Source organism: Papio anubis, chromosome 7, assembly GCF_008728515.1.
Source record: "Papio anubis isolate 15944 chromosome 7, Panubis1.0, whole genome shotgun sequence".
Lineage (NCBI taxonomy): Eukaryota > Metazoa > Chordata > Mammalia > Primates > Cercopithecidae > Papio > Papio anubis.
Window position 1 is genome coordinate 72,051,779 of NC_044982.1, and position 71,822 is coordinate 72,123,600.

The following is a 71,822-nucleotide window of genomic DNA, read 5'->3' on the forward strand; positions in this document are numbered from 1 at the left end:
TAGATTAGCTCCCACTTACAAGGGAGAACATTCAGTTTTTGGTTTTCCACTCCTGTGTTAGCATAATGGCTTAGCATAATGACTCCAGCTCCATCCAAGTTGCTGCAAAAGACATTATATTTCTTTTTGTGGCTGAGTAGTATTCCATGGTGTATATATACCACATTTTCTTTCTTCATTCATTAGTTGATGGGCATTTAGGTTGGTTCCACACCTTTGCAATTGTGAATTGTGCTACTGTAAACATATGTGTACAAGTGTCTTTTTCTTTTTCTTTTTTTTATTATTTATTTTATTTATTTATTTACTTATTTGAGATGGAGTCTCGCTCTGTCGCCCAGGCTGGAGTGCAGTGGTACAATCTCGGCTTACTGCAAGCTCCACCTCCTGGGTTCATGCCATTCTCCTGCCTCAGCCTCCTGAGTAGCTGGGACTACAGGCGCCTGCCACCATGCCCAGCTAATTTTTTTTGTATTTTTAGTAGAGACGGGGTTTCACTGTGTTAGCCAGGATGGTCTCGATCTCCTGACCTCGCGATCCACCGGCCTCGGCCTCCCAAAGTGCTGGGGTTACAGGTGTGAGCCACTGCGCCTAGCCACATGTGTCTTTTTCATATAAAGTCTTCTTTTCCTTTGAATAGATAACCCAGTAGTGGGATTGCTGGATGGAATGGTAGATCTACTTTAAGCTCTTTAAGCAATCTCCATACTGTTTTCCACAGAGGTTGTACTAATTTACATTCCCACCAGCAGCATATAAGCATTTCCTTTCCCCTACATCCATATCGACATTTACTGTTTTTTGACTTTTTAATAATGACTATTTTTGCTGGGTGTGGTGGCTCACGCCTACAATCCCAGCACTTTGGGAAGCTGAGGCGGGCAGATCACCTGAAGTTGGGAGTTTGAGACCAACCTGACCAATATGGAGAAACCCCATCTCTACAAAAAATACAAAATTAGCTGGGCATGGTGGCGCATGCCTGTAATCCCAGCTACTCAGGGGGCTGAGGCAGGAGAATCGCTTGAACCCGGGAGGCAGAGGTTTCAGTGAGCCAAGATGGCACCATTGCACTCCAGCCTGGGCAACAAGAGCGAAACTCTGTTGCAAAAAATATAAATAAATAAATAAATAAAAATAATGGCCATTTTTGCAGGAGTAAGGTGGTATCTCACTGTGGTTTTAATTTGCATTTCCCTAATGACTAGTGATGTTGAGTATTTTTTTCCATATGTTTGTTGGCCATTTGTATATCTTCTTTTCAGAAATATCTATTCATATTCTTTGCCCACTTTTTGATGAGATTATTTGTTTTTTTCTTGCTGGTTTGTTTGCGTTCCTTGTAGATTCTGAATACTAGTCATTTGTTCTATGCATAGTTTGCAAATATTTTCTCCCATTCTGTGGGTTGTCTGTTTACCCTCCTTATTTCTTTTGCTGTGCAGAAGCTTTTTAGTTTAATTAGGTCTCATTTACTTATTTTTGTTTTCATTGCCTTTGCTTTTGGGGTCTCAGTCACGAATTCTTTGCCTAGGCCGGTGTCTAGAAGAATTTTTCTAATGTTGTCTTCTAGAATTTTTATGGTTTCAGGTCTTAGATTCAAGTCTTTGATCATCTTGAGTTGATTTTTGTATGAGGTGAGAGATAGGGGGTACAGTTTCAGTCTTCTACATGTTGGCTTGCCAGTTTTCCCAGCACCATTTATTAAACAGGGTATCAATGCCGCAATTTATGTTTTTGTATGCTTTGTTGAAGATCAGTTGGCTTTACATATTTAGCGTTATTTCTGGGTTCTTTCGGTTCCATTGGTCTGTGTGGAAGTCAGATTATTTTAATGAATATTCTGTAGTTGATTTCCCTTTTCTGTAATTTTCTTCAGTTTCCTATGTTGTATAATCATATTTAATGTATTTTTCAATTATTTCAGTTTTGATTTTAGTTTTTGTTTTTGTGGAGACAGGGTCTCACTCTGTTACCCAAGCTGGAGTGTAGTAGTGTAGCTTACTGCAGCCTTGAACTCCTGAGCTCACGTGATCCTCCTGCCTCAGCCTCCCAGTAGCTAGGACTACAGGTGTGTGCCACCATGCCTGGCTTTTTTTTTTTTTTTTTTTTAAAGTTTTCATAGGGATAGGGGTCTTGCTATGTTGCCCAGGCTGGTTTTGAACTCCTGGCCTTGAGCATTTTTCCTAAAGCACTGGAATTATGGGTATAAACCATCATGCACAGCCTAAAAGAGGAATTTCTAATGAATCTCTGAAGTTTTTCTTATTGTTTGAATTTTGGGAGAAAGGTTTTTTCCCCTGGCTTACTCTGCTTAAGACTTTGAAACAACTCTGACATCTTCAAAATGTGTTGACATTTGTTGAATTTCAGCATTAATAGCTGTATTAGTCTGTTCTCACACTGCTGATAAAGACCTACCTGAGAGTAGGTAATTTATAAAGGAAAGAGGTTTAATTGACTCACATTTCCACGTGACTGGGGAGGTCTCCTAATCATGGTTGAAGCCGAATGAAGAGCAAAGTCACGTCTTACATGGCAGTGGGCAAGAGAGAATAAGTACCAAGTGAAAGGGGAAACCCCTTATAAAAAAATCATCTGGTCTCATGAGACTTATTCACTACCAGGAGAACAGTGTGGAAAAAACTGCCCCCATGATTCAATTGTCATCTCCCACTGGGCCCTACCCTTGACACATGGAGATTATTACAATTCAAGGTGACATTTGAGTGGAGAGACAGCCAAGCCATTACAGTAGCCAACTGGCATGAAGATTTATTTTGGGAGGGTGTCAGAGATTCTAATTCCTAGAACTCATTAGATCAATGACAGATAATCCAACTTTATTGTACACACAATTTATAAAATTATAATGAGTTAGGGCCGGGCATGGTGGCTCATGGCTGTAATCTCAGCACTTTGGGAGGCCGAGGCAGGCAGATCACAAGATCAGGAGTTCGAGAGCAGCCTGGCCAACATAGCCGAACCCCGTCTCTACTAAAACTACAAAACATAGCTGGGTGTGGTCGCTGGCACCTATAATCCCAGCTACTCGGGAGGCTGAGGCAGGAGAATTGCTTGAGCCTGGGAGGCGGAGGTTGCAGTGAGCAGAGATAATGCCACTGCACTCCAGTCTGGGCGAAAAGAGCAAGATTCCATCTCAAAAACAAAAAACAAAAAACATCAGTTAGGGCAATATCAGATAATCCAGCCTTTATTGTACATATAATTTCTAAACTTGTAATTAGATAATATATAATGTGATAGAATGATATGGGACAGCTGCTCCTAAGTCCCTGGCCTATATAATACACATTCCAGATGGGACTGAAGTTAAGCAGTAGGAAGCTCAGCATTCTAGCGTCAATGACATAAAACACTAATTTGCTTTAATGACCAGATGTGCAATTTAAGCAAATAGTTGGAAACCACCTCCACTTTAAATTTGTACAAACTCTTTCAGGACCTTAAATTGATTCAGTTATGTCTAGCTCAAATAGCACAGTCTAAAAACTATTTGATATAATTTTCAGAGTTATAGAAGGGAAGTTACTTTACTTTATCAAATTATTATTTTATAGAATTCTGCCTCATAGTGAACTGCTAATCGAATCATCTCTCTCTAAAATAGCCAAATCACTTACATATGAATTTTAGACTTTAGGTAAGCACCCTAAAATTTCTGGTCACCTGTCAAAGTGATTCACTTTTCACAGCAAGTTTCCAAGGCAAATTATTTTACATTCTATTCTATCTGTATCCCCAGAGGTTATTATAAAGGATACAAAGAATGACACAATGGGCATGGACTGATATTTATTTGCAACATAAAGGAGGCTAACCATGAAATCACTACTGTATTTGGACTTGGAAATTAGAATGAGTCAGAAGAAGTAGGAGATGTTATGTGAAACTTGTTTAAATAGAGCCTCTAGTTTACATTCATTTGCTAAAGAGACAGGCCGGTTCGAGACTGATGGCATCTGACAGGGCACACTTGGCTCTTGCTTTTGGACTTCCCTTCCTCCAAACAGCAGAGCCCCACCCTTCCAGCCAAATACTGCACCTCCAGGCCTTCGCCTTCTCATGGCAGCCTCAGCACCTCAGCCTCCTCAGCCTCTTCTTCAACTACTAGCTTCTTCAACTTCTTCAGCTTCCTCAGCTTTCTCTGCTTCCCCAGCCTCCACAACCTTTTTTGCATCCTTGGAGTCTCAGCCTCTTCATCTTCTTGTATCCTCAGCCTCTGACTTCTCGAGCCTTGGCTCCTTGGCCTCCTCCATTCTCATTGGCTTTCATGGTCTGGACCTCCCTCCCTCAGCCTCCTCTTTGATTTATCTGGGTATTTGAATGAACTCTTTGCATTTATTTCTGGTGGGAAGAGGACAAGATCCTGCCACCCTTCTCCTCCCACAGGTCTGTAGATACGCATTTTGCAAGGAAAATCAAGTTTTCATTTTCCTGAAGATTTGAGGTCAGAGTAGGGACTGATGGTGCTGACAGTAAAGTCCCTGTGTGGTGGGATAAAAGCCTTCACTGCCAGCTGCCCATCTAGAAAACCATCTAGGGAGGGGGGAGGGATTGCATTGGGAGTTATACCTGATGTAAATGACGAGTTGATGGGTGCTGACGAGTTGATGGGTGCAGCACAGCAACATGGCACAAGTATACATATGTAACAAACCTGCACGTTATGCACATGTACCCTAGAACTTAAAGTATAATAATAATAAAAAACAAAACAAAACAAAACAAAAAAGATATATGAGGAAAAAAAAAAAAAAAAGAAAACCATCTAAAAGACTGTCAGCTGACATCGGCGTCCTCGTTTACCAGGACATCCTCAACTGCTCCTTGGTTTCTCATAAGTGACTAGTGAGTAGGCTGGTGCCAAACAAGAGTGTTAGACATCAGGCCTTGGAGGCCAGGTGCGGCCTCAGCTGGGCGTGGTGGCACGTGCCTGTAGTCCCAGCTACTCATGAGGCTGAGGCAGGAGAATCGCTGGAACCCGGGCGGCAGAGGTTGCAGTGAGCCAAGATCGCTCCACTGCACTAAAGCCTGGGCGACAGAGTGAGACTCGGTCTTAAAAAAAAAAAAAAAAAGAAATCAGGCCTTGGGGCCTGGCATACAGTAGCTAAGTGATTAGCTACTATATGTATGGTGGTTAGATAAACCTTCTTAGAACTCCTTTATCTTGAATGAAATTACCATATTTAGCCATGGTTCAATGTGTTTACCTTTACACATAACATTGCTGAGAGAAACTCCAAATTTGATTCTGCACCCGCCTGCTGCCTTGGTTTTTTTTTGAGACACAGTCTTGCTCTGTCGCCCAGGCTGGAGTGCAGTAGCGTGATCTCAGCTCACTGCAACCATCACCTCCTGGGTTCATGCAATTCTCTTGCTTCAGCCTCCCAAGTAGCTGGGATTACAGGGGCCCACACCACAACCAACTAATTTTTGTATTTTTAGTAGACATGGGGTTTCACCATGTTGGTCAGGCTGGTTTTGAACTCCTGACCTCAAGTGATCTGCCCATTTTGGCTTCCCAAAGTTCTGGGATTACAGGTGTGAGCCACTGCGCCTGCCCGCCGCCACCCCCACCTGTTTTTTTTTTTTTTTTTTTTTGAGACAGAATCTCACACTGTTGCCTGAGCTGCAGTGCAGATGTGTGATCTTGGCTCACTGCAACCTCCGGCTCCCGGGTTCAAGTGTGAGCCACTGCGCCTGCCTTTTTTTTTTTTTTTTTTGAGATGGAGTCTTGCTCTGTTGCCCAGGGTGGAGTGCAGTGGCATGATCTTGGCTCACTGCAACCTCCACCTCCCGGGTTCAAGCGATACTCTTGCCTCAGTCTCCTGAGTAGCTAGGACTACAGGTGCACACCACCACTAATTTTTGTATTTTTAGTAGAGACAGGGTTTCACCATGTTGGCCAGGGCTGGTCTTGGACTCCTGACCTCAAGTGATCCACCTGCCTCGGCCTCCCAAAGTGCTGGGATTATAGGCATGAGACCGAACCTGGCTGATTCTGTTCCATTTTGAGGCACATGCATTTGCTGAACTCTCTTATTCCACAATGAGAGCCTATTTGAATAAAATACATATGGATGAAATGTTGATTGTAGTTCTGTTTATTTTCTTTATTTGTGCCTTTCAGTATTTACTATAATAAAAAATGCATAAAAGTTTTAGCAACCTTTTACTGTGTTTTGAGACATTGTGTAATACATCTTGAGGGTTTTCTTTCATTTATACTTGAATTTACTAGACTTGCTTGATCTTTTTCTTCCCTATATCAAGCAACCAGATCAGCACTTTTTCTGCCCTGGGAACCAAATGTCACCCCTGCTTTTCCATCTGCTGGCCCCGGAGCTCTCCAGCTTTTCATCTCCTTTTCCTTCTCATTCCCTCACAAACAGTTCCATCACTGCTCCTGGAATAGCTCAGCTGAGTCCCGGCAGGAGGGACTCAGACCTAGTGTTATGCCCAGACTGTTTGTTCCCCAAAGAAGACCACCAGAGTCCAGAGTCAAAGCCAAGCGGTAAGGATCTTTACTGCAAGTTCGAACTTGGTCCCTCCGTTCCACAGCATACAAGAGGGCCCCGAACAATGCGAGTGCTTGCTTTTTATAGCCCGATGTAAACAGGATATGTAAAGTTACAGGGGAACAAGGTAATTCTCTTGGTTACAGCACATTTAGCATTTTTTATTGGTTCCCGCTGTGTCCTTATCGGGGATTTCCTAGGTGGTGTTTTTCTGAAGTTTGAGAGAAATATGGAGGAATGTGTTTGTTCTGGGCTCAGGAAGTTGGGAGATATATGGGGGATGTGCCTCATTCCTTTCATTCCCCTCTTCTTTTCAGGTAACTCTAGAGCCAATCTTGGGTCTTATAAGTCTGACTCTGTTTCAGCGTTTACAGGTTGGTATTGGGCTCTGAGGACCATGAGCTGAACGGTGTTAAACCTTTCTCTGACAAACTGCAAAATTCTGTTACCAACACAAGGTCCTATGGTTAGCAGAAATAGTAGACTTAGCAGGGGTCCAAGGAAGGGGGCTAACAGAGAAAACATAGAGGAATTCCACCGTTGGTCTGCAGCTGAAGCAAACTGCCGTGTTTTTACTTCAGTGCTTAACTTGCGTAACTGTTGGACCCGGTCTTCTACAAGCCCTGATTCATTTATGTAGAAACAATAGTCCTCTTTCAGAAACATACATGTACCACCTTTTTTAGCAGTGAGTAGGTCTAGGGCCCTCCGGTTCTGCAAGGTTACCTGGGCTAGGGACGTGAGTTGCCGCTGAAGGGAGGCAAGGGACTCAGCTGATTCCTTCATAGCAACGGCAAATTGTTGGCACAAATTGTTGCTTGCTATGAGGGTGTGACCTAGGGCTCCCCCCGCCGCCATCCCGGCCGCAATGAGGGATGCGGTGAGGGAGATTCCTTCAATGAGGGGGAGAAATATGGCTCGTGCAGGTCTCGGTCTAGGGACTGGGTGAATAGCAGTACTAGTCCAGTTACCGGTGTACCCTAGGAACTCACCAGCAGTTAGTAGAGTCAACCGGGGAACTAATGGGACAGGAAGATACAGTAGGTTGGTAACAGAGGGACTAGATAGGTCCTTAGATAATGTCCTATTACACCAGAAGAATATGCCCGGCGGAGCCCTTAGGGTGATATTAGGGGGCACTGCAGTGATGCTGCAGAGGCTGGAATTGGTTCCTGAGAAACAGTAGGGAAACTTTTCCTGACTGGGGTTTAGGTGCTGGTTTGGTGTTTTCCCCAGTGGCCACTAGGGCAGCTAACGTTAGGGCTAGACTACCTAACTGCATGTTTGCAGTGAGCTATATTGCCGGCGCAGGGTGAGTTTTAAGGGGTTGTTCTTAGCTCTGTCCACAGTCCACGTGGCCGGTGCTTCAGCCGCTGCCGTGATTGGTCCTAGAAGGTCGGAGGTTGGGTCCACTGGCTTGACGTGGGTGTAGTGGATCCACGACGTGATGCCTTTTACCTTCAGGGTGGTGGGTGTGGTCAGGAGTACCTGGAGTGGTCCTTTCCACCTGGGTTCTAGGGTCTCTTGTTGGTGTTGCTTAACCAGGACCCAGTCTCCCGGCTGGTACGGATGGGGTGTCGGTGGGGGACCGGTCTCATATAGCTCTTTTAGCTTGGGCCAGATCTCTTGAATTTTCTGCAAGGCTTGTAGGGAAAATAAGAGTTCAGAGACATTTTCTGTTTCAGATTTGAGCAGATCATCTTTTAGACTGGGAACCAGGGGTGGGGGTCTGCCATACATGATTTCGTAAGGGGTAAGGCCTAGTCTGTAAGGGGTATTACGGGCCCGGAACAGAGCGTAGGGGAGAAGGACCACCTAATTAGCGCCAGTCTCTATAGTCAATTTAGTTAAGGTCTCTTTTAAGGTCCGATTCATCCTTTCTACCTGTCCTGAACTCTGGGGCCTGTAAGCGCAATGTAGTTTCCAATTTGCCCCAAGGATGGAAGCCAAATCCTGACTTACCTTAGCGACGAAGGCCGGCCTATTATCTGACCTTATCTGGACGGGGAAGCCATACCTGGGGAGGATATCTTCTAGAATTTTTTTTTTTTTTTTTTTTTTTTTTTGCTACAACCTGAGCAGTTTCTCTTTTGGTTGGAAATGCTTCAGTCCACCCTGAAAAAGTATCTACAAAGACAAGTAAGTACCGATACCCGTACTTTCCTGGGTTTATTTCAGTAAAATCTACTTCCCAGTAGATACCAGGCCTGGTTCCTCTAAGCCTTGTTCCTGCTGCAGCCTGGGACTGGGGGTAGGCGTTGTTAAGCTGGCAGACTTTGCAACTTGCCACGATGCTGCTGGCCATCTCGGCTGTATGTCTGAATTTGAGCTTAGAGCGTCTGATCAGGTCTATCATCCGCTGAGCACCCAGGTGGGTGGTTCAGTGGATGTGTTCTAACACTTGTTGTCCTAATTTTTCTGGTAGGATGGTTTGGTCATTAGTATCAGTCCACCACCTATTCTGGATCTGTTTCAGGGGAAGCTTGTCAATCCACTGGAGATCTTGTTCTGAATAATCAGGGAAATGTGGCAAGTCCCGGGGGCCCGGGTCAGGGAGCTGGAGTGCAAGGAGTTGGCTGGGAGCCTTTGCCACATTTCTTGCAGTTTGGTCTGCCAGAAAGTTGCCTTGAGCAGTTGGAGTGGTTGGTGTCTGATGCCCTGGGCAATGCACAATGGCTAACTTTTCTGGCTTCCATAGCACTGTTAACAGGGCTAGGATCTCTTGCTTGTTTTTTATCTCTTTTCCTTCAGGCATTAGTAACCCTCGCTCCCTGTAAATGGCCCCATGTATGTGCGCCATAGCAAAAGCATATCGGCTGTCTGTATATACTGTCAGCTTCTTCCCTGCCCCTAAGGTAAGAGCTTGGGTGAGTGCTATCAGCTCGGCCTTCTGGGCCGATGTCCCCGGGGGCAGGGGTTCCACCCAGATTACCTCAGTCTCTTAAGTCACTGCCGCTCCAGCGTACCTCTGGCCTTGATGCATGAAGCTGCTCCTATCAGTGAACCAGACGAGGTCAGCGTCAGGGAGTGGGCGGTCCTGCAGGTCCTCTCGAACTCCGTGCACCTGAGCTAGTATCTCGGTGCAATCATGGAGTGGCGCCTACAGGTCAGGGTTGGGCAGCAGCGAGGCAGGGTTTAAGGTCGTTGGGGGCAGGAAGGTTATCCTGACAGGATTTAGTAATAGTCCTTGGTAGTGGGTGAGTCAGGCGTTACTTATCCATCGATTAGGTGGCTGTTTGAGTACACCTTCGATGGCATGTGGGGCAACGACCCGCAATTCTTGACTTATGACAAGTTTATCAGCATCTTGTACCATCAGAGCCGTGGCCGCAATCATTCGGAGACAAGGGGGCCACCCGGCAGCCACTGGGTCTAACTTCTTTGACAGGTAGGCAACCGGCCTCCGCCAGGGACCTAAGTTCTGAGTTATTACCGCCTTGGCGACACCCTTACTCTCGTCCACGTATAAGTGGAAGGGCTTGGTGACATCAGGTAGTCCCAGTGCAGGCGCAGAGAGTAGGGCGGTTTTGATCTGTTGGATAGCCGACTCGGCTTCGTCTGTCCAATTAAATGGCTGCTGCCCCCGTGCTGCCTGATACAAGGGTTTAGCCAGTTCTGCGAACCCAGGTATCCATAGTCTATAAAATCCTGCTGACCCCAGGAATTCCCTCACTTGTCGGGTGGATTGTGGCCTGGGGATCTGCAGAACAGTCTGCTTCCAGGCGTCTGTTAACCAGTGCTGCCCTCTTTTTAGCAGGTACCCCAGATATGTTACTTCTGGCTTACAGATTTGAGCTTTCTTTGCCGAGGCTCGGTAGCCTAGATTTCCCAGAGCTTGTAAGAGACTCTTGGTCCCTTGAATACAAGCTTCTTGGGTCTCAGCAGCAATCAGGAGGTCATCAACATTTTGTAGTAAAGTTACCTCAGGGTGTTTACGTCGGTACTCACCCAGGTCTTCATGGAGGGCCTTATCGAACAGGGTAGGAGAGTTTTTGAATCCCTGCGGCAGCCTGGTCCATGTCAGTTGGCCACTTATGCCCCTTCCAGGGTCATTCCACTTGAAGGCGAAGAGCTTTTGGCTCTTGAGGGGCTAAAGGCAAACTGAAGAAAGCATCTTTCAAATCTAAAACAGTGTACCATTGATGTTTAGGGTTTGGGGTACTCAGGAGGGTATACAGGTTTGGCACAGTTGGGTGTATGTCCACAATCCTCTAAGTCTTCTAATTTCTGGAGTTTCCTTTTAATGTCTGGGGCTGCCTGATTTCTGAAAGACATTACAACAGCTGCCTGACTTCCTGGAGCCTCTGGGTCTATGGGGGTGTACTGTCTAAAAGCTTCCATTAACCTTTCTAAGTAGGTAGCTGGGCTCTCTGTCTTTCCCTGCAGAACAGAGTATACTTTAGCCAAATTAGTGGGCTTGCGAGCAGCTGCCCAGAGACCCGCCATTAGAGTCTGGCGATAAAGGCGTAGCCATCCCCTACCTTCTGCCGTGTTGTAGTCCCACACTGGCCTGTATTCTTTCTCGCTCTTCCGTTGTGAACAAGATTCGGAGGAGCTGCTAACAATCATCCTAAATGGGCTGGTGGGTGAACATGACACTATCCAGTAAAGCCATTAAATCTTTGGGGTTGTCTGAAAACCGAGCACTCTGGGTCTTCCAGTTATACAGATCACTGGTAGAGAATGGCCAGTACTGGAGCCTGGGGATTCCCATGTCATCTGGGGTCTTATTTCCCGAAGGGGTAGAGCCACTGTGGAGTCAGGCAGCTGGGGGGGGCTAGCCCGTGAAGTGCACCCTCGCGTCCGCCCCACCGGCCCTTCAAAGTTACTTTTACTCTTAGCGGGTCCTTGTGTGCCGGCCGCCTCCCATCCGCCTGCTCTTTCCCCCAGCTCAGCCTGGGGGGCTGGGGCCTGGGGCCCGGAGGGGTACGGAGGGGGGTTCTGTGAACAGTGGGTCCCCGCTGTCAGGTAGAACAGGATGGGGTTTCCCCGTACAGGTAGAACAGGATGGGGAGGGGCAGTTGGTTGCTTGGATTTTAGTGGTCGAGCAACCAGTGCCTTACAGGGTTCAGAGGCTAATTGGAAAGGGGACAGCCAAGGAGGCGGGTTCTCAACAAGGTCCTGCCATATGAGGATATATGGGATTTAATCTAAGTGGCCCGCACGCCCAGGTAGGAAAATCTTGGACTTTATCCTAGTGATGACAGCAAGTCAGAAGGTCCCTCCGGGTGGCCACCCCACATCAAAGGCAGGCCATTCGGAGCGACACAGAGTAATTAGCTTTCCTTTCCTGATTTCTATACCAAGATCATGGCCCCTTGCTCTAACTTCTTTGAAATTACTTGTAAGGAGAGATAGAGGAGTGCTCTGGGTATTACCCATCCTGTAATAATTTGTAGTCTCTTCCTGTAAAGGAATGTGGGTTAGAATCCCTGTAAAGGAAATCTGATCTGACTTATTAATGATATCTAGTCGCAGGCGCACTTTGGCAGCCCTGGTCAGAGTTAGCTGCCTGGATCGCGATTGCACTTGGGCAGCCCAGATCAGAGATAGCTGCTGCCCGCCAAACCGGGGCAGTTCAGATTGCAAGCGCGCACCGGAAGTCCGGGTCAGAGTTAGTTGCCTGGATCGCGATCGCGCTCGGGCAGCCCCGATCAGAGATAGCCGCTGCCCGCCAAACCAGGGCAGTTCAGATCGCAAGCACGCACCGGAAGCCCGGGTCAGAGTTAGCTGCCTGGATCGTGATCGCACTCGGGCAGCCCAGATCAGAGATAGCCGCTGCCCGCCAAACTGGGGCAGTTCAGATCGCAAGCGCACACCGGAAGCCCGGGTCAGAGTTAGCCGCTCCGACCGCGATCGCACTCCGGCAGCTCCGATCGCAATCTAGATCAGACGAGAGCCAGGGGACGTCTCCCACCGGTCTCCGCTGGCCGTCCTATAGCGCATCCGCCAGGACTGCGCCAGCTCCAGTTTCAGACCTCGCGAGTCACAGATTCAGATTCAGAACAGACACAAACAGACAAATGGAGACGAGCTGGCTCACCTATCAGTAGATCGATCTTAGTAGATCCGTTGACCAGGGGTCTGGTGGGCTTGGGGAATCCCGGACGAGCCCCCAGATGTTATGCCCAGACCGTTTGTTCCCCAAAGAAGACCACCAGAGTCCAGAGTCAAAGCCAAGCGGCAAGGATCTTTACTGCAAGTTCAAACTTGGTCCCTCCATTCCACAGCATACAAGAGGGCCCCGAACAATGCGAGTGCTTGCTTTTTATAGCCCGATGTAAACAGGATATGTAAAGTTACAGGGGAACAAGGTAATTCTCTCAGTTACAGCACATTTAGCATTTTTTATTGGTTCCCGCTGTGTCCTTATCGGGGATTTCCTAGGTGGTGTTTTTCTGAAGTTTGAGAGAAATATGGAGGAATGTGTTTGTGCTGGGCTCAGGAAGTTGGGAGATATATGGGGGATGTGCCTCATTCCTTTCACTAGAACCCAGAGGTTACGGTGGCTGTCAGTCTAGGAATATCATGAAAACCTAGCAGGCAGGAGGAATCCCATATTTTGTGGCCTTCCTGTGTGCGCATGTCTCCTACACTGGGCCATGAACTCCTCAAGTGCTGGCTCTATGCTACCTGCCCTACCACTCCCACAGCCCCTGGCAAAGGTAGGCCCTTAATACAGTCTTTTTTTTTTTTTTTTTTTAAGATGGAGTTTCACTCTTGTTGCCCAGGCTGGAGTGCAATGCCACAATCTCTACTCACTTCTACCTCAGCCTCCTGGGTTCAAGCGATTCTCCTGTCTCAGCCTCTGAAGTAGTTGGGATTACAGGTGCCCACCACCATGCCTGGCTACTTTTTGTATTATTTATTTATTTAGAGATGGAGTTTCACTCTTGTTACCCAGGCTGGAGTGCAATGGTGCGATCTTGGCTCACTGCAACCTTTGCCTCCCAGGTTCAAGTGATTCTCCTGCCTCAGACTCCAGAGTAGCAGGGATTACAGGATTGCGCCATGATATACAAATAATTTTGTATTTTTTTTTTTAGTAGAGACAGGGTTTCTTCATGTTGGTCAGGTTGGTCTCAAACTCCCAATCTCAGGTGATCCGCCCACCTCGGCCTCCCAAAGTGCTGGGATTACAGGCGTGAGCCACCACGCCCGGCCTAATTTTTGTATTTTGAGTAGAGACCGGGTTTACACCATGTTGGCCAGGTTGGTCTCAAACTCCTGACCTTAGGTGGTCTGCCTGCCTCAGCCTCCCAAAGTGCTGGGATTACAGGCGTGAGCCACCATGTACAGTCTTAAACTTAATTACACCATCGTTTCCATAGGCCATATGAACGTATTTCTTTTTAGACCATAGACTCTCTGAGAGCAGAGGTCATGTGACATTGATCTTTCTGTAACTTGGCACTGGCTCAGCTGCTGTATTGTGGGCACATTGCAATGGGCAGTAAGTGAAGGGGTTGGTGGAACTACTGGGTAATTGGAACTGAAAAGACAACTTAAGTGAAAACTTTCTGGATACAGACAACATGGAATAGTTTTCTGAAAACCTGTCATTTTTTTCTCATAGGTTGGAAGTATTTTTAGTATAAAAGTTTTCTTCGATCTGAAAGTACAAGATGAGCCATGGTTAATAAACAGGGATAGCCAGCGACAGCAGGTAAGCCACATTTGGGTGACAACGGTCAGCTCACGCACTTGATGAGAGTGAGGTTGTATGGGGACATGTCCTAACAAAGGAGGCGGACCTGAGACACTTGGAGGAATGACTTGTCGTCACCCAGGAACAGAAACAAGGGGTCAGGGGAGGAGAAGGGATGTAAAACTGGTATGCCATTTCTGGCCTAAAAATCAAGGTTCTTTCTGCCATAAACAGGAATGAGAAAGGTGGAAAGAAAAGTTAGTTTTTGGTGCAAGATTAGTTTGTGTCCTTGAACTTCAGTGTCCATAATTATTAAATAGGAGCCATACTTGCTCTGAGGAAATGAGATAATGAAAGCACTTTGTAAACTAGGAAGGACCAGATGATTGTAATGTGTTAGTGATAATTGTTATCATTTTAATTATATTTAAATACATCCTGTCAGCAGGTAGAATAAAGACTTGAAGTGCTGTTTGGGATCCAAAGGGAGGGCCGAGCCACCTGAGGAAGCAGGCATGAATGGGAAGAGGCAGAGGAGACAATAGATCTTTAGGAATGCAGAAGAAAATAGTTTTTTTCAAAGGAATCCAAGGAGCAGTGAGAACTCCAGGAGAAGTTTGGATAGTGCAGTGTGGTAGAAACCAAGACTGTGGGGAGTTTTTAGAAGGTAGAAATGTTCAGTAGTGGCTGGGCACAGTGGCTCACGCCTGTAATCCCAGCACTTTGGGAGGCTGAGGTGGGTAGATCACCTGAGGTCGGGAGTTTGAGACCAGCCTGGCTAACATGGTGAAACCCTGTCTCTACTAAAAATATAGAATTAGCCAGGCGTGGTGGTGCGCACCTGTAGTCCCAGCTGCTAGGGAGGCTGAGGCAGGAGAATCGCCTGAACCCAGGAGGCAGAGGTTGCAGTGAGTCAAGATTGTGCCATTGCACTCCAGTCCGGGTGACAGAGTGAGACTCCGTCTCAAAAAAAAAAAAAAAAAAAAAAGTTCAGTAGTGTGAAATGCTGCAGAGAGGTTCAGTAAGAAGATGATTAAACTTCATTGAATTTGGCTTGAAGGAAGTTTTGGTGAACTTGAGGAAATGGTTTCACTAGAGGGTAGAGAGAGAACCCAGATTTTGTATGTTTTGGAGGGGGATTGGGCTAGGTCTTAAGGTACCCAATGAGAGGAATGGTGGCTTTAGGTATCACCACAACTGCAGGTACTTCGCAGCCAAAAAATGATAGCTTAATGTAATTTTGTAACTCTCATTCCAAAAAAAGGATTTGGACCTGCAAAGTGGGGAGAAGTAGTTCAAAAAGGGCAGAAAGATTAGCTGAGAATGTTTGGAAGGTGCAGGAAAGTGGGAGAGGAGAGGGACGAGACTCTTGATCTGTGACAGAAAGTGACAAAGTCCAAGAGGAGGGCATAGCTTTACAGATTAGAGACAACTCTCATGAGGCTGGGAGAAAATGTGGGGTAGTAAGTGTAGGGTGGTGATGGTTGTGAGGAAGGGGAGGGCTTGTAAAGGATGTTTGGAGGATCTCAGAGCATTGGGAGAGCACAAGACAGGCAGAGCAGGAGGGAGGCTGCCCACTGAGTGCAGAGTAAGAGAGAATTGGATAGAATTTGGCAGTTTAAGAAGAGAAGCTGTGAAACCGTACTGGAAAAAAATGCTAGATATTTAGCAAATGTTTCTTGTAGTATAAAGAGCATACAAAAATTGGAAAATATAAATATTATTATTATTATTTTTTTGAGACACAGTTTCACTTTGTTGCCCAGGCCGGAGTGTAGTGGCCCAATCTTGGCTTCCTGCAACCTCTGCCTCCCAGGTTCAAGCGATTCTTGTGCCTCAGCCTCCAGAGTAGCTGGGACTACAGGTGCGTGCCACCATTCCCAGCTAGTTTTTGTATTATTAATAGAGATGAGGTTTCGCTATGTTGGCCAGGCTGGTCTCAAACTCCTGACCTCAAGTAATCTGCCTGCCTTGGTCTCCCAAAGTGCTGGGATTATAGGTGTGAGCCACCATGCCCGTCTCAAATATTCATTGTTTATACCCATCTAAAAACTGTTAATTTTCACACAACTCTGAAAATATATAGTAACTAGATCCTTAATAAATGCTGGTTGAATTAAGGTCTATTTATTAGATTTCAGCTAGGCACTGACCTCATTTATGAATACAACTATGTGGTTGTGTGTGTGTGTGTATGTGTATGTGTGTGTTTCTTTTAAGTTGCTGCAGTTGGCATTCTATTTTTTTTTTTATATTTTTTGCATACCCAACTCAGACCTAATTGTGCCAGTAGCTTTGACCCAGGGCTCTGCTTTGAAGAGGCTGGCAGCCCCGGACTGACATGCTTTCCTATGCCCCTTCTCCTCTCTGGGCAGAGGGCCTGAGGTTGGGCAGTCTTCATGGGCTATTGGTTGCTTCCATCACCTGCCTCACTTGCTACCTCAGGGCTGAGCTTTGCTAATGCACAAAATGACTTCTTAGTAACATGTATTTGAAAGACTAAAAGTGAGTCAAGGTCCTGGTTTGCTGATTGGACAGCAATCAGAGGTTGCTCCATAGCCCTGGAAACCACTTGGGTTCTGCTGGTGTCTGTCCTGATGCTGCTTTGAGTCAGATGTTGAGGTCAGCCTGGCCCACTTTGCCATCAGCATTACGTTGCTAAGGTACCAATGTTCTGCCTTCCCATTCTGCCCTGGTATTTTCATCTTCCAGGAGCATCACTGCAACTGAACCCTTCTTGCCAACCCTCTCTCTCTTGCCCCCAACTTCACTTTCCTGCATAAACAAAGACTCCTCTACTGTCACCCTCTTTGGGAACACTCTCTCTTTCTTTTTCCCTGAGGATATGACCTAAGTCCTCCTACCACAGAGCTGGGGGTGGGACTGGGGGTGGGGTGGCATTGGCTTTCTGCTTGCTCTCCAGTACTGCCTCCTAACCAAAACCATGTGCCACTGGGCTTTGCCCCCTTCATCCGCCTGTCTCCTGAGCTTTTCTCTACACTCACTGCAGACTTTGACATTTGCTTTATAGACTTTCCCTCTCGACACTTAGTCCTGCCATCATCCTGGACAACTTTATCTTTCCTGTGGTCTTTACTATCCCCTCCACTCCACTTTAGCTGCCTATCTCATGGTCACAACCTATGCCTGATCTTTGTCTAAGACTGGCCTATTTCTGTACTCCTAAGCTTCAGAAGCACAGCTGTGGCCTTCCTCCTCCAACACAGACTCTCTCCCATGCACCTACTCCTACAGTTTCTAACCTCACACAGCTCTGGACTACTCCATTTTACCTTTTTATCATTTACTTCCCTCTGTGACCTAATTCTGGTAGTCATTATTTCAATTATTCTCTCTCCATCAGCCTTCTTGCTTATTTCTCCCTTGTATCCATCCAGCAAACCCTGCCTTGGAGGAAGTCTCCTAACTCAACTTCTCTAGCTCTATATATACTCGGTACTTGTGTATTGTTGGTAAAAACTGTATGGTTTTTCTGCCTGACAATCTTTAGGCAGCTTTAGGAAGCTTCTCCCATCTCCCTTTTTCTTTTTCATACCCTCCACACTTCAACATCTTGCTCACTCTCAACAACAGGCCTTTATTTTTTCACTAAGAAAACTGAGGTTGTAAGGTAGGGAGTTCCTTAACTTACTCATTTGTGTTTGTGTCCATCTGGCTCCCATCTTTCCATCCTCCTCCTCTTGGGGAAAGAGCTACCAGTTCCTGTTTATTAAGGGTTTGGATCTGGTCCCCCAGCCCACCATCTTTATCCATATCTTTACTCTAAGCCCATAAATGTGCTTACCCCTTTCCCATCTGAAAATGAAACCAAACTGAAACCCTTGCCACCATTCTATCTCCTTCCCTTCACAGGCAAGCCTCCTGCAAAACTAAGCCTGAATGAACTGTCTTCATTGTTTTACTTCCCGTTCTCTCCTCAGCCTTCTATAATCTGGCTTCTGCCCTATCATCATTCCACAATGAAATGCCGAGTCATTAATCTAGCTCCATGTGGACAAAACAAACTGGCGCTTCCCTTCTTCATTTTGCTTATCCTCCCTGAGCCATTTGCTCGGCTGGCTGTCCCTTCCTCCGTTAGCTTCTCCTGTATGTCTCTCCTCATTGCTGTCAAATCTTAAGTAGCTCCTTTCCTGTATTGGCTTCCTTTGGACTCTCATTGGCCAAACGCCAGAATCTCCGGGTTTATTCTGTACCCTGCTCTTCCCGTTCTATGTGCTTTCCTTGGGTGACCTCATCTGCTCTTCTGGCTTCAATGACCAGAGACATATTGAAAATTCATATGCCTCTAGTTCTGTTCAGGCTTCACTTCTGAGTTCCAAAGCATGTGCTCAGTTGTCCCGTGGATACCTCCACTTAAATATCCCTCAGGTACGTCAGACATAGCTTCATCCTAACAAAATCAATACCTTTTCAGCCAAACGTCTTCCCTCGGATTCTCTGTATTGTCATCATCCAGGATCTCAGCCTCTTTTCCTCATTTCTAGTCAGTCACCAACTTTAGTGAGATGAGGTGGTAGGGCTGGTTTCCAAGAGACACGCAGTGGATTGGGAGCTACTAACAGTGAGGACAACCACCTGGCAGAAATGCTGCTAGGGAGAGGGCCCAGTAAAGGAAGGGTGGCTATGGGTGATGCTTCAAATCTTGGGTAAATTTTACGTAGTATCACCAGATGCTGAGGGTACTTGGAGTTCTCGAGGAAAAAGGAACAGAGCTTGCCTGTGCCGGAACAGGAATAGGGACAGAAAGAAGTCCAAAACAGTTAAGTTTGAAAGTAGGAGGGCATGTGTACCTGGACCTCTGAGGGGTAAGGAGGTTCCAAGTGAGGGGTAAGGAAGACTACTTTTGTGATGTCTTCTCAACCTGTTTTTTTCCTCAGTAGCCTCCAGGCTACTACCCCCACCCAAGTCTTGTTCCGAAAAGCAATTTTTTTTTTTTTTTTAAACGGAGTCTAGCTCTTGTTGCCCAGGCTGAAGTTCAATGGCGCGATCTCGGCTTACTACAACCTGCGCCTCCTGGGTTCAAGCAATTCTCCTGCCTCAGCCTCCCAAATAGTTGGGATTACAGGCACCCACTACACACCTGGCTACTTTTTTGTATTTTTAGTAGAGACAGAGTTTTACCATGTTGGCCAGGCTGGTCTGGAACTCTTGACCTCAGGTGATCCACCCGCCTTGGACTCCCAAAGTGCTGGGATTACAGGTGTGAGCCACTGCACCCAGCCCTGAAAGAAAATCTTATTTAAGCTGTTGGCTCTAGTAACTTTTGGACATCAAGTTAAAAATTTCTTAGTTTCTCAAACAAGGTCCCTCAGAATATAGTCCCTGTTTGCTATCTACGCCCATCTCTTGCTACTGCATACACATTATTTTTGCTCCAGCCACATGGAAGTTCTTCCAGTCTTCTAAAAACATTACAACTTCATCCTTAGAATGTCTGTCTCACCACTCTTCCCCAGGCTCATTCATTCTTCCATTTCTGCTTGTCCTTCAACGCTCAGTTCAAGCACCATCTCCCAGAAGCCTTTCACAAGCCCGATCTGATTTTGTCTGGGCTATCTTGGTATCCTAAAGGATAGGATCCACAAAAATATCATTTACCACACCTCACTGTAATCCATTAAGTTGCCTCTCTTCCCCAGTAGACTGGGTACTTCGTGAAGGCAGGTCTCAGTCTATCTTGTTTGCTATCCCCAATGTCTGGCACTTGATATTACTTACTCTTTTCTTTCTTTCTTTTTTTCTCCTTCCTTCCTTCCTGCCTGCCTGCCTGCCTTCCTTCCTTCCTTCCCTTTCTTTCTCTCTCTCTCTTTCCTTCTTTCTTTTGCTGTGTCACCTAAGATGGAGTGCAGTGGTGCCATCCTGGCTCACTGCAACCTCGACCTCCTGTGCTCGAACAATCCTCCCGCCTCAACCTCCTGAGTAGCTGGGACTACAGGTGCAGGCCACTACCCCTGGCTAACTTTTTTTTTTTGTAGAGATGGAGTTTCACCATGTTGCTCAGTCTCGACCTCCTGTACTCAAGAGATCCGCCAGCCTCAGCCTCCCAAAGTGCTTGGATTACAGTCATGAGCCACTGCGCTTGGCCGGCACTTGATACTTTTAAATAAATAGTTATTAACCATGAAACTTTTAAAGTTTAAGCAATAGGCTGTTTAACCTGGAAGACTTTTAACATTTAAACAGCAGGCCATTTAATTGTGGCATTTCACATGCTACACCAGTGTATGGAGCTCCTGGTGGCCGGTGCAATGTTGCTGACCCATTTGGCAGTGGGAAAATCCGGGCATCCAGGAGTGCATTTCTAGGAGGTATCTCCAGCCCTCACACCAATCTCAAACTGCCTGTCATCTGCAGAACCCACTAAATCAGCGCGCTTCTGGCCTTGACCCACTTGGTGGTTAACTACAGCCACTAAGAGGTGGGCAGATAGATACTTTTGGTAAGTCGTCTTTGGGTTAGGGAGTGCATGGGTTATGCCTGTCTAGATGGGTGTGTTTTTGTGTGTGTGCATGGGCGGGGGAAGGGAGGAAGGAGGCCGAATGTGCATCCCTTCTACAGGGACGCCTTTCCAGACCTCCTTATTAGATGGCGTTCACCTCCTCACCCTCTCTCAGTCCCTTATTCTCCTCTTACACCGATCACGACTTGATTAATGCCTGTCTCCCAGCTAGGCCGCCAGCTGCACGAGGTAAGGAACCGAAGGCATTTCGGTTCTCCCTGGCAATCCCCCTCCTCAGAAGGATGCCTGAGGCATAACAAGTGTTCCAGAAATATTTATTCCGCAACCGCTCTGGGCCAGTCTGGATGGACCCGGCGCCCGCTGGGCTGGGGGCCCCCGGCCGGCACTGACGCCCCGCCCACCACCGGCCGGCCCGGGCGGGGCGGGGCGCGGCCGGGCGCTCTCGCGGGGACCGTTCTCCGGCTCGCGTGGGCGATGCCCGGGCGGGGAAGCGGGAGGAGACGACGGGACGCGAGGTAGCGGCCTGGCCAATGAGCGCGGGTCGGGCGGGGCTCCGGGCCGGCGGCCTGGGCGCGCGCGGGGCTGGGCGTGCCGCGGGTGACGGCGGGGCCGGGCGGGCCAATGGGCGCTGGGTGGCGGGCGGGCGGGCCTGGCTGCCGGGGGCTTTAGGACGTGAGCGGGCGGCCGGCCGGACAGACTTACGTGTGAGCTGCATCGCGGGAGGCGCATGGCGGGGATGGCGCTGGCGCGGGCCTGGAAGCAGATGTCCTGGTTCTACTACCAGTACCTGCTGGTCACGGCGCTCTACATGCTGGAGCCCTGGGAGCGGACGGTGTTCAGTATCCTGTCCGGGTCGCGGGCGCGGGGGCCGGGGTGGGGGCGCGGGCCGCGGGGCCGCAGCTCCCAGGCCCGGGGCCTGGGGTGGAGGTTGGAGCGGCGGCCCCGCGGGTCCTGTGCGCGGAAGCCGAGGAGTAGCGGGGCAGGGGGAGGTCTGGGGGCCTAGGGCCGGGCTTGCGGGGTTAAGTGGGAGGTGGGGGAGGCGAGAACTCTTGAGATCCGGAGTCACCCGTGAGTCGCTGGACCCAAGGAGGAAGCGTCTTGATTCCTGGAGAAAATCTCCGAGGGTGATGTGTAACCCGTGTGTCGCCTGCACTTCGGCCGCGCCTGCCTTTGGTTCAGTCCCCTGTTCCTGTAGGAGGCGGGGATCATGTAACAGTGGAGTACGTCGCTCCCGGCTTGGACGCCGTTGACCTTTAAGTGTTCCTGATGTAGTTGGCTTTGGGTCTACCAAGAATTCTAACCAGTTAACCAGCTTTTAAGCCAGATTCTGAATTTGTAGGCATGACACTCCAGTAGTTTTTGACAGCAGTTTAAGTTATTGTATCTTTTTGGTCTTCAAGGTGGGGAGTTTTAAAAGTGTATTTATTGCTTCTTTGCACCGTCCGTAGAAGTCGGCCTGAAAAGTGGTGCAATTTGTGGTTAGTTGTCGGTAGGGTTTGAAACTGTTGTGGTGGATAGTTAGTAAATTATTAATGACTGTTGAGTGGTTACTATAAGCAAAGCATTTGTGCAAAGCACGTTTTCTGTATCTTAACTCATCTAACTTTGAGAACTTCAATTAATAACTCAGGATTGTGAAGATAGGCTCCCTGAAAGTCTGATGTTTCTTGTCTCTACTTGTCCATATTGACATCCTTTGATGATATTCTTGCAGATTGAATACTGATAATGAATGAGATGTAACTTTTTACAAACTCAGGCCAATACGAAACATATTTCACAAAACATGTTTAGTTTATCCACGTTCTCTCCTTTTCAGTGTGGTTTAGTTGGAGTAGCTTACTTCAGAACAACTTTGTGAATGCATTGTTGCATTCCAGTGAGTGACTGAGGTAATTTCATTCCAAGCCTTATCAAGTGTGTTTGTTTTGAAATAGCTTAAGGTTGTACTCAAAGCTGAGTCTTTTGTTTCAGCACTTTTGAAGAATTTGAGATGCTTTCAAAGCAGTTTATTTATTAGGAATTTAAGAAACCAGAATGCATATTTTGGATTTAGACACTGAAGATAGTTTGCTTTGATTTCCTGCACCATTTATTTGTAGCTGCACTTTAGTCTCACTCTTTAGGGCTCACAGGGCCATGCCTTGTAAAATACATACTTAAATGCATATTTAATAGAAGTCTCTCTGTAGAAGCAAGCGTATCTTGACTCACATAACACATCCTAAAATTAATTTAAACAATGCTGGTACATTGAAGCTCTTTAAATCAGAGATTGAATGTAGAGTGCACTATTAGAATATAGTATAGATTTTACACCTAAAAGCTTTTACACCTAAAATCTAATATAGATTTTACACACTAAAATGCTACAGTTATCAATGATGTTAAGATTTTTCTGTTATGTTGCAATAGTGATAGTATCCTATAAAGAACTAGGTGATGGCTTTTTTGGGGTATGGAGAAATAAATTATGAAATGAAATTCAGTGCCTTTGTAGATATTTGCCTTTAATGGTTTTGAGTTACCATTGGTTTAGCGACCAAGTAGTTTCAAATTTTTTTTTCAAATAGGTGACAACTGCAACCAACTGACATCCAGTATTATAGAACCTTATGATTTTAAACTTGAGATTAAAAAAGGTCTCATTTCAAATTTCATGTTATTGGGGTTAGAAATGCAATCATTTGACATAAGCCAGTCTTGAATTACTATCAGCTGTTATATTTATATTTTTCCACTTCAACTTCTAGAATCATTTAAAACTGTCTGGTAGTTTGGAACATCAATTTGAGATTGAATCCTCGTTTTAGCTTGACGGAAGAACTGAATAAGAAAGCTGGATTTTTTTTCCCCCAACTTGTCAGGAGGCTTACTGTGAAGTACTTTGAATTTCATAAATCCATTAACGATTAGTAAGCTTCACCCAGAACTGATTTGTGGCCAGCTACATGGTGTTAAAGGAAAGAGGCATACTTTCTACAGCTTAAACATTACATTCAACTTAATCATCAATCCTAGAAACCTAAAATTTAGAGAAATTTGCCTCTGCCGGTCTGAAAATTGGTGTCTGTCTGAGTTAGAAGTCCTGAACAGAGGAGGACTTTAGATTGATTTCTTTTCTCTCTCTCTCTTTCTCTCTCTCTCTCTCTCTCTGTGTGTGTGTGTGTGTGTGTGATGAAGTTTTGCTCTTGTTGCCCAGGCTGGAGTGCAATGGCACGATCTCAGCGCGCTGCAACCTCCACCTCCCAGGTTCAAGTGATTCTCCTGCCTCAGCCTTCAGAATAGCCAGGATTACAGGTGCCTGCCACCACGCCTGGCTAATTTTTGTATTTTTAGTAGAGATGGGGTTTCACCACGTTGGCCAGGCTGGTCTCGAACTCCTGACCTCAGGTGATCTGCCCGCCGCAGCCTCCCAAAATGCTGGGATTACAGGCATGAGCCACCATGCCTGGCCAGATTAATTTTCTTTTTTTTTCGTTTTCTTTTTTTTTGAGATGGAGTCTCTGTCGCCCAGGCTGGAGTGTGGTGGTGCAATCTTGGCTCACTGCAACCTTTGCATCCCGGATTCAAGCAATGCTCCTGCTTCAGCCTCCCAAGGTAGCTGGGATTACAGGTGCCCACCAACACGCCCATCTAATGTTTGTATTTTTAGTAGAGCCAGGGTTGGGGGTGGGGTGGGGGAGTGGTTTTACCATGTTGGCCAGTCTGGTCTCAAACTCTGACCTCAAGTGATCTGCCCACCTCGGCCTTCCAGAGTGTTGGGATTGCAGGCGTGAGCCAACGTGCCTGGCCCAGATTAATTTCTTAAAGAGGATAGATGCATTAGTTTACATTTCCTTGCTATATAATGCCTTTTTAAAAATTTGAAGTTGTGGGCCTAGTGCGGTGGTGGGTGCCTGAAATCCCAACTACTCGGGAGGCTGAGGCAGGAGAATCGCTTGAACCTGGGAGGCGGAGGTTGCAGTGAGCCGAGATCACGCCACTGCACTCCAGCCTTGGTGACAGAGCAAGATTCCATCTCAAAAAGAAAAAGTTGTAATTTCAGGGGAAATTGATAACGTACTATCACTGTACTTTCCAGGGGCATCCTTGAGCATCTGAATGGATGTTTAGAAATTCTTTGCTTCTTGACTTCCCAAATCAAATAGCTAGAAGTTAGTTAAAAGCTGTTGTAAATTGAAAGTCAATCTCGGCCGGGCACGGTGGCGGTTCACCAGCCTGGCTAACATGGTGAAACCCCATTTCTACAAAAAAAAAAAAAAAAGCCGGTGTGGTGGCGCACGCCTGTAGTCCCAGCTACTTGGGAGGCTGAAGCAGGAGAATCGCTTGAACCCAGGAGGCAAAAGTTGCAGTGAGCTGAGATCACGCCACTGCACTCCAGCCTGGGCCACAGAGCAAGACTCCATCTCAAAAAAAAAAAAGTCTATCTCAGGTCTGGTGCGGTGGCTCACACGTGTAATCCCAGCACTCTGGGAAGCCGAGGTGGGCAAATAGCTGAAGTCCAGGAATATGAAACCAGCCTAGGAAACATGGCAAAACTCTGTATCTACTAAAAATGCAAGTATTAGCCGGGTGTGGTAGCTACTTCGGTGGCTGAGGCACCAGAATCTCTTGAATCTGGGAGACGGAGGTTGCAGTGAGCTGAGATGACACCACTGCACTCCAGCCTGGGTGACAGCCTGTTCAAAAGAGAAAAAAGAATCTCAATTGAATATAAGTATTTTTGAACTTACCTATTTAAAGAAATTGCAATTTATAAAAAAGATTTTAAGATGTGTTTTTAAGGAAAAGCCTCTATTGGGTCAAGTCAGACACATTGTAAATAGTTCTTGAAACAGTGAGATTTATGAATAAGTTTTGTAAATTCTTCCTCACTAGGACCTATATGCTAAGTTTTCTTTTACCATCTGTCTTGTCTTTTCTTTCTTTGTATTTTTTTTTTGAGACAGTCTTGCTCTGTCATCCAGGCTGGAGTGCAGTGGTGCGATCTCGGTTCACTGCAACCTCTGCCTCTGGGACTTAGGCGATTCTCCTGCCTCAGCCTCCTGAGTAGCTGGGACTACAGGCCGTGCCACCATGCCCGGCTAAATTTTTGTATTATTAATTGAGGTGGGGTTTCACCATGTTAGCCAGGCTGGTCTTGAACTCCTGACCTCAAGTGATCCACCCACTTCAGCTTCCCGAAGTGCTGGGATTGATTACAAGCATAAGCCGAGATGCCCGGGCTACCATCTGTCTTCTAATAAGACATTTGAAGTGATACATTAGCGTTTGGTTTGTCAAGGAATATTTGAACTTTTTCCATGTGCAGACATGTTTCTATCTTACAGAGAAATGGGACATGACACCTGCATTAAGACAAAAGATAACAATAAAAAAGAATCTGATAAGTGCTAATTAGTATTACAGTATGTACTACAAAAGGAGACCTACCATAGACTGAGAACCACTTACCTCATCTCAGGAGGAGACATTTTTTTTTTTTTTTTTTTTGAGACGGAGTCTCGCTCTGTCGCCCAGGCTGGAGTGCAGTGGCATGATCTCCGCTCACTGCAAGCTCCGTTGCCTCCCGGGTTCACGCCATTCTCCTGCCTCAGCCTCCCTAGAAGCTGGGACTACAGGCGCCCGCCACCACGCCTGGCTAATTTTTTTTATATTTTTAGTAGAGACGGGGTTTCACCGTGTTCGCCAGGATGGTCTCGATCTCCTGACCCCGCGATCCACCCACCTCGGCCTCCCAAAGTGCTGGGATTACAGGCGTGAGCCACCGCGCCCGGCCAGGAGGAGACATTTTTAACAGACGTTTCAAAAGTTTCCTTTCCCTACCGGCATCCAAAGGTGGGAAAGAAAAGACCAGGTTTTGGCCAGGCGTGGTGGCTCACGCCGGTAATCCGAGCACTTTGGGAGGCCGAGGCATGCAGGTCACAAGGTCAGGAGATGGAGACCATCCTGGCTAACACAGTGAAACCCCGTCTCTACTAAAAATACAAAAAATTAGCCGGCCATGGTGGCAGGCGCCTGTAGTCCCAGCTACCCGGGAGGCTGAGGCAGGAGAATGGCGTGAACCCGGGAGGCGGAGCTTGCAGTGAGGCGAGATTGCGCCACTGCACTCCAGCCTGGGCGACAGAGGGACACTCTCCGCCAAAAAAAAAAAAAAAAAAAGACCAGGTTTTGTAACCAAGAGAGGCTTTTGTAACAGTGAGATTGGCCCTGAAGTATCTCACTGGATAACATTGTAACCATGCCTGTTGAGAGGTGAAAAAACTAAGAATAGTTTGTTAAAATAATTTGAATCAACTTTGGGAGGCTGAGGTGGATGGATCACCTGAGGTCAAGAGTTCAAGGCCAGCTTGGCCAACATGGTGAATTCTTGTTGCTACTAAAAATACAAAAATTAGTGGGGCATGGTGGCTGGCGCCTGTAGTCCCAGCTACACAGGAGGCTGAGGCAGGAGAATCGCTTGAACCCGGGAGGCAGAGGTTGCAGTGAGCCAAGATTGCGCCATTGTACACCAGCCTGGGCAACAGAGCAAATACTCTGTCTCAAAATAATAATAATAATAATTCGAATCAGAAGTATGCTATTTTAATCGGTTTTCTTTTTTTTTTTGAGATGGAGTCTCGCTCTGTTGCCCAGGCTGGAGTGCAGTGGCGCCATCTTGGCTTACTGCAACCTCTACCTCCTGGGTTCAAGCGATTGTTCCGTCTCGCCCTCCCGAGTGATCCACCTGCCTCGGCCTCCCAAAGTGCTGGGATTACAGGCATGAGCCACTGTGCCCGGCCAAGAATACAGGTGTGTGCCACCACGCCCGGCTGATTTTTGTATTTTTTAGTAGAGACAAGATTTCACCATGTTAGCCAGGCTGGTCTTGAACTCCTGTCCTCAGGTGATCTGCCTGCCTCGGCCTCCCAAAGTGCTGGGATTGCAGGCATGAGCTACCGTGCCCGGCCTATAATCTTGTTTTATTGATTAAAAAATAGAGTCATATTAGTCTATAATCACGGCTATATTTGCCCATCTCTCTGCTGCTGCTGATGTTTCCATGGCATTTTATTTTAAGCAAAATGTGGGCAGTTTTTTGGTTTATGTTAGGAATTAGATTCCCCCTGAAAGACAGTTCATGTGTCTTGAAAACATTTTTTTTCCACTTTTAAACTACAGTGCTGGGCACACAAATAATGCTTAAAAAACATTTGTTTATATATTGATTTGTTATTTTATTTATTTATTTATTTTTTGAGACAGGGTTTTGCACTTGTTGCCCAGGCTGGTCTCCAACTACTGGGCTCAAGTGATCTGCCAGCCTTGGGCTCCCAGAGTGCTAGGACAAGTGTGAGCCACCCACCATGCCCAGCTGAGTTTTTTTTTTTTTTATTCCCTACTCCCCGGTTTTAGCCAGAGTGGCCAGGAGAGGACATTTGGAAATATTTAAGAAGGGAGATAATTCTAGAGGAATGAGCATTCCAGGCAAAAGGCACAGGAGGTGCAAATGGCCTGAGGCATGAGGAAGCCTGGCATGTTTCAGGACTAGCAGAGAGGCCAGTTTGGCCGGAGCCAAGTGAAGTGGGGTGTGAACAGCAGGAAAGGTCAGATGATGAAGGGCCTCTGAAGCTAAGATTTGAGGAGATGAAGGCAGGTGCTCATACCTTTTGAATACTTTCGCTGGTTAAAATCCAGGAATACTTTTTTTCACTGACATTTTAAAATTTAATAAAGTAGGCAAGTGAACCATAAGAATATACATTTTTGTTGGGAAGGGTAAGGGAAGTCCCCTTCCCATTTTGTTGGGAAGGGGGTAGCCAGAGGTTGGTTAACAAATACGAAATTACAGCTAGATAAGAGGAGTAAGTTCTAGTACTGTAGGGTGACTCTAATTAATAATTTATTGTATATTTTCAAATAGCTAGGAGTGCAGATGTTGAATGTTCCCAACACAAATAAAGATAAATATTTGAGGTGATAGATATGCTAATTACCTTGATTTGAACATTATGCACTGTATACATATATCAAAATATCACACTATACTCCGTAAATAGGTATAATAATAATAATTTTTTTTTTTTTAGATGGAGTTTCACTCTTGTCACCCAGACTGGAGTACAGTGGCATGCTCTCAGCTCACTGCAACTTCCACGTCCCAGGTTCAAGCAATTCTGCCACATCCTCCCAAGTAACTGGGATTACAGGCGCCTGCCACCATACCTGGCTAATTTTTGTATTTTTAGTAGAGATGGGGTTTCGCCATGTTGGCCAGGCTGATCTTGAACTCCTGGCCTTAAGTGATCCTCCTGCCTTGGCCTTCTAAAGTTCTGGCATTACAGGCATGAGCCACCATGTCCAGCCAATAGGTACAATTACTTATTATGTGTCAATTAAAAAAATAATAAGTGCTGAGTACAGTGACTTGCACCTGTAATACCAGCTACTTGGTTGGCTGAGGTGGGAGGATCACTTCAGCCTAGGAGTTTGAGACCAGACTAAACATAGCAAGACCTGTCTCTAAAAAAAAAATAAAATGATAAAAAAATATACATTTTTGGGGCCAGGTGCAGTGGCTCACGCCTGTAATCCCAGCGCTTTGGGAGGCCAAGGTGGGTGGATCACAAGGTCAAGAGATTGAGACTATTCTGGCTAACACGGTGAAACCCCGTCTCTACTAAAAATACAAAAAAATTAGCTGGGCGTGGTGGTGGGCGCCTGTAGTTCCAGCTACTCGGGAGGCTGAGGCAGGAGAATGGCATGAACCCGGGAGGCGAAGCTTGCGGTGAGCCGAGATCCGGCCACTGCACTCCAGCCTGGGCAACAGAGGGAGACTCCGTCTCAAAAAAAAAAAAAAAATATATATATATATATATATATATATGTGTATGTGCGTGTGTGTATTTATACATATATATGTATATACACTTTTTTTCCTCCCTGGGATTCCAAGCTATTTTCATTTTGGATGGAAAAAAATAGAACCTAAAAGCATTTTTTTTTTTTTTTTCATTTTTAATGTATTGTCCTGAGTTCTGTCTCAGTTTCCAAGAAGATGGATTTCATTTCTTCCTTTAGGGAAACTAGGGAGTAGTTTCAGGAAAAATAAGAATTTACACATGTTATCAGATAGAGCCTTCTGGTGTTATTTCAGCTGAGGGAGCCGGGCAGCAGGTGCTTTGGGATGTAGGGCAGGAAGAGCATGATGGATTGGGAGTGCTCAGAGAACTTTCAGGGAGGCATTTGAGTGGGTTTGTTTCTCTTCCCACAACATGGATAAGAAGGTACAGACCAGGGTACAGAGGCGTACTGGGATGGTGAGTACTCCAGTCAGACTGGCTGGAGCAGGCATTCTTTTGGGAAAAATAGGTGGGAAATAAAGTTGAAAAAGTAGGCTGGGGCCATCCATTAATTCAACAAATACTGTGTGCATTCCTTGTACCAGATGCTGGCTTTGGTGCTTGTGATACATCAGTGAGCAGAAGAGACAAAGATTCCTGCCCTCATGGAACTTTCATAGTAACGAAGTAATAGAAAAGTAGATCATGGCCCAGGTGTCAGAAATGTGGGGGTGTGATGGAGTTGTTGGTTTTTGTTTTTGTTTTTGTTTTTTTGTTTTTTGAGACAGTCTCACTCTGTCACCCAGGCTGGAGTGCAGTGGCACGATCTTGGCTCACTGCAACCTCTGCTTCCCAGGTTCAAGTGATTCTCCTGCCTCAGCCTCCCAAGTAGCTGGGATTACAGGCATCTACCACCATGCCCGGCTAATTTTTGTGTTTTTAGTAGAGATGGGGTTTCGCCATGTTGACCAGACTGGACTTGAACTTCTGACCTCAGGTGATCTGCCTGCTTTGGCCTCCCAAAGTGCTGGGATTATATGCATGAGCCTCTGCGCCCAATAGAGTTGCTGGTTTTTAAAGAGAATATCAGGAGAGGCTTCATGGAGGAGGGAGGGGTATTTGAGCAAAATATAAAGGTGGTAAAGGAGTTAATGTGGGGAAGAGCAGAGCTGGAACAGCCAGTGCAAAGTCCCTGAGTCAGGAGCCTGCCTGGCATATGTGAGGAGGGTCACTGAGGCAGGTGTGGCTGGAGCAGAGTGAGCCTGGGCCAAAGTGGTGGGTGGTGAGGCCAGAGAGTCAATGGAGGGCCTGTAAGGGCCAGAGTAAGAATAGACCTTGAGTGAGGAGTGATCCAATTTACGTTTATTTAAGTTTTTTTTTTTTTTTTTTTTTGAGACGGAGTTTCACTCTTGTTGCCCAGGCTGGAGTGCAATGGTGCGAACTTGGTTCACCAGAACTTCCACTTCCCAGGTTCAAGTGAGTCACCTGCCTCAGCCTCCCAAGTAGCTAGGATTACAGGCATATACCACTACAACCGGCTAATTTTGTATTTTTAGTAGAGACAGGGTTTCGCCATGTTGGTCAGGCTGGTCTTGAACTCCCGACCTCAGGTGATCCGCCTACCTCGGCCTCCCAAAGTGCTGGGATTACAGGCGTGAGCCATGGCACCTGGCCCCTTTTATTTAAGTTTTTAAAGGTTAACTCTGGTTATGGGGTTTGGAATAGGCGAAGGTCTGTGAGAGGAGGCAGTGGTAGAGGCAAACGTCAGTGTTTTGGTTTGAGGGTAGTCTTTGAATGATAATGAAAAAAGAGCATTACAAATTTTAAGCTATATGTTATTTTCAGTAGCAACTAAATTATTTTCTTAGATTTTTGCTATATCCTCAGATGCTTACAACTTAGCACTTTTTAATTCTCACATGATCCTCCCCCCTTCAGCTTCCCAAAGTACTGGGATTACAGACGTGAGCCACCACTCCTGGCCAAAAAGGACTTTTTTTGCATCTCAATATACTAATTAAAGTATTTGGGAGTTTGGAAAATATGAATTTTTAAGTCGTAGATAAAATAGATTATACATTCTTATGGTTGAAACTCAAAAGACACAAAAAGGTAGTTGGTGACAGTCTTCCTTCCACCCCTTCCCGAGCCACCCTGTGACAACCAGCGTCAGCAGTTTCCTGTGCATCTCTCCTGAGATATTCTGTGAATGTATAAAAAATATACTCTTTTTTTTTTGAGACAGAGTTTCGCTCTTTTGCTCAGGCTGGAGTGCAGTGGCACGATCTCATCTCATTGCAACCTCTGCCTTCTGGTTCCGAGTGATTCTCCTGCATCAGCCTCCCCAGTAGCTGGGATTACAGGTGCCTGCCACCATACCCTGCTGATTTTGTGTATATTTAGGAGAGATGGAGTTTCACCATATTAGCCAGGCTGGTCTCGAACTCCCGACCTCATGATCTGCCCGCCTTGGCCTCCCAAAGTCCTGGGATTACAGGCGTGAGCCACCGTGCCGGCTCCTATTTTTTTTTTTTTTTCTCAAGATGGAGTCTTGATCTGTCACCTAGACTGGAGTACAGTGGTACAATCTTGGCTTACTGTAGCCTTGGCCTCCTGGGTTCAAGCAGTTCTGCCTCAGCCTCCCAAGTAGCTGGGATTACAGGCGCCCACCACCATACCTGGCTAATTTTTGTATTTTTAGTAGAGATGAAGTTTCACTATGTTGGCCAGCCTGGTCTTGAACTCCTGACCTCAAGTGACCCACCCACCTTGGTCCCCCAAAGTTCTGGGATTACAGGCATGAGCCACTGTACCTGGCTGGGAAATGCACAATTGTAAGATTAGGAAGTAATGTGGGAGAAGTAAATACATTTATAAGGGAGGATGGGAAGGACAACCAGCAAACCACAAGAATTCTCAGACAGATCAAGCTCTGGGAGTACAGTGGAAGCAGACCACCTTTAACTGGTTTCTTCTTAAACTATCCTAACCTCCTGAAAAGTTGTCTTGTTACCTCCAGGGCCCACTGCTTTAGTTTGAAGAAAACTGCTCTAGCCTGTTTTACATGTTAGCCTTTATATTTGGCTGATTCAGTGAGAATGTTAGGATATCTCTTAACTTTACTCCTTAGAATATTGACTTTTTCTTTAGTAGTTTTTGGTTGGTAAAGGTAGAAAATAATGAAACCTGTGCTTAACAAGAACTAAATGGTCTATACCAGGACAGGCAGAGAACATCATGGTTGGGTTAATGGCAGTGGGAGCCACACATTGATATTCCGCAGCAGTGTTTCAGCATGTGATTCTAGTGATTTATGAGTAGTGATCACTATAGGCCCTGTCTCCATTTTCTTAAAGACTTTATGATTCCTCCAGACTATGAGTGTTGTAACATTTATGGTACATAGGAGCTAAGATAGGTGTTTTTTTTCCCCCTAAAACAGGGTCTTGCTCTGTTGCCCAGGCTGGAGTTCAATGGCTGGCATAATCTTTAGTTCACTGTACCCTTGAACTCCTGGGCTCAAGCGATCTTCCCGCCTCAGCTTCCCAAGTAGTGGGGACTACAGGCACACACCACCATTCCTAATTTTTAAATTTTTAGTAGAGACAGGGTCTCACTATGTTGCCTAGGTTAGTCTTGAACTCCTGGCCTCAAGCAGTCCTCCTGCCTCAGCTTTCCAAAGTGCTGGGATTATAGGTGTGAACCATTGGAACTGGCCTCTTTTTTTTTTTTTTTTTTAAAGAATAAACCCCAAATGCTCAAATTTAATAATTTAAGCTGGCCAGGCACGGTGGCTCATGCCTGTAATCCCAGCACTCTGGGAGGCTGAGGCAGCGGATCACGAGGTCAGGAGATCGAGACCATCCTGGCTAACACGGTGAAACCCCGTCTCTACTAAAAAGTACAAAAAATTAGCCGGGCGTATTGGCGGGCGCCTGTAGTCCCAGCTACTCGGGAGGCTGAGGCAGGAGAATGGTGTGAACCTGGGAGGCAGAGTTTGCAGTGAGCCGAGATCTCGCCACTGCACTCCAGCCTGGGCCTCAAAGCGAGACTCCGTCTCAAACAAACAAAAAAATAAATAAATAATTTAAGCTGTGTGTTCCAGAAGATGTACTTGATAGAGGACATACACTTTTTATAAATTGGAATGTTGAAAAAATAGTAGTTATGGAATGGTAGAAAGATAGTATTTATGATCAATAGTTATGAGAAATAGAAGTTTTACTAATACAAGGATTTTGGTCAGCATGTATTATATATGCTTCCGAAAAATTGCAAAATAATTGGGTTTATGGGAAAATAGTATTGAAGCAGACCACTCAAAATGTATGCAATTTAGTTAGTATGCAAGCACTAACAAACACAATACTTGGCATCTTGAGGGAATAACTTGGATATCCCAGACAGGCAGGCAGCTCAGCTTCACTGGAAGCTGCCCAAGGGGACATGACCAAAGCATGGACAAAGTTGAATGGAAATGTCAGCAGTAGGTGCTGATGTAATGCAGATAGTGTGGGCTGCCATTGAGGCAGTGTAGGGGCAGTGCCACCTGCCACACTAGCTGAGAGCGGTGCTACCCTGGAGGTGCCTTTCTCTGAAGAGGGAGACTGGGTGCAAACGTGAATTTCTGATTTTCTTAAAATAGTTAAAAGGACTTCTGTCTGTATAGCTGAGTTGAGAGATGTTTCCTGCTTGAGGTGATACAGTTGACCCTTGATCCACTTGGGGGTTAGGAGTGCTGCCCCCAGGCCCTCATCCTCACCCCACAGGCAGTTGAAAATCTGTGTATAACTTTTGACTCCCCAGAAACTTTACTAATAGTCTACTTTTGACCAGAGCCTTACTGATAACGTTAACAGTCGATTAACACATATTTTGTATGTTATATGTATTATATATTGTATTCTTACAGTAACATAAGCTAGAGGAAAGAAAATCATGAGGAGGAGGAGGGGGTCTTGCTGTTTCAGGGGTGGCAGAGGCAGAAGAAAATCCATGTATAAGTATAAGTAGACCTGCACAGCTCAAACCCTTGTTTTCAAGCGTCACCTAATTATTTTCCCACTAATCTGCTCCCCTAACTGATGAAATATCCCATATGAAGGAATACAGCTCGTATACTCTACTAGTCATATGTGAATTATCTGATGTTACAGAAACATGTGCTGTAGCAGAACAGATTATATTTCAGAGCAGACTGAGAATTTTTTTTCCCATAACAATGGGACTTCAAATCTTCCTGAGGGTAATAGAAGCTCAAATCAATAAAGGTGTGCCAGAGACACCATAGCCTCAGTGTCTTCTGGGATTAGAGCTACAAACCATTTCCAGGATTTTAGTCCATAGTGAAAAATATTCCGTTTGTAATCATTACTGATTTCAGCAGCATGCTTTGTTGTTTGTTTAGTTTTAAAAGAGCTTGTCATCAAGTTGTAGTTTCTAAAAACAATTTTCATACTTAGGTTTGTATAATCAGCACACTATAGAAAGCTTAGAGAATGGATTTTGCTTGCTAAACACTAACTTCTGATGGTGATGTGCTATCCTTTAACATGACCCATGAATATCAAATTGGTTAACATACAGAGGAATGTGACAGTATAATAATTGTGACAGTATAATATTTTCCACTTGCTTCAGTGTAAGGAAACTAGAAAAGTACCAAGAGATAGTCAATATGTCTAGGAAAAATTAACTTTCTTTTTTTTTGTGGGGGATGGAGTCTCTGTTGCCCAGGCTCCAGTGCAGTTACACGATCTCGGCTCACTGCAAACTCCACCTCCTGGGTTCAAGTGATTCTCATGCCTCAGCCTCCCGAGTAGCTGGGATTACAGGTGTGCACCACCGTGTCAGGCTAATTTTTGTAGTTTTAGTAGAGATGGGGTTTCACCACGTCGGACAGGCTAGTCTCGAACTCCTGATCTCAGGTGATAATGCCTGCCCTGGCCTCCCAAAGTGCTGGGATGGAATTACAGGCGTGAGCCACCACTTTCTTTACATTTCTGTTGGTGATGATCTGCAGTTTTTTAAGGTCAAGGGAAAAGAAAACTACAGTAATAAGGAAGATTTCCTGTTTGGGGCCTCATTCAGTAGCCTGCAGCTGCTTTCACTTAGGGCTTTGATTGCTTTTCAGTAAACAGCGTGTGATAATACTTCGTCAAATGCTTTGTTTTCTCTTTTCATTAAGATGATTTCTTAGATTTATCACAACTTTTGAGTATTTCTAAGGTTAAATAACATTCTAGAATTGATTTTTTTTTTTTTTTTTTAAATGGAGTCTCATTCTGTCACCCAGGCTGGAGTGCAGTGGCGCGATCTCACTGCAAGCTCCGCCTCCCGAGTTCACGCCATTCTCCTGCCTCAGCCTCCCGAGTAGCTGGGACTACAGGCGCCTGCCACCATGGCCGGCTAATTTTTTGTATTTTTAGTAGAGATGGGGTTTCACCATGTTAGCCAGGATGGTCTACGTCTCCTGACCTCATGATCCGCCCGCCTTGACTTCCCAAAGCGCTGGGATTACAGGCGTGAGCCACCGCGCCCGGCCTAGAATTGATTTTACAAAAGAAATTTGATTAATATAGGATTGGATTGCTTTAAATGTTTTAGCTTTGCTTTTTAATGTGACTAGTGTAATCAGACTTAAATCATTAAAATTATTTAGAGTAGTGAAGATATATAAGTCATACCCACTGGAACAAATGTCTATGACCTTTTCCCAATGAGAAACTACCTTTAATTTTTCCAAAGTCGTGTGATTAGATTACTAAGGTGGGTGATGATAGTTTAGAGTTACTGATTGGAACAGGAAATGTTAGTTGCTATGGTTTTGTTTCTAATGTACTGTATTTATATGTAAAGCATTTCCTCTCTTTATTACAGGACTTTTTTTTTTTTTTAAGTTGCTGATAATGGCCTTTTTATGGGCCAAAAAAAAAAAAAGAATCTTTCTTTCTTTCCTAGCTTGCTGGAAACTTAGCTTATGTTTAGGAGATTCCTCTTAAAGAAGAGAAAACAACATATAGATTCTATATATGGCTTCACATCTACTTGCTTTTATGTCCATGGAACCCATAAAATATTTATGTTATGCCCAGGTTATAAAGAACCTCTGATTCATTCAGCCCTTGAACAAACATTTGTCTTCAGCACCTGCACAGTATCCTGGCACATTATTTGCTCAGTTCTGGGATGGTTCATGAAGCACCTGCTTTATCAAGTGATGCACTAGAGCTGGAAGCAAAGGCTCAGTAGAGGTGCTCTCTCAAACACTTAAGTCAGTGTTTACAGACAAGTCATAAACACAAAACAGAACAGCCCATTTTTTAGTTTTTGAGGTTGTATTCTAGATTGCACTTTGTTCTCTATTGCTTGAGTCATGGAACCCCCTCTAGAATATAGACCTGAGTAATTTGTATATAGCTACTGGCACTTATACAAACAGCAAGAAGAGTTCGGTAAATAGAAAGATTACTCTAGTACTTTGTATATTATCTTCCAATATATGTGTATTGCATAAAACTGATGAATTTTTACATTTTTTCTTTGTGTACATGTGAAACAGAAGATTGCCTTATGGACGATTGACAGGTGGTACCTAAATGTCCTCTTCAGACAAGTGGGATCCCATGTTAATGAAAGAAAGGACCTCATTTTATGAAGAAACTCAGGTCCAGAGAGGTTGTGACATCCTAGGATTACACTATAAATTAATAACAAATTAGTAGCAGGATGAACTTGGGCAAACATAGGTCTAAGTCATGATGTTAAATGCTCAAACCCTCAAAGAACAGTTTTAATAAGGATTATATTGCCTTCTCTTGCAGAATAGGTTCGATTCTGAATTCTCACAATCCTGAAAGATAGGTGATGTATGTCCACATTATATTGATAAGGAGACTAATGTTCAGAGAGCTTTTGACACAAACAGAGATGGCAGAGTTATGACTCAAACCTGGGTCTCCTCTAGTGCTGTACTGTTTCTACTACCCATTTCTTAAAATTCAGTGTGTCAAGGATACTTTAAATTTTGAGAGGCTTGTTACAGAATGAGATGGATTGAGAAATCTATACCAGATAGCAAGTTATAGCCGGTATACTTTGTTATATATATGTTTAGCTTTGTGAGAGCACTTCTGAATGTCATAATAAAACCAATGCCTAGGCCAGGTGTGGTGGCTCACGCCTATAATCCCAGCCCTTTGGGAGACTGAGGTGGGTGGATCACCTGAGGCCAGGAGTTCAAGACCAGCCTGGCCAACATGGTGAAACCCCGTTTCTACTAAAAATATAAAAATTAGCCCCATGCGGCCCGGGCATGCCCAGTGCGGGCACAGTGACCCCGGCCCTGGAAGCACCCCGGCAGAGCCAGCCGTGGTGAGTGAGGGGCCGGGCCGGAGCCGCGGATCCTTCATGGTGAGAGATTTGGGGACACTTCTTTCTCCTCTGTGTAGTTGATAGTTTGGTGGTGAAGAGATGGCTGACAGTGTCAAACCTTTCTCCAGGACCTTGCCAGAGGAATCAAAGACTCCATCTGGGGTATTTGTACCATCTCAAAGCTAAATGCTTGAATCCAGCAAAAGAGAGAGGAGCAGCCTCGAAGAAGGGCAAGTAGTGTCTTGGCACAGAGAAGAGCCCAGAGTATAGAACAGAAGCAAGAGAGTGAGCCACGTATTGTTAGTAGAATTTTCCAGTGTTGTGCTTGGAATGGTGGAGTGTTCTGGTTTGGTCTCCTCTTGTTTTATCGAGTATTTATTCCTGTGCTTCAGTCAGTAACAGCCCGAATTATCGATGACCCATCATCACTACATGGAGATGTTTGGTCGTGGCTGGAATTCTTCCTCACGTCAATTTTCAGTGCTCTTTGGGTGCTCCCTTTGTTTGTGCTTAGCAAAGTGGTGAATGCCATTTGGTTTCAGGATATAGCTGATCTGGCATTTGAGGTATCAGGGAGGAAGCCTCACCCATTCCTTAGTGTCAGCAAAATAATTGCTGACGTGCTCTTCAACCTTTTGCTGCAGGCTCTTTTCCTCATTCAGGGAATGTTTGTGAGTCTCTTTCCCATCCATCTTGTCAGTCAGCTGGTTAGTAGTCTCCTGCATATGTCCCTTCTCTACTCACTGTACTGCTTGGAATATCGTTGGTTCAATAAAGGAACTGAAATGCACCAGCGGTTGCCTAACATAGAAAGGAATTGGCCTTACTACTTTGGGTTTGGTTTGCCCTTGGCTTTTCTCACAGCAGTGCTGTCCTCATATATTATCAGTGGCTGCCTTTTCTCTATCCTCTTTCCTTTATTCATTATCAGCGCCAATGAAGCAAAGACCCCTGGCAAAGCATATCTCTTCCATTTGCGCCTCTTCTCCTTGGTGGTCTTCTTAAGCAACAGACTCTTCCACAAGACAGTCTGTCTGCAGTCGGCCCGAGCAGCTCCGCAGAGAAGTTCCCTTCCCCACATCTGTCGCCTGCCAAACTGAAGGCTGCTGTAGGCCACTGAGTTGTCTGCCATCCAAATGGAATGGGCGGGATTGGAAGAAAGCTGTGGCAGCTCTTTTCCCTGTTCACCTCCCCCTGCCCGGGAGGGCAGGACCCACTCTGCCAAGGGCCCTCTGCATATTCCCTTCTCTCTGAAGAACTGAAATTTTTGTCTCTGGTACACGTAAGGCAGAATGTTCCCTGACACCAGTGTGTGGATTTTTAACATCACCATGAGTCTGAAAGGACCACAAGTTTTTCTGCAGCTATTTTCTAGCATTTGCCAGTCCTCGTGCCTAGACTGATTTGAATGCTTTGTTTTTCTCCCTGTGCCATTTACCCTTCCACCTTTCCATCCTGCCTTCCACCACCCTTGGATGAATGGATTTTGTAATTCTAGCTGTTGTATTTTGTGGATTTGTTATTATTATTATTTTTTCTGTGAAGCACATACATTGGATATGGGAGGTAAAGGAGTGTCCCGGTTGCTCCTGGTCACTCCCTTAATAGCCATTACTGTCTTGTTTCTTGTAACTCAGGTTAGGTTTTGGTCTCTTGCTCCACTGCAAAAAAAAAAAAAAAAACCCTGAAGAGATGAGATAGGAGGAAAGACCTCCTATCTGTTCTCCAGTTCTGCTGGGTTTTAAGGAGTGATTTTCTTTCTTCCCCTTGAAGGGGAAAAAGCTATTTTCACTGGTACATTTAACGTCCCCCAACTATGGGGAGGTACCAATTATGGACAAGTGCCACTGCAACAACACTAAACCTGAACTTTTCAACTCCGTTGGGGGTGGGAGGCGGTGGGCAGAAATTTACTGTTGGCTACTGCCAGGTCTGTTTCATATTTCTTTTTTTTTTTTTTTTATTTGAGACAGAGTCTCGCTCAGTCGCCCAGGTTGGAGTGCAGTGGTGTGATCTTGACTCACAGCAACCTGCGCTTTCTAGGCTCAAGCAATACTGCCTCATCCTCCTGAGTATCTGGGACTACAGGCATACATCACCATGCCTGGCTAATTGTTTTCTTTTTTTTTTGTAAAGACGGCTTCACTGTTGTTGCCCAGGCTGGTCTTGAACTCTTGACCTCAAGTGATCCTCCCACCTTGGCTTCCCAAAATGCTGGGATTACAGGTGTGAACCACCACCCCCGGCCCGCATTTTTTGATTATTAGAAGTTCCTCACTGTCCTGTTATCTGCTTGTTCACTTACCTGTCCCTGTATAGCTAATTTATTATTTTTTAAAAAACTTTTTAGATAGAGTCTCACTCTGTCGTCCAGGCTGGAATATAGCCGTGTGATTTCAGCTCACAGTAGCCTCAACCTCCCAGGCTCAAGTGATCCTCCCACCTCCGTCTCCAGAGTAGCTGGGATTACAGGTGTGTGCCACCATGCCCAGCTAATTTTTGTATTTTTTTGTAAAAGAGATGGGGTTTTACCATGTTGCCCAGGCTGGTCTCATATTCTTGGTGTTAATGGTGGAGGATATCCCGGTTCTTAGTGTCTTGAATAAAGAATTGGTCAAAACGCACAAACAAAGCAAGGAAGGAATGAAGGGTTTTATTGAGAATGAAAGTACACTCCATAGTGTGGGAGCAGGCCTGAACATAGGGGCTCAAAGGCCCGGTTACAGAATTCTGGCGAATTTAAATACCCTCTAGAGGATTCCATTGGTTGCTTGGGGTATGCCCTATGTAAATGGAGAGGATGAAGTAAAGTTACAAAGTCATTTACTTGGCATACACCCTATGGAGAGGATATTTCCTGTCATAGCTGAAGTGTGAATCGGCCTTATGTTCTCTGCCTCCAGACACTATTTTTCTGCCTCATCTCCCCACTGAGAGATGTGATTCCCATAAATCTTTATGGGAGGCAGAGGGACCAATGTTATTTTTCTATAACTACTTCATGCTGCCTTGTGGCCTAGTCCCTACCTATTGGGGACCACAGAACTCTCGCCCTGCTCTATCTAGTGAAGGTAGGGTAGCTTTTTTTTTTTTTTTTGAGATGGAGTTTTCGCTCTTGTTGCCCAGGCTGGACTGCAATGGCATGATCGTGGCTCACTGCAACCTCCGCCTCCCAAGTTCAAGCGATTCTCCTGCCTCAGCCTCCCAAGTAGCTGGGATTACAGGTAACCCACCATCATGCCTGGCTAATTTTTGTGTTTTTAGTAGTGATGGGGTTTCACCATGTTGGTCAGGCTGGTCTTGAACTCCTGACCTCAAGTGATCTGCCCACCTCAGCCTCCCAAAGTGCTGGGATTACATGCGTGAGCCCCTGTGCCCTGCCAGCAGGGTAGCTTCTTGATGGCCAGGGGTGGTGGCTTCACTTGGAATTGGCTGGAACCTTTGTTGCATGGTCATCTGAAGCTTGATGGTCTCTAGGTGAGAGGGAATGAATTTGGTTAAAAGATTTAATGGGAACTTCAGAGGTAGATGCCTATGCTATCAGAAATGTTTGTTACAGAGATTTGCAGAAGAAAAAACAAAACCTTGTCTGTTCTAGAACCCATGTGTTTCCTTAAAGTCTTAGCACAAACAACCCCGTTTCGGTTTGGTTTGGTCTGTTGGGGCCCAGTGGATGAACTTAGTCCAAAACAATGGCCTCCCAGGATTTTGTTGAAAAAATTCCCCCTTTTTTGTTCAGATTCTCACTTAGGTGAGAGTATGACCAAAACTTAGGGCTATAGGACCACTCTCAGTTACCATCATTTTCGTTTCCAGTCTCAGCACATCATTTATAGGTTAAGTCCTCATGGTTGCACATTTCCTTCAGCTCTTGTCATTCCAGTTGAAGAGAGATAATATGACATTCTAGAGATGGCTGCCTGCAAGCATTTAAAACCTTTGAGACAATACAGCACTTCAGGGAGACGATTATTATGACTGTTGGGAGGATAATACCAAGAGTTCAGAGTATGATCCTTACCCGGGTCCCCATACCAAACCACCTAAAATTATATAGATTAAAGAATGACCTGGATGAAGAGTCTGCTTGCTTGACCAAATGGTTTTTTTTTTTTTTTAAAGAGATGGAGTCTCACTCTGTCACCCAGGCTGGAGTGCCATGGCACAATCTCGGCTCACTGGAATCTCCACCTCCCAGAGTCAAGCGATTCTCCTGCCTCAGCCTCATGAGTAGCTGGGATTACAGGTGCCCACCACCACGGCCAGCTAATTTTTGTCTTTTCAGTAGAGATGAGGTTTCACTATGTTGGCCAGGCTGGTCTCGAACTCCTGACCTCAGGTGATCAACCTGCCTCAGCCTCTCAAAGTGTTGTGATTTCAGGCGTGAGCCACTGCGCCCAGCTGATTAAGTGGTCTTTTCATTAATCCCCTGCAATTTAATTTTTATAATATGCAATCTGTATTTCTCCATAGGCCACAGGTGCCAGCAGCTGCACAGATACTTCTCTGTTTAGCCAATTCTATTATTTAGTGTAACTTACACAAGAGAATTTAAAGTCTGTTGTGTGATATAGCTTTTAAAGTAGAATGTGCTATAGAGCCTATCACGAGGGATACATTTCTAATCGTTGCTTCTTTCACTTTAAACCATGGAAAAAGAGCCAAATAACTGATGCCCTTCTAGATGAGTGAAGGTCTCCTGGCAATGTTCTCTTTAACCCATGATGTGGGTTAAGAGGAGTGAACCAGTGTTTTGTTTTGACTGATTATGAAGCAATGTATGTACCATTAAGGTTTCCTACCTACATTGGGCCTTCATTTGTTATCTGTCAAAGTATAAGGTTATCCAGGTAGAAGGCTGGCTGCAGACTCCTTTATAAATAAAAGTATACCCCATAAATGCATATAACGGACCCCTTTTCCACTTTATTGTTCGTAGAGATGTAGGCAAGAAAAAAATATTCAAAGATAAGAGTTTCATGATAGTAGAAGTCTTAATCTGTGAACTTGGAAAAGCTGTTCACATCAAGGATGCCATCTTCTTGGGAGAAATTTCCCTGGTTAGCTTTATCTCAAAGGTTCCAACGGATGCAGTTCCAAAAGCATGGAGGGACCCCTCTCAGTTGCGAGACCATGAACCCAAAGCCCAAGGTCCCAAAGTTTTGTTGTAGTGTGGATGGGAAGGACAGTCTTTCTCTAATGTTCTCAGAAGATTCAAATGATAAAAAGCTTTTTTTACCTGGTGAAAATTCACTGTAGCATAGAAATCTACTGTTACAACATCAGCCCTCTTGCATGGGAAAGCTTTATACAACCAGATAGCAGTGGAATGAAACCACTTTATAAAATGTTGAAATGGTGCACCAGGTGACCAAATGTGCATGAAGCTTTAATTGTCTTCCCAGTAATATGGCACCAAGTATTAGTTATAAACTATTTTAAACAATTTTAGTATCAACTGGTTTGATTTGGTTATTTCTGTGATTTACAATAACTTAACATAATAATTATAGTTGATAGCATATACTTAGACATTAGAATTTTAGAAATCCCATACAATTTTGGAACATAGTATTATTAACGAAAATATAACCTAAAGAAGATTGAACATCGTTTTGGCAATCCCATGTACCTAAACATGTCAAATAATCCTGTTTACCTGTTTTCTAGATGTTTTCAGGGATCCTCTGATCCATCCAGAAAATCAGGCATTTGGAAAGACAATTTTGAAACTGAAGTTTGATTTTGGAATTCCAGATTACCAAACATTATATATTTTGCCAAAATGATGACTCAGAAATTTTATTTTATTTATTTTTTTTGAGACAGAGTCTTGCCCTGTTACCCAGGCTACAGTACAGTGGTGTGATCTCGGCTCACTGCAACCTCTGCCACCCAGTTTTAAACAATTCTCCTGCCTCAGCCTCCTGAGTAGCTGCGATTACAGGTGCATGCCACCACACCCAGCTATTTTTTGTATGTTTTCGTAGATGGGGTTTGGCCACACTGGCCAGGCTGGTCTCAAACTCCTGACCTCAGGTGATCTGCCTGCCTTGGCCTCCCAAAGTGTTGGGATTATAGGTGTAAGCCCCTGCGCCTGGCCTAGAAATTTTAAAGAAGCAAAAACCTTTTATAACCTTTTACCAAAAAGAAAAAATATTTTTTTTCTACTATTTTTACACAGCTTGCATGTAAAACTGTTTTTAGTAGTCTTTTTTTTTTTTTGAGACAGAGTCTTGCTATGTCGCCCAGGCTGGAGTGCAGAGGCGCGATCTCGGCTCGCTGCAAGCTCCACCTCCCGGGTTTACGCCATTCTCCTGCCTCAGCCTCCCAAGTAGCAGGGACTACAGGCACCTGCCACCTTGCCCTACAAGGCTACTTTTTCGTATTTTTCAGTAGAGACGGTTTTTTTTTTTTCTTTTAGATGGAGCCTGATTCTGTTGCCCCAGGCTGGAGTGTAATGGCGTGATCTTGGCTCACTGCAACCTCTGCTCCCAGTTCAAGTGTTTCTAGTGTCTCAGCCTCCCAAGTAGCTGGGATTACAGGTGCCCACCACCACCCCTGGCTAACTTATATTTTTAGCTGAGATGGGGTTTCACTATGTTGGCCAGGCTGATCTCGAACTCCTGACCTCAAGTAATCCGCCCTCCTTGGTCTCTCAAAGTGTTGGGGGATTACAGGCATGAACCATCGTGCCTGACCTGTTTCTGGTAGTCTTATTGCATGTTACAATGATGACTCTTAGCAATTTTTTTTTTTTTTTTTTTGGAGACAGAGCCTTGCCCTGTGGCCCAGGCTGGAGTACAATGGCACAATCTTGGCTAGCTACAATCTCTGCCTCCGGGGTTCAAACAATTCCCCTGCCTCAGCCTCCCGAGTAGCTGGGGTTACAGGAGCCCGCCACTACGCCCAGCTAATTTTTGTATTTCAGTAGAGACGGGGTTTCACCATTTTGGCCAGGCTGGTCTCAAACTGTTGACCTCAGGAGTCGCCCACCTCGGCCTCTCAAAGTGCTGGGATTACAGATGTGAGCCACCGTACCTGACCCGATTCTTAGCAATTTTAACTTTAGTGTAAAACCTGGTAAGTTATGTTCTGGTAAGATTTGACTGTTTCTAGCATAACTAGGGGCGTGGCCAACTCCACATGTCCCCTGGCCTTACCTAGCTGGAAGGCAGGCAAGTTAAACAATTTTCAAAAGCGAAGGAAGCAGTTTATGACCGTAAAGCATTTAGCAAACCTAGTATTTGAACATAATTTAGACCAAATGTTTACATTTTGAATACATTTTTACCAATAATCTTTAAAACCATCTTTATTTCCCAAAGATTGCTAAAGTCACATGAACTAAAAGGCGTTACACTTTCTATTTTCTGACAAAATATTTGATTTAAGCTCTTGTTATTATTAAACCAATTAATTTAAAACTTTACAGAGGAGATTAACCATTTTGCTTATAGAGAAAGCAGACCAGAAACTGAGTGGTAAGAAATTCTTACCCTTTTGCTGGCATGGCAGGTTGCTGGGTTCTCTGTCCCTGAGCGGCCCTAGCAACCCTGTTTGACCGTATGCAAACAGACACATTACCATGAATTAAGAATATTCACAAATAGTTTGCAAATTTTGGAGAAATTAGGCAGAGAGAGAGAAAAATATGACTCAAATTCTATTTATGAAAGTATTCTTCGCCAGGAGCGGTGGCTCACGTCTGTAATCCCAGCACTTTGAGGGGCCCAGGCAGGTGGATCACCTGAGGTCAGGAGTTAGAGACCAGCCTGACCAACATGGTGAAACCCCATCTCTACCAAAAATACAAAAATTACCCGGGTGTGGTGGTGGGCACCTGTAATCCCAGCTACCTGGGGGGCTGAGGCAGGAGAATCACTTGAACCTGGGAGGCGGAGGTTGCAGTGAGCCAAGACTGTGCCATTGCACTCCAGCTGGGTAACGAGAGCAAAACTCCATCTCAAAAAAACAAAAAAACAAAACATATCTAGACATGTATACACACACACAAAGGAAGATCCAATAGCTTGGAACCTTGACCACGAGATAGCAATACAAGCTTGGCGGTTTTACTTTACCCCAGGAGATAATCCAAGGAAGACTGTGAACCAAAATTTCGGGTAAAGCAATCTCCATGGCAGTTTGATTTTTAAAGGCCAAACCTCCCCAGACTCCAAGGAGCACTGGGGCTAAACGGTAGCAAAGGAGTGCGTCACCTGTTAACCAGGCCCTCTGCTTAGAACCACAGCACAAAAGCCTGGATGCATGTAATGCCATTCCACTTTCCCATTCAACAGTAAACTCCAGATTCCAAACAATGTTGGGGTCAAACAGCATTCATTGCAACTGCGAGAGTAAATTCTAAGGAGGGCCTAGTATTAGACCTCAGAACCTCTGCCAAGAGCATCCCCTTTGGGCAGGTTGAGGTCTGCAGGACCCCTGGAGCGTCTCCTGTGGGGTCCAGTCTTAGAGTGCCAATGTCTCTGACCGTAGGTGGGCACCAGTGCCACATGCAGGTTTTCCCTTCCAGAGCCTACTATGAGCTTTAGAAGAATAGCCATGAACTGTAATGAGAACTGGATGCTGGGTGGGCCTTTTCCTTAGCCAGTTGAGTATGATAAGGGAAAAATTTAGTCTAAGAAAAGAAGGTTTAAGTCCCCTGAAACATGGGTGACTTTGCTCTGAGCTGCACCACATGTAGGAATCAGGGACCATGTGCGGAAAAGATTAAAAAAAGAGTCCAGGGCAATTATAAACAGGTGCTGAGGCCTCACAAGGTGGCTCACACCTGTAATCCCAGCATTTTGGGAGGCCAAGGTGGGGGGATTGCCTGAGGTCAGGAGTTTGAGACCAGCCTGGCCAACATGGTAAAGCCGCGTCTCTACTAAAAATACAAAAATTAGCTGGGTGTGGTGGTGGGCGCCTGTAATCCCAGCTACTCAGGAGGCTGAGGCAGGAGAATCGCTTGAACCTGGGAGGTGGGGGTTGCAGTGAGCTGAGATTGTGCCATTGCACTCCAGCCTGGGCAACAGAGTAAGACTCTGTCTCAAAAAAACAGCCGCTAAAAGACTGAAAAAGAAAGAAAGGAAAAAAAAAAAGAAAAAAGACCCAAGTTCCTTAAGTGGACTGGGCGGTGGTAGTTAGGCTTCTCCACATGGAAACCCCTTAGTTTCACTAGCCATGGTCAGAAACCTGCAGTTGCTTCCATGTTTAGGTGCTACCCATATGGGTCCTGGGTGGGAAAGGAAAAGAGAGAGCGCGATATTCCCCTGTATGGAGCAGAAAAGAAAAGGAGAAAGAGGAAAAAAAAAATTCCCAAACTTGAGGCTTACCTCTTCCTCCTGGCTGGCTTGCCAAAATATGTTAACTGTGGAGGGTGTCCAGGTTCTTGGCGTTTTGAACAAAGAACTGGTGAAAATGCACAAACAAAGCAAGGAAGAAATGAAGGGTTTTATTGAAAATGAAAGTACACTCCACAGTGTAGGAGCGGGCTTGAGCATAGGGGCTCAAAGGCCTTGTTACAGAATTTTTGAGAGTTTAAATACCCTCTAGAGGATTCCATTGGTTACCTGGTGTACGCTCTATGTAGATGGAGAGGGTGAAGTAAAGTTACAAAGTCATCTGCTTGGCCTACACACTATGGGGAAGCTATTTTCTGTCATAGCTGAAGTGTGAATTGGCCTTATGTTCCCTGCCTCCAGATCCTATTTTCCTGCCTCACTGGTCTCAAGTGATCCACCTGTCTTAAGTTCCCAAAGTGTTGGGATTACAGATGTGAACTGCCTCGCTGGGCAACATTTTTTTCTTTTTTTTTTTTGAGAGACAGGGTCTCACTCTGTTACCCATGCTGGAGTGTGTATACAGTCTTGAACTCTAGTATCTTATATTTTAACCAGGCAAAAAACCTGTTCAAGTTTTGATAAGTTACTATTTCAATTAGAATTTTAAAATCATGCTTTTATATGCATGTAAAAAGTTTAAAAGCTTGAAAATTTAATGTTCAGAAAATTGAGCTTAAGTTTCAGATTCCTTTTTTTTTTTTTGAGATGGAGTTTTTGTTCTTGTTGCCCAGGCTGGAGTGCAATGGCGCCATCTCAGCTCACCGCAACCTCCACCTCCCGGGTTCAAACAATTCTCCTGCCTCAGCCTCCCAAGTAGCTGGGATTACAGGCATGCGCCACCACGCCTGGATAATTTTGTATTTTTAGTAGAGACAGGGTTTCACCATGTTGGCCAGGCTGGTCTCGAACTCCTGACCTCAGGTGATCCACCCACCTTGGCCTCCCAAAGTGCTGGGATTACAGGCGTGAGCCACCATGCCCGGCCAAGTTTCAGATTCTTGATTTATAGTGGAATAATCCCTGTTAGGCTAATTTATGCGTATTCCTTAAGTGATATATTCTCCATACTAAATTGAAGAATTAGTACCTTAAAGACTATGTAACATACATATTCAGATAGCTGATTTATAGTAATCACTCCTATTGGAGTTGAAATTGAGCCAATGACCTTAAGATTATTACTATACCATTTTCATTTGTTTGGTATATATATTTATAAGGTTTCCATAAAAGCTGTAAAAAAAGCAAAATTTGTTCTTAACTACCATATTGCCTGGAAACTGGTTTTGTCTTTTCTGTAGTCATTATCAAGTTTGTCAGCCACAGTAATGTGTGGAATATGTAGAAAGCATCATAATGAATCTAGTCACATGACCGTCTCTAGTCATCAAATGTCTATTTAGCATGTTTTTTGTTAGATGCTGGAGATACAAAAATAATATTATTTCTCTGTTTAAGGAGTTGATAAGTTTAGTGAGATAAGTACATCTACAAATAGGTAACGTCAGGTGGTAAGTGCTGTGTTACTCACTTTCATACAAAGTATTGAAGGAGCTATATGAGCATTAAGGAATAATTAGTTCTGCCAAGGGGCTGGGGTAAGAATGGGAAAAATTATGAACGCCAGGGAAGGCCTAATAGAAGAGGAGATAACTACTGAGCTAGAATTATTAGGTTTTACCAGGGAGAATAGGGCATTTCATATGTAGGAAAGTGTGTAGTGTAGTGGTTAAGAACACAGACACACCGGAGTTGGACTGATTTGGTTTGGAACTGGCCCCTTTACTTTGTTGTTGGGGAGGTTACTGGAACTTGATGAAGTGCTTAACTAGTACCAGACACACACTAGACATTCGCAAAGTGAAAGCTGCTGCCGCCACTGTTATTCTTACTTATATTATTATTAAAAAATAAGCAAAACCAGAGCAGTTTGGAAATATATAATGTTGTTTTCTGAGACTCTTGTAATATGGCTGCAAGTAGGATATATGTGTATTAGGGAGTGGTTTGAACTGTTGGGAAGTACAGTGGAAAAGTAGCATGGTACTTGTGGTTGGTCCTCACCTAGGTCTCCTTTTTTTTTTTTAAATTTTATTTTTATTCTTGGTAGAGACATTGTCTTACTATGTTGCCTAGACTAGTCTCGAACTCCTGAGTTGAAGTAATGCTCCCACCTCGGCCTCCCAAAGTACTGGAATTACAGGTATGAGCCACTGCACCTAGCTTAAGTCCCCTTTAATAGCTGATGTACCCCACCCCCCCAGCCTCCGTGAGTGTTGGCTGCTAATGACTTATAGCTCCCTCTTTCTCCAGAGTATTGTCCTCTGCCAAGCAGCTTTCTTGCTTAGGTGGATTTTCTGTATCCCACCCTATAGCCAGTGATTGACAGGTAAGCAGATACCTGTCATGCCTTAATCATTTATCATTGATTAAGGTTGAGGGGGTGAGATTTAAGAGTCATTTGTAGGGGTTGGGGAAGAACTGAGAAGTAGTAATTTGAATGTGGGGAGAAGGAATAAAAAGCCTTCTAGACTGGATGACTTGGCAAATAGTTGTGTCAATTGGAAAAATAGGACTCATAGGAAGAGGTAGTTTTGGAGAAGGTTAATGAGTTCAGTTTGAATTTAAGTTACCTTGTTGAATGCCATGGATGGAAATGTACAGTAAGTAGGCAGAAATATCTGTCTGCAGTATGGAAGGTGAGGTCAGGTTGACAACATTAAGGTGCAGATTGGACATCCCTAATCTGAAAATCGAAAGTCTGAAATGCTCCAAAATCTAAAACTTTTGAGCAACAACATGATAGTCAAATGAAATGACCACTGGAGCATTTTTGATATTGAATTAGGTATGCTCACCTGGTAAGTATAATGCAGGTATTCTATTTTTTTTTTTTTTTTTTGAGGCGGAGTCTCGCTCTGTCGCCCAGGCTGGAGTGCAGTGGTGCGATCTCGGCTCACTGCAAGCTCTGCCTCCCGGGTTCCCGCCATTCTTCTGCCTCAGCCTCCCAAGTAGCTGGGACTACAGGCGCCGCCACCACGCCCGGCTAATTTTTTTGTATTTTTAGTAGAGACGGGGTTTCATTGTGTTAGCCAGGATGGTCTCGATCTCCTGACCTCGTGATCCGCCCGTCTCGGCCTCCCAAAGTGCTGGGATTACAGGCTTCAGCCACCGCGCCCGGCCAATGCAGGTATTCTAAAAAATTTTTTTTTAAATCTGAAATTTGAAATGTTTGTCATCTCAAGCATTTAGGATAAGGGATACTTATCTTGTAGTTGTTTAAGTTATGAGAGAGTGTGGGGCCCAAGACAAAACGATGGGAATTCCATTTGATCTGGAACGTTTTCAGCCGCAAGTAACAAAATTGAACAAGCTGCTTTAAGAGTAAAGGGGATTGACCAGCCAGGCCTGGTGGCTCACACCTGTAATCTCAGCACTTTAGGAGGCTGAGGTGGGAGGATTGCTTGTCCCCAGGAGTTCAAGACCAGCCTGAGCAACATAGGGAGACCCCATCTCTACAAAAATAGTAAATCAGCTGGGCATGGTGGTGTGTGCTTGTTGTCCCAGCTACTTGGGAGGCTGAGGTAGGAGGATTGCCTGAGCCTGGGAGGTTGAGGCTGTGTAAACTCTCATTGTGTCACTGTACTCCAGCCTGGACAATAGAGTGAGACCTTGTCTCAAAAAAAGTAAAGGGGATTTATTAGGTTAGTATGTAAAAATCCAGAGGTAGGGCGGGCTTAGGAGTTTTTTGGTGAGGATTCTGACTCCATTTTTCTGTGATTATTTTTGTTCTGCCACCTTCTTGAGTTAGCTTTGTTCTGAATCTTGCTTTCCTCATGGAGGTAAAGTGACTCTAGTGATTGCAAGATTCCATCAGCAAGCTGCATATTCTAGGAGAGAGCATCTATGTTCCTGAATTCCTGGCAGAAGTCCTAAGCTTTGAGCTGATTAATCAGTTTTGAGGTAGGGCATTGTTACCAAGAGAAAGAGATCCCTCTAATTGGTTAAGACCAGTCAGGGGTTATCCATGAAGATGGGTTAGTCCAACCAAAAGGGCATGGCTGCTATACTAGGAGGAGAGGTAGAGTGGATGTTTGCAAAGAAAGCACAAAGTTCACTCTTATCATCTATCATCCATCATAAAGGAAAGAGCCAATGAAAAACAGGAAAATGGTAAGAGAGATTAAAAGAGCGCCTTAGAAAATACCTCAGCCCAGAGTAGAGTTTTGAAGAGTGGAAGGGGTTGTTTTGTTTTGTTTTCTGTTTGTTTTTTGAGACAAGGTCTGCCCTGCCCGGCTGGCGCGTGCCCCGGCTCCTCACTGCAGCCTTGAACTCCTGGGCTGAAGTGATTCTCCCACTTCAGCCTCCAGAGTAGCTGGGACTACAGGCATAAATGCAAAGGGTTTTGAAGAAGAAGGACTAAAACAGTGTCAATTCAAACAGCCTTTGGATTTAGTGGAGACCACCAGTGACCTTAGGACAATGCCTACAGTCTGGAGGAGTAAGAATCAGATGGTGTGTTGGTGATGAACAAATATATGCCAATGACATAGAAGCAGCAAATCTTCCTTCCTTCCCTTCCTTCCTTCCTTCCTTCCTTCCTTCCTTCCTTCCTTCCTTTTCCTTCCTTCCCTTCCTTCCTTCTCCTTCCTTCTCCTTCCTTCCCTTTCCTTCCTTCTTTTCCTTTCTCCTTTTCCTTTTCCTTTCCTTTTCCTTTCTTCTTCCTTTCTTCCTTTCTTCCTTTCTTTCCTTTCTTTCTTTCTTTCTTTCTTGAAATTAGTAAATAGAAGGTGGCAGTTTAAGGAAGAACTGGATTAAGGGAGGTTAAAAAGTAAATTGTAAAAAAAGATTGTGAAAGACTTTCTGCCCTTGTTTGCTGGGTGAAGAGAATGAGTTTATGGTTTCAGTCAGGCAGTCTTGATTTGACCTCTAGCTCCAAAGACAACTTCCTTTATGGCCCTGAGCAAGGTACTCAGTTTTCTCAGTTTCTGATTAATAATGAACATAATAAACATTTCATAGGAAATATATAAGGGTTAAGTAAGATAATGTAATTGTGGAAGAGATTTGTCAACTAACCTGTTACACAAATATTAGTTGGTAGTAAGCACATTGCTTATTTAAACCCTATTTTCTCATAAAAGAATGCAAGTTATTTTAGAAATAATAGTATGTAAAGGTATGTAGAGTTGAGAAAGGGGAAAGGCAAGTGGAAGAGGAGAGAGAGAATAAATGAGAATATGAATGAATTAATAAAGCATGACCCCAGTTCAAAACCAGTTATTCCTCTTAGCATCCTATGTAACTGTGCAAAGCCAAAAGCCCTTAGATTTGACATAATTTTTGCTAGCAGTATTTTGTGTGGCCCCAGAGGAGAGACCTCTTGTTGACTTCCATATATGCAGTTTCAGTTCCTTTTGTAATAAAGGAGCACAGTACAGAAAAGTTATTGTTTAGGTTATCAAGATGACTTTTATTTGAAGTTGTTGCAAATAGTAGCAATAGTGATAATGATGTTTAATAGTGATAATAATAAATAAACGTTTGATAGTAGCAGTTGCTGTCATTTTATATATCCCTAAGCTAGTGTATGATTGATTTTAGCTCTGTGTGACTCTAAAAATACTTTTAGCCACATTCTAGTCTAACTAATTCTAAAATTCTTTGATCATACATTCTTATTAGTTAAGTTGGTAGACCTTTTACAGTCATTAAATAGAATTTTATTCCTGTATATTTATTTCTTAGGTAGAACAGTGTCACATCCTGTGCTTCATTTTAAGCAGTCCTGCTGGGTGCAGTGGCTCACGCCTGTAATCCCAGCACTTTGGGAGACCGAGACGGGTGGATCACCTGAGGTCAGGAGTTTGAGACCACCCTGGCCAACATGGTGAAACCCTGTCTCTACTAAAAATACAAAACTTGGCTGGGCGTCGTGGCGGGCGCCTGTAATCCCAACTACTCAGGAGGCTAAGACAGGAGAATCACTTGAACCCAGGAGGCAGAGGTTGCAGTGAGCCGAGATCATGCCACTGCATTCCAGCCTGGGCAACAAGAGCAAAAGAAAAAAAAAGAGAAGGAAAAAAAAACATTTTAAGCAGTCTGATGTTTTTGACTACACAGGGAGAATAACAGTACCTACCTTATATGGTGGTAGTAAAGATGAATGAGCTAAAAACAAAACAAAACGAAAACCAACTTAGAATGGTGCCAGGCATAGTTGTTAGTAGCTAGCATTATCGTTCTTTTTTTTTTTTTTTTATCAGTGCTTGATATAAATGAGGAAGTACTAAGTGAATGGGTACTTCATCATAAAAGAGTTGTTGAAAACATGTGGGGATTTAGTTTTGAATAAATTAATAATAATAAGTTTCCTTAACTACAACTCAGATTCAATGCTGGTTTCCATTGTGGGGATGGCACTATACACAGGATACGTCTTCATGCCCCAGCACATCATGGCGATATTGCACTACTTTGAAATTGTACAATGACCAAGATGCGGCAGGATCAGAGGTTCCTTGGGGAAGACCCACCCTACGAAGTTGGAATGAGACCATCAGATGTGATAAGAAACTCTTCTAGATGTCAACATAACCAACCTTATAAAGACTAAAATTCATGAGTAGAACAGGAAAATCATCCTGACTCATGTGTTGTGTTCTTTATTTTTAATTTTCAAAGAGGCTCTTGTATAGCAGTTTTTGTCTATTTTAACATTGTAGTCATTTGTACTTTGATATCAGTATTTTCTTAACCTTTGTGACTGTTTCAATATTACCCCCGTGAAAGCTTTTCTTAATGTAACTTTGAGTACATTTTAATTGCCTTCTATTTTTAAAACTCAAAATCATTAGTTGGGCTTTACTGTTCTTGCTATTGTATGGCATATACATCTGCCTGGATATATTTCTACTCTTGACCAAAGTTTTGTAAGAACAATATAAGATTTCGGGTAGGGGTATGGGGAGGGAAGATATTTTATTGAGAACTACTTACAAAAGATTTATCTGTAAGCTTGAACTCAGGAGTACAGTTTTAGCTATCTAGACTCTAACAGCTTTTGCTTTAAAATTATTAAAATGTTTCTTAATGAAAAAGAAAAGATCTTGCTAAAGTTAAAATAAAGAACGTTTCACCTTTTAAATATTTTATTCTTATGTGGACTTATTTCCACAAAACTTTGGTGATAATTCTTGAGACAAAAGGTGGTTAAGTAGCATTATTATGTAATGCTTATATACCGTAGAGTTTTCAATAGAAGAGAAATCCATTTCTTCTGAGGGTCACTATTAACAGTGTACTTCCTTAAATTTAGTTTAATGATTGTAATGGGTGCTGCATTTGCACATTGCATTAAGTTATGATGAGACGAATTGTTGTTAAAAATTATAGCAAAAAGAAATGTAAACTTGGTTAAAATCTTTTCACTCTTTGTATTGTTTTTTTTAAGGTTTTTATTCCTTAAATGTAAAATGACTACCTAATTTTTTGATGTAAATACATTAAATTCAAAGAGAAAAAAAATCAGCTGATGTAGCAGTATATCTTTTCCTTAATGGTTAAATATTGATCTAGTATTTACATTTCTGAATTATTTTCTGTGGAGGACCAGATAAGCAGTAAGTATGTTTTATCCTATATGTCTTGCAACATGAAAATGTTGCTAATTTAAAAAAAGTAGGCATTATGTGTGTGTGTTTTTTTTTGAGATGGAGTCTCACCCTGTCGCCCAAGCTGGAGTGCAATAGCATGATCTTGGCTCACTGCAACCTCTGCCTCCTGGGTTCAAGTGATTCTCCTGCCTCAGCCTCCTGAGTAACTGGGATTACAGGCACGCACCACCATGCCTGGCTAATTTTTTGTATCTTTAGTAGAGATGGGATTTCACTATGTTGGCCAGGATGGTCTTGAACTCCTGACCTCCTGATCCACCTGCCTTGGCCTCCCAAACTGCTGGGATTACAGGCCTGAGCCACCGTGCCCGGCCAAAATTGAGGTATTTTTTGCCCAACATTTTAAGGACTAGACTTTTGAAGTATTTTATAGTCTAGAGGTCTCAAGTAATATATACATGTTTAATATTTTTAGAGTCAATTGAAATCACAATTAGGAATAGTGAGAATAATATGTAATTACTTGGTTTGAAGTAGTTAAAACTTGGATATGGTTATATCTGAGCTATGGTCATACTATCTCAAGAAAAATAATATGAGGATTTAACTTAAGATTTGTTCTATTAATGCCCAAATTTGGCTTTCCTCTGCTATCCCCCATAGAGAACCACTAACAAGTGGATGTCTAATATTCCTGTGGTGAGTTGAAGGCAGGAAAAGTCGAGAATCATTAGTTTCAATGGGTATCCAGATGACCTATCCTGGCCCTCTACTCAGAAACCTGCAATTTGTCCTCACTCTGCTGAAATTCATTAAATTGCTGTTGTATAACTGATGGTTATTATGAACACTGACCTGTGAGACATACGGAAGATAAAATTTAGTCTTACAGGAAATCTTGAGGAGAGTCAAAAGAGAAATGGGAGCATGTCTCTTGAGAGGTGATCAGGGAAGTTTATGCTCACTGTCTGATGCAAATGTCTAGTCTATTTGTTAGTAAATAACAAACAGGGAAATCATTTTCACTTTTTGTTTAAAATAAGGTATTTACAAGCATACCTTGTAGTTATTGTGGGTTCAGATTCAGACCACTGCAATAAAGTGAATATCTCAATAAAGTGAGTCACATGAAGTTTTTTGGTTTTCCCCTGCATATAAAAGTTACATTTACACCATCCTGTAGTCTATTAAGTGTGCAATAGCGTTATGGCAAAAAAAACAAAAACAAAAACAAAACCCATATGTACCTATCTTAATTAAAAAATTATCTATTGCTAAAAAAAGCCAATGATTATTTGAGTCTTCAGCAAGTCATAATTTTTTGTTGGTGGAGGGTCTTGCCTTGATGTTGATGGCTGCTGACTGATCTGGGTCATAGTTGCGGAAGATTGGGGTGGCTATGGCAATTAAAAAAAATAAGACAACAATAAAGTTTGCTGCATTGATCGACTCTTCATTCATGAAAGATTTATCTGTAGCATGTAATGCTATTTGATAGCCTTTTACCCACAATGGAACTTCCCCCAAAATTGGAATCAATCCTTTCAAACCCTGCTGTTGCTTTATCAACTAAGTTTACAAAATATTCTAAATCCTTCGTTGTAATTTCAACAATGTTCATAGCATCTTCAGCAGGAGTATATGCCATCTCAAGAAACCACTTTCCTTGCTCATCCATAAAAGGCAAAATCTTGTCTGTTCAAGTTTTATCGTGAGATTGCAGTAATTCAGTCACATTGTCAGGCTCCATTTATAGTTCTCTTGCTATTTTTAGCAACTACAGTTAACTCCCTCACTGAAGTTTTGAACCCCTCCAAGACATCCATGAAAGTTGGAATCAACTTTCCAACTCCTGTTATTGTTGATATTTTGACCTCCTCCCGTGAATCATAAATCATCTTAATGGCATCTAGAATGGTGAATCATTTCTGGAAGGTTTTCAGTTGACTGCCTAGGTCCATCAGAGTAATCACTACCTACGGCAGCTATAGCCTTACAAAATGTATTTCTTAAATAATAAAGACCTCAAAGTCAAAGTAAATCCTTGATCCATGGGCCACAGAATGGACGTTATGTTGGCAGGCATGGAAATGATATTAATCTCCTTGTACATCTTCAGAGCTCTTGGGTGACTAGATGCAGTATTAATGAGCAGTAATATTTTGAAGAGAATCTTCAAAATAGTAGTAGGTCTCAACAGTGGGCTTGAAATATTTAGTAAACCATGTTGTAAATGGTTTTTTACAACACAGATGTGCTGTCACCAGTCTTCATTGTTCCATTAATAGAGCACAGGCAGAGTAGATTTAGCATAATTCTTTTTTTTTTTTTTTTTGAGCCAGAGTCTGTCGCCAGGCTGGAGTGCAGTGGTGCGATCTCGTTTCACTGCAACCTCTGCCTCCCAGGTTCAAGCGATTCTTCTGCCTCAGCCTCTTGACTAACTGGGACTACAGGCGCGCACCACTGCACCCAGCTCATTTTTGTATTTTTAGTAGAGACGGGGTTTCACCATGTTGACCAGGATGGTCTCAATCTCTTGACCTCATGGTCCGCCTACCTCAGCCTCCCAAAATGCTGGGATTACAGGCGTGAGCCACCATGCTTGGCCTGATTTAGCATAATTCTTAAGGGCCCTAGGATTTTTGGAATGGTAAATAAACATTAGTTTCAACTTAAAGTTACCAGCTGCACTAACCCCTAACAAGAGTCAGCCTTTGAAGTTTTGAAGCCAGGCATTGACTTCTCCTTCCTAGCTATGTAAATTCTAGAGGGTGTCTTCCAATATAAGGCTGTTTTATCTACAGTGAAAATCTTATTTAGTATAGCCATCTTCATCAATGATATTAGCCATAGCTGCATTATTTGCCACATCTTCTAAATCGGTATTTGCTGCTTCACCTTGCACTTTTATCTTACGAAGATGGCTTCTTTCCTTAAATCTCGTGAACCAACTTATACTAGCTTCAAACTTTTCTTCTGCAGCTACCTCACCTCTCTCAGCCTTTATAGAATTGAAGAGAATTAGGACCTTGCTCTGGATTAGGCTTTAGCTTAAGGGAATATTGTGGCTTGTTTGATGTTTTATCGAGACCATTAAAACTTTATTTATTTTCAGCAATAAGTCTGTAATACTTTCTTACCATTGGTGTGTTCACAGGATTAGCATTTCTAGCTTTAAAACAATTTATTATTGTTTTTCCCTATCTTTCAGCAGCCTGGAACATTTCTAGCTTTTGATTTAAAGTGAGAAATGTGGCAAGGCACAGTGGCTCGTGTCTGTAATTGCAGCACTTTGGGAGGCTGAGGCGGGAGGATTGCTTGAGCCTAGGAGTTAGAGACCAGCCTGGGCAACATGGCATGACCCCGTCTCTACAAAAACTTTTTAAAAAAATTAACCAGGCATGGTGGTGTGCACCTGTAGTGACAGCAAGTTGGGAGGCTGAGGTGGGAAGATCGCCTGAGCCTGGGAAGTCGAGGCTGCAATCAGCTATGATCGCACCACTGCACTCCTGCCTGGGCGACAGTGAGACCCCATCTCAAAAAATGATAAATAGATGCGTGACTCTTATTTTCATGTGAACATTTAGAGGCCATTGTAGGGTTATTAACTAGTCTAATTTCAATAGCGTTACGTCTCGGAATGAGGAGGCCTGAGGAGAGGGAGAGAGACAGAAGAACTGCTGGTCAGTGGAGCAGGCAGAACATACACAACATTTATCAATTAAGTTCACCTGTTATATAGGGATGGCTTGTTGCACCCCAAAATAGTAGCATCACAGATCACCATAAAGGATATAATAATAGTGAAAAAGTTTGAAATGTTGCAGGAATTACCAAAATGTGGCACAGAGATATGAAGTGAGCACTCGAGGCTGGAAAAATGGTGCCATAGACTTGCAGGGTTGATTGGAAGAGTTGCTACAAACCTTCATCTTGTAAAAAATGCCATGTCTGTGAAGCACAACAAAGTGATGTGCAATAAAACGAGGTATGGCTAATTAGATAATTCTCCATGGACCACTAGTGTTTCTGTATATCTTATAAGCAGATGTACTGACTGCATTATTTTTCAAGGATGTTTATATGATAGAGAAGATAGAGACAGTATCTCCCTCCAAAATGAAGGGCAGGTATATTTAGAGCCTTGGAAGATAAAGGGTGTTTCTTTCTGGACCAAAGGGCATTATAAAAACTTTAGGTTCCCTATGCTCAGGGTTCCTTTCCTGTAATGCAACCATCTGCACGTACAGATATCACCTGGTCTTTGCATTGCCCTGTGGAAACTGGGGTTTGGGAACCAGAACAAGAAAATGTTGATATTTTGACTATTTCTGTGAGTAATAAAGTTCTTTGTCTCTAACCCTGAATCTCATGTCTTCTGCTAGCATCTACAAAACTGTCAGACTAGCTTGCAAGTAGAGTAGAATTTCAGACTCTTCATAGTTTTTGACAGTTTAGGTGATGAGGATGGGATGTTGGCAGATGTGGTCTTCTGGAAGAGGAGGGATAATGGACCCACAAACTAGGTTTGAAGATGAGACAACTTGGATCAAGAGGTAAATACATTTGCCCAAGTATTGGGTGAGTTAAGAGAATAATGATTCCCCAATATCCTACTTGTTAATTAATAGTTAGGGGCTGTACAGTGAGAAGTAGAATGAAAACAGCTGTCTAAATGGTGCCTCAGTTGTTACTCTCTGGGCAGATAGAAAAAGGGATCTTGGCCGGGGGCGGTGGCTTAAGCCTGTAATCCCAGCACTTTGGGAGGCTGAGACGGGTGGATCATGAGGTCAGGAGATCAGAGACCATCACTGGCTAACACGGTGAAACCCCGTCTCTACTAAAAAATACAAAAAAAAAAACTAGCGGGTGAGGTGGCGAGCCTGTAGTCCCAGCTACTCGGGAGGCTGAGGCAGGGAGAATGGGTGGACCCGGGGCTGAGGGCTTGCAGTGAGCTGAGATCAGGCCACTGCATATCCCAGCCTGGGAGACAGAAGCGAGACTCTGTCTCAAAAAAAAAAGAAAAAAAAAAAAAAAGAAAGAAAAAGGGATCTTATGACAATGGGACAACAGGTGCCATGGTCTTGGACTAGGTGCAATGGTAGCTATGGCTACTAAGCTAAACTTGGGTGGTCCAAAACCTCAGAAGCTCATTTAGATGAGCCATGAGTGAGGGCCACTTGAAATTGAATGCAACGCCTCAATTTTCTCAAAAAAAGCTGCTCTTCTTCTGTACCCTTGATCTTTCCTTTGCCTCCTACCCTAACTTCAGCTTTATTAAGGAGAAAGATAATTAAGAGTGAGACCTGGCCATGTGCAATAGTTCATGCCTATAATCCCCGCACTTAGGGAGGCGGAGGTGGGCGGATCACTTGAGTTCAGAGTGAGAAACCAGTCTGAACAATGTGATAAAATCCCGTCTCTACAAAAAATACAAAAACTAGCCAAGCATGGTGGTGCACACATGTAGTCCCAGTTACTTGGGAGGCTAAGGTGGGAGGATTGCTTGAGCACAGGAGGTTGAGGTTGCAGTGAGCAGTCTTTGCACTGCTGCACTCCAGCCTGGGTGACAAAGCAAGACCCTGTCTCAAAAAAAAAAAAAAAAAAAAAAAGAAAACAAAAAAAGATCCAGTATGCACTTATGAACTGCTTGAATGTGCTGGGGAACTGTGGAGGAAAAATTTCAAACTTTGTGTGCTGTTGCATATAACTGCTCAAGGCACTAGTCTTTGCAGCCACTTGGGAAGAAGGGGCACCTTAATTCAACTGATGGGATTTGGGCAATTTTTGCAGTGAAGAGAAATTAAGTGACCCTGTTGCATGTGGCCCTTTGGGTCTGTTTAGTGTACTGTTGTAGCTTCCACTGATGAATGTATTATTGGTATTAATGTTTTACATGATTGTAATTTGAATGCTTATAAGTGCCCGAGGTGATTCTACTGATTGGGAAGAGATGTTGTATTAGTCTGTTTTCATGCTGCGGATAAAGACATACCTGAGGCTGGGAAATTTACAAAAAAAAGAGATTTAATTGGACTTACACATGGCTGGGGAGGCCTCACAATCATGGCAGAAGGTGAAAGGCACGTTTCACATGGTGGCAGACAAGAGAAGAGAGCTTGTGCAGAGAAACTCCCCCTTATATAATCATCAGATCTCATGAGACTTATTCACTATCATGAGAACAGCACAGGAAAGACTTGCCCCCGTGATTCAGTTACGTCCCACTGGGTCCCTCCCGCTACATGTGGGAATTCAAGATGAGATTTTGGTGCGGACAGAGCCAAACCATATCATTCTGCTGCTGGCCTCTCCCAAATCTCATGTCCTCACATTTCAAAACCAGTCATGCCTTCCCAACAGTCCCCCAAAGATTTAACTCATTTCAGCATTAACTCAAAAGTCCACAGTCCAAAGTCTCATCTGAGACAAGGCAAGTCCCTTCTGCCTATGAGCCTGTAAAATCAAAAGCAAGTTAGTTACTTCCTAGATACAATGGAGATACAGACATTGAGTAAATGCAGTCATGTCAAATGGGAGAAATTGGCCAAAACAAAGGGGCTACAGGCCCCATGCAAGTCTGAAATCCAGCAGGGCAGTCAAATCTTAAAGCTCCAAAATGGTCTCCTTTGACTCCACCTCTCACATCCAGGTCACGCTGATGCTAGAGATGGGTACTCCCATGATCTTGGGCAGCTTCATCCCTGTGACTTTGCAGGGTACAGCCTCCCTCCTGGTTGCTTTCATGGGCTATCATTGAGTGTCTGCAACTTTTCCAGGCACATGGTGCAAGCCGTTGGTGGATCTACCATTTTGGGGTCTGAAGAATGGTGGCCCTTTTCTCACAGCTCCACTAGGTAGGGCCCTAGTAGGGACTCTGTATGGGGGCTCCGACCCCACATTTCCCTTCTGCACTGCCCTAGCAGAGGTTCTCCATGAGGGCCCTGACCCAGAAGCAAACTTGCCTGGGCATCCAGGAGTTTCCATACATCCTCTGAAATCTAGGCGGAGGTTCCTAAACCCTAATCTTGGCTTCTGTGCACTCGCAGGCTCAACACTATGTGGAAGCTGCTGAGACTTGGGCTTGCACCCTCTGAAGCCATGGCCTGAGCTCTGTGTTTGTCCCTTTTAGCCATGGCTAGAGTGGCTGGGATGCAGGGCACCAAATCCCTAGACTTGGTTAAGCTTCAAACTGACGGTACTCACTGAGTTGCTGCCACTGTTCAGCATCAGTGCCGGCTCTGCTGAACCAAACATGGGTGGGGTTGCTCCATTCCCTTTGCAGAACTCAAGGCTATCTCGTATCTCTGGCCAGTGTTCCTTTTGATAAAGCTTGTTACATTTTTACTGACCTCTGGGCTATAGCCAAAGGCCTAGGAGTTTAGTCTGTCACTTGGAAAACTACGGATTGGTAGATTAAAGATACCCTCTCTGGGGCTGCAAAATGTGGTAATAAATCACAGTTAAGCTGTTGGGTTACTTATGTAGATGTCTAGAGTAAGGGCCAGTTCTCTGGTATCAAGCTGCTGATCAAGACTGCACTGTCCAGATTGCTCCCATTTCTGACTAGATCCATCATTGTACTTGACATGGTGACCTATCTACCACTGTAGGTTTGTCATAAAATAAAGAAAAAGACCCTGTTTCTGAACAGGGTCTGAAGCTACCTGAAAGGCAGACTTGTGAAAATGTTGCAGTGAGGGGGGTCACATAGCGTGAGCCATCACCTCCATCTCCTCACACCTTGTTCTTGGCGGATTGACAACATTAGACTTCTGATCTCTTCTCAGGGCTACCCATTGTGCTGCAACGCTGTTGATATTTTTCAGTGATGATTATACAAGGCAGAGTTTCACTGCACAAGCTCTCTTCTCTTGTCTGCCACCATGTGAAACGTGCTTTTCACCTTCCTTTCAACACAATATTGCTCTTTTAACCTGATCATCAGATTCCAGCTATAATATTGCAGCCCTTGAAACAAATCTGTGTCATGTGTTTGGCCTTCTGGGCCTTTGCAGCTTGACAATGGAGCAGGTTTTTTTGTTTATTGTTGTTGTTATTGTTGTTGTTTTTTAATCACAAAAGCTACTCAACAAAGTGCTGATAGTCAAGGTATTTGATGGACATTCCATACTCCCTACCATTCACAGGCATCTGATATTGAATACTGGAATGGCCTCTTCAAAAATCAATTCAAATAGAATTTTGCTCTAGCTCTCTCTTCTCCTTCTGGGCATGTAGCTTAATTAGGCAGTTTGGTCATTGAATGTGGCTATGCTCAGAAAGAGATAATCTCTCAGCCACTTTCTGTTTAATGATCAGGATGACCTATTGCTATTTTAAAATTTGGATTCCTCCCTGTTAGAAACAAAATGCTTGTTCCTTGGTGCTGCAAAGAAATAGCACTTGAACATAAGTTTAATTTTCCCAGCAAGGCAATGTTTACTTCTATAGAAGGGTGCGACTTGTGAATGGACTAATGGTGAGAGGACATCTGAACAAGACAGGGGAAGGGGTTCTTATTCTTGATGCAAGTAGCCGCTACTGCTCTGTCATTCCCCTATTGGCTAGGGTTGCACTGCACAGTCTAAGCTAATTCTGATTGGCTATTTTAAAGAGAGCAGAGGTATGAGCCAGAGTGGCGGGGTGAGTAGTTTGGCAGGAAGGACAGTTAGGGACAGGTAACTAAATGTGACTTAGGTCAGAGCAGGTGACCAGGGGTGATTCAGGTCAAAGCAGGTGACTGGGATGAGTCAGGACGGAGCAGGTGACCAGGGGAACAGATGTGAACTACTGATTAAAACTGGTGTAAAAGGTTTTTTACTGAAACTACAAGGAAGTTAAACTTTAAAAGGGAGGACAAAGAACTGAACATACTGACATAATGATTCTTTAAAGAGAAATTTAGAACTCATTGTATCCAACACTCCCTGACCATGCTGCTTTTCTGTTCACTATTGGCAGTCCCAGGCCAGTGCGTTGCTAGCCCAGCCAGAAGGGGCCTAGGGATTTCAACTTAATTCTGGCTCAGTCCCCTAGATTATGTAGTTGAGTTGCTGTGACTCTGTATCATGAGGCTAATCACGACTTGGTTGAGTACATTTGCTTCATGAGTCACCCAGTGGCTCATGTAGGCCAAAGTAGGTGGCATGAGTCTCCCTGTACGTTTTATAAAATTGCCTTATCCCTTTTTCACCTGACTCTTTTGGATGAAAGGTCTGGGTATGAGTAGAGATGACTGGAAAAAGGTGAATGATAATTATTGGAATAGGACAAATTGATTTTATAGTGATGGAGAGAGAGCAACTCCAATACATGAGGGGAGAATACCTTAGATGCCAGGAGTGGGGAGAAGGATCTCTAATAACGTCCTTCAGAGCCACCCCTGGGTCTTTCCTCAGGAAGAAAAATGCCCAGATACAACTCTCCCAAACTGTAGCAAAAACTTTAAATGGTGAAACTGCTGAATCTGCCATCCCCCACGATGGTGCTCACCATAATTTTGATTGTCATTCCCCTTCACCTTAACGAGAATCTATCAGATAAAAGAGGATTTCCCCATTTTCTACATCTCCCATGCAAGACATTGATTAACACCACCGGATATCTTCCTCACCTCCCTTCCCGTAGCTATTGCTTAGTCATTCTGTGGGGTGAATGAGCAACACCTGTCTGATGGCATAGATAAATAGGACAGTTTGACTGACAGCCCTCAGGCAATTTCAGAAAAAACAAAGACTAGCCTCAATTATTCAAACTGAACCGGGAACCGTAAGGCTTACCAGCTTGCCAGGAGGCCAAGCTGGAGGAACTGTCAAACTATGCCCTCTGAATGATGTATGTCCCACTTAGAGAGGCCAACAACACTTTCTTTCCAGGGGCACCTTGTGTGCCCTCAGGTCTTTATTTCCTGTGTGGAATCCAGGAGTTATTTTGTCTCCCCTAAAAGCACCCTTAGGGGTAATCATAAGATCCCTTTAAGTGTTTAAGGAAGCACCACTGACAGATCATGTAGCCCTCAGGTGACTACGGAGATCTCTTCAAAATGAGGCTTTTCTTAGGTAATGGAGAGATCTCTGCAGTAAGATAACAGATTCATAGGCTGGGCGTGGTGTCTCATGCCTGTAATCTCAGCACTTTGGGAGGCCGAGGTGGGCAGATCACTTGAGGTCAGAAGTTCAAGACCAGATTGGCCAACATGGTGAAACCCCGTCTCTACTGAAAATACAAAAACCAGCTGGCTTGGTGGCATGCGCCCGTAATCCCAACTACTCGGCAGACTGAGACAAGAGAATCGCTTCAACCTGGGAGGCGGAGGTTTCATTGTGCTGAGATCGTTCCACTGCACTTTAGCCTGGGTGACAGAGCGAGACTTGGTCTCAAAAAAAAAAAAAAGAAAATCAAACAGATTCGTTATTTATGTATCCTTTGCTGGCAGTTATCCCTATAACAGTAGTCATCCGACTAGAAAAGTGAAGTGGTAAAAATTTTGCTGAAGTTTTCAATGACATGCCTGGACGCTGAAAGGAAAAGCAGGTCAGCCTCAGCTCACTAGCTAGGGTTGTTATGAATGAAATAATTGCCCCAGACTTCCCAATTATGATTCTCCCTTTAGAAGTAACCTCTTTCCTGAGTCTCATATCTGCTAGAACTATGGGCTGTCTAATATGGTAGGCATTAGCCACATGTGACTACTTAGCACTTGAATTTTGGTTAGTCTGAATTGAGATGTTTTGTAAGTGTAAAATTTACCCTGGATTTTCAAGACTTAGTGTGGGGGAAAAAAAAAAAAGAACGTAAAAAAATACTTTTATTTTATTTTTATTTATTTATTTATTTATTTATTTATTTTTTTGAGACAGAGTCTGGCTCTGTCACCCAGGCTGGAGTGCGGTTGTGCAATCTTGGCTCACTGCAACCTCTGCCTCCCAAGTTCAAGCTATCCTTCCATCTCAGTCTTCCACCTCGGCCTCCGGAGTAGCTGGGACTACAGGTACATGCTACCACGTCTGGTTAATTTTTGTATTTTTTAGAAATGAGGTTTCACTATGTTGCCAAGGCTGGTCTTGAACTCCTGAGCTCAAGTGATCCGTTCGTCTCTGCCTCCTAAAATGCTGGGATTAAAATGCTGTGAGCCTTCACACCTGGCCACTTTTAAATATTAATTATATGTTTAAGTGATGATATTTCGAATATCTTAGGTAAAATAAAATGTATTTAATTTCAACTGTTTCTTTTTACTTCATTTAATGTGGCTACTAGAAAACTTAAAATTAAACTTACAGCTTACTTCTGTAGCTCACATTATTTTCACATTGGGTAGCTCTGCTCTATAGGTAACCACGATCTGGACTTTGTGAAAACGATTTTCTTCCTTTTCTTTAGATTTCTATCACCTGTGTGTGTATCCATAAAATAATATATTTTGGTTTTGCCTATTTTTGAAATTTATATAAATGGAAAGTGCTTCACGTATTCTTTTGCATCTTGCTTCTTTTGCTTATGTGCGTATAACTTATCCTGCTGTTATATGTAGGTGTAATTCATTCATTTTCCTTGTTGTATATCCTATTCCATTTTATGACTATGCACAGCAATTTGTTTATCCATTCCATTATGCTAATTTATAATCCTATCAGCAACGTATGTGTCTACAGCCTTGCTTTTAATCATGAAAAATTGGAAATATTTCAAATGTCCATCATAGGGATTGATAGGTAAATTATAGTATATCTATACAATGAAATGCCATAAAATTATTTATTAAAAGAATTAGATGGCCGGGCATAGTGACTCACGCCTGTAATCCCAACACTTTGGGAGGCCGAGGCGGGCGGATCACCTGAGGTTGGGAGTTCAAGACCAGCTTAACTCACATGGAGAAGCCCCTTCTCTACTGAAAAAATACAAAATTAGCTGGGTGTGGTGGTGCATGCCTATAATCCCAGCTACTTGGGAGGCTGAGGCAGGAGAATCGCTTGAATCTGGGAGGCGGAGATTGTGGTGGGCCAAAATTGCACCATTGCACTCCAGCCTGGGCAACAAAAGTGAAACTCTTTCTCAAAAAAAAAAAAAAAAAAAAAATTACTCTATCTGAAATAATTTGAAAAGATGTTTATAATATATTGAAAAATTCTAAAAATTTGTTGGCATATAATTCTTCATGGCAGTTTCTTATGATCACTTGTATTTCTGTGGTATCAGTTATAATGTTTCCTCTTTTATTTCTGGCTTTATTTATTTGAGTCATCTCTCTTTTTTCTTTAGCTAAAGGCTTGTCCATTTTACTTTTCTTTTCAAACACCAACTTAGTTTTTCTTTTCTATTGTTTTTCTAGTCTCTATTTTATTTATTTCTGCTCTGATCTTTATTATTTCCTTCCTGCTGCTGACCATGGGTTTAGTTTGTTCTTTTTCTTAGTTCCTTGAGGTGTAAAGTTATTAATAGTTTGCTTATTTGAGATCTTTTCAGTAGTGTGTTGTTTAATTCCACATGTTTGTGAATTTTTCAATTTTCCTCCTGTGATTGACTTTTGGTTTTATACCATTGTGGTGGGAAAAGTTACTTGATGTGATTTCAATCTTATTTTTTTGTTTTTGAGACAGAGTCTCACTCTTGTTCTTCAGGCTGGAGTGCAAAGGGGTGATCTCGGCTCACTGCAACCTCCTGGGTTCAAGCGATTCTCTTGCCTCAGCCTCCCCAGTACCTGGGACTACAGACACACACCACCACTTCCAGCTAATTTTTTATTTTTAGTAGAAATGGGGTTTCACCGTGTTGGCCAGGCTGCTCTTGAAGTCTTGACCTCAGGTGATCCACCCGCCTCGGCCTCCCTAAGTGCTGGGATTACAGGTGTGAGTCACTGTGTCCAGCCAGATTTCAATCCTCTTGAATTTGTTAAGACTTGTTTTGTGGACTAATATATGATCCATACTGGAGAATGTTCTACGTACTTAAGAAGAATGTGTATTCTCTCTCTCCTGCTCCGCCATATTGAAGATTGTGCCTGCCTCCTCTTCACCTTCCACCATGATTTTAAGTTTCCTTAGGCCTCCCCAGCCATGCCTCCTGTACAGCCTGCAGAACTGCCACTGAATTTTGGAAGATTCAGAGACATCTTTAGTAAAATTTAAAGGATATTGTCTTCAATATGATAGCATTGATGTTGACTTTTTAGAAAATTTAGATGAGTTTGAAATTAGAGATGATGATGTCGTCATAGTCACATACCCTGAATCTGGAACTGTCTGGTGTCAGCAGATATTAAGCTTGATTTATTTTGAAGAACACTGGAAGAGAAATGAACATCTGGAAACACTGTATCAAGCTCCCTTTCTTGAGTACAGCAGCAAAAACATGAATTTTTGTGAAAGACCATCTCCTCATCTCTTTGCAACCCACCTCCCATCCTATTTGGTTCCAAGAGGGATAAAGAACAAAAAAGTCAAAATGAAATATCTATACAGAAACCCAAAGGATGTTATGTGCTCATATTTTCATTTTTCAAAGATGGTGACAATGTGTAAGCCTACAGCTACCACTGAGAATTTTATGAAACAATTTTTTGAAAGAAAAGAGGTAGGAAGCCTTTGATTTGACCATATCAAATGTTGGTATCAGCACAAAAGCCACTTCAACATTCAGTTCTTAACGTATGAGGAGATGAAGAAGGATCTCAGAGGTTCTGTATTAAAACTCTGCAAGTTTCTGGGGGAAAGAACTGAGTGAGGAGGCCATGGATGCTGTGGTGAGACATGCCACATTTGAGAACATGAAGGAGGACCCACTAGTAAATTATGCAAACCTACTAAACATTAGAATTAGGAGAAAAAGTAAAGAAGGCATTTCCTTCACAAAAACACCATTGGAGACTGAAAAATTTACATGACTTTTGAGCAGAATGAAAGGTTTGACAAGATTTTCTGAAGGCAGATGAAAGATTTTCCACTGATAGGGAATATGGGACTTAAATGAAGTTCAACTGTGATACAAGTGAAGTATAGAATTCTAAGCTCAGCACACAGAATCCTAAGAAGTCACTTTTGGAAGGAAATACATTAAATTTTACACTTTAATCTTTGACTATCATTGAATCACAGTGAAAAATCTCAGTGATTAAGGAAGATTAATATAGTGACTTTTATATGTCATCTGCCACCTGCAGAGTTTTCAATTTCTAGAGATTCCTTAGTTTCTGATCAAATGAAGATTCCCCATATTGTTTTGGCATATCATTATGAATAATTTATTTTATTTGTAGTAATTCCTAAGTTCTTAAACAAAAGGGGAAGTTTTAATGTGTGAGCAATGTGCTGTCTTGAAATAGAAACCTTTTCAATTTTTACAAACTGCTTATGACCTGTTTGTCATATTCAAGATTTTAATTCTTATGTAATAACATGTTATTTTTATGTAATCACATTTCATAGCTTCTAGGTTCTATATTTTACTTTGGAGGGTTGATACCCCAAAATATTCACATATGTTGTATCTTTTTTATTTGGATATTATTCTAATGTTGTGAGAAAGCTATTTAATTACCTTTACAAATAGATAACAAATTGGTCCAACATCATTTATTGAATAGTCCATCATTTTCTTACTGCTTAAAATACACATGATCGTGTTTTAAAGAATTGTGTCTACATGAGTTGACTCTGTATACATTGTTCTGTGGATGTACTTAACACTTCTTCTATCAAGACAATGATGTTTAAATTTCTTTTTTCTTTTTTTCTTTTTTTTTTGAGACGGAGTCTCGCTCTGTCACCCAGGCTGGAGTGCAGTGGCCGAATCTCAGCTCACTGCAAGCTCCGCCTCCCAGGTTCACGCCATTCTCCTGCCTCAGCCTCCGGAGTAGCTGGGACTACAGGGGCCCGCCACCTCACCCGGCTAGTTTTTTGTATTTTTTAGTAGAGGCGGGGTTTCACCGTGTTAGCCAGGATGGTCTGGATCTCCTGACCTAGTGATCCGCCCGTCTCCGCCTCCCAAAGTGCTGGGATTACAGGCTTGAGCCACCGCGCCCGGCCTGATGTTTAAATTTCTAAATTAATTTTATAAACTCTCATAGAGGAATAAAAAGTGTGTATTTTGCTGCTGTTGGATGGGATGTTTTGCATATGTGTATTAGGTCTATGGTGCTGTTCAAGTTTGCTGTTTAACTATTAATTTTCTTTCTAGATGATCTGTACATTGTTAAAAGTAGGATATTGAAGTCTACTATTATTGTATTGCTATTTCTCCCTTCAATTCTGTTAATATTGGCTTTATATAGTTAGGTGCTCTGATGCTGGGTACATATATATTTACAGTTGTTATATAATCTTGATGCATTGACCCTTTTATTGTTATATAACAACCTTCTTTTTCTCTTTTTACAGTTTTTCACTTAAATTCTGTTTTGTCTGATATAAGAATTGCTACTCCTACTCTTTTTTGGTTACCATTTTCTTTTTTGTATGTGTGAGAGTGGCATGACCATGGCTTACTGGAGCCTTGACCTCCCAGGCTAAAGCAATCCTCTCACCTCAGCCTCCAGAGTAGCTGGGACTACAGGTGCCTGTCACCATGCCCAGCTAATTTTTTAATACTTTGTGGAGATGGAATCTCACTATGTTTCCAGGGCTGGTCTCAAACTTCTGTGCTCAAGTGATCCTTCTGCCTCAGCCTTCCAAAGTGCTGGGATTATAGGTGTGAGGCATTTTACCCAGTCTACCATTTTAATACAATATCTTTTTCTATTCCTTCACTTTCAGCCCATGTAGATCCTTAAAGCTAAGGTGAGTCTCTTGTAGGCAGCTTATAGTTGAATCTTGTTTTTATTTTTTATCCATTCAGCCCCTCTGTGTCTTTTGATTAGTGAATTTAATCTATTTATACTTAATTATTGCTAGGTAAGGGCTTATCATTGTGATTTTGTTAATTGTTTTCTGACTGTATTTCTTTTGTTCCTTTCTTTCTTGCTTGTTCCTGTCCTTTGTGATTTTATATATATATATATATATATCTTTATATATATATATAAAGATAAAGGACTCAAAGCATACTACTACAAAATATATATAGTGGTATGCTTTGATTCCTTTATCTTTTGTGTATATATTACATGTTTTTTATTTTGTGGTTATTATGTGACTTACATTAAACATCTTAAAGTTATAACAGTTTCTTTTAAGCTGAAAAGAACTTAACTTTAACTGCATATAATTCTACACTTCAACATCTGCTTTTCCTGCATTTTTTTTTCTTTTTTTTGAAATGGAATCTCACTCTGTTGCCCATATTGGAGTGCAGAGGCGTGATCTTGGATCACTGCAACCTTTGCTTCCTGGGTTTAAGCAATTCTCCTGTCTCAGCCTTCCAAGCAGCTGGGATTATAGGTGTGTGCCACCACCCCTGGCAAATTTTTGTATTTTTAGCAAAGATGGAATTTCACCATGTTGGCCAGGCTGGTCTTGAACTCCTGACCTCAAGTGATCTGCCCGCCTTGGCCTCCCAAAGTGCTGGGATTACAGGCATGATCCACCAGGCCCAGCCTCCTTCCCCTGTATTTTGTGTTATTGGCATCACAATTTACACTTTAAAATTGTGTATCCATTAACAAATTATTATAGATATAGTTATTTTTAATAGTTTTGTCTTTTTTTTTTTTTTTTTTTTTGAGACGGAGTCTTGCTCTGTAGCCCGGGCTGGAGTGCAGTGGCCGGATCTCAGCTCACTGCAAGCTCCGCCTCCCGGGTTTGCGCCATTCTCCTGCCTCAGCCTCCGGAGTAGCTGGGACTACAGGCGCCCGCCACCTCGCCCGGCTAGTTTTTTGTATTTTTAGTAGAGATGGGGTTTCACCGTGTTAGCCAGGATGGTCTCGATCTCCTGACCTCGTGATCTGCCCGTCTCGGCCTCCCAAAGTGCTGGGATTACAGGCTTGAGCCACCGCGCCCGGCCTGTCTTTTAACTTATATCTGAGTTAAAAGTTATTTATATACTCCCATTG

General features: G+C 43.6%; 1 protein-coding gene and 1 pseudogene across 2 annotated transcripts; both read left to right on the forward strand.

The window, feature by feature from the left end:
- The first annotated feature begins 21,337 nt into the window (after positions 1-21,337).
- On the forward strand, positions 21,338-56,263 carry SPTSSA (serine palmitoyltransferase small subunit A). Its single transcript, XM_031668187.1, has 2 exons — positions 21,338-21,510; positions 53,607-56,263. Exons 1-2 carry the CDS (start codon positions 21,399-21,401, stop codon positions 53,708-53,710), a joined length of 216 nt encoding a protein of 71 aa, XP_031524047.1. The 5' UTR covers positions 21,338-21,398; the 3' UTR covers positions 53,711-56,263.
- LOC101018466 lies at positions 37,798-39,815 on the forward strand (annotated as a pseudogene). The gene is made up of 2 exons (XR_001904156.3): positions 37,798-37,869; positions 37,916-39,815. The product of XR_001904156.3 is annotated as an etoposide-induced protein 2.4 homolog pseudogene (transcript).
- Positions 56,264-71,822: the final 15,559 nt, after the last annotated feature.

Coding starts and splice junctions, on each gene's coding strand:
- SPTSSA (XM_031668187.1), top strand. CDS start 21,399: ATGGCGGGGATGGCGCTGGCGCGGGCCTGGAAGCAGATGTCCTGGTTC. Junction 21,511..53,606: donor CTGGGAGCGGACGGTGTTCA/GTATCCTGTCCG, acceptor ACTACAACTCAG/ATTCAATGCTGGTTTCCATT.